Source organism: Sinocyclocheilus grahami, unplaced genomic scaffold (assembly GCF_001515645.1).
Source record: "Sinocyclocheilus grahami isolate Dianchi unplaced genomic scaffold, SAMN03320097.WGS_v1.1 scaffold539.1, whole genome shotgun sequence".
Lineage (NCBI taxonomy): Eukaryota > Metazoa > Chordata > Actinopteri > Cypriniformes > Cyprinidae > Sinocyclocheilus > Sinocyclocheilus grahami.
Genome location: NW_015505718.1, coordinates 656,066 through 710,024, shown reverse-complemented (window position 1 = coordinate 710,024; position 53,959 = coordinate 656,066). Strand labels below are relative to the sequence as shown.

The 53,959-nt window shown below is 36.9% G+C and overlaps 6 protein-coding genes across 8 annotated transcripts in view; 5 read left to right on the top strand and 1 right to left on the bottom strand.

Moving 5' to 3' along the window:
- Positions 1-2,759, top strand: part of LOC107555603 (5-aminolevulinate synthase, erythroid-specific, mitochondrial) — a 9,705-nt gene extending 6,946 nt beyond the window's left edge. Inside the window, exons 9-11 of the mRNA XM_016238462.1 lie at positions 1,179-1,447; positions 1,867-2,029; positions 2,261-2,759. Coding sequence (XP_016093948.1) covers positions 1,179-1,447; positions 1,867-2,029; positions 2,261-2,427 — 599 coding nt within the window. The 3' untranslated portion in view covers positions 2,428-2,759. The remainder of the gene's footprint in view (positions 1-1,178; positions 1,448-1,866; positions 2,030-2,260) is intronic.
- A 459-nt stretch (positions 2,760-3,218) lies between these two features.
- LOC107555586 (chymotrypsin-C-like) lies at positions 3,219-9,271 on the bottom strand. The gene is made up of 5 exons (XM_016238432.1): positions 9,264-9,271; positions 7,157-7,261; positions 6,924-7,060; positions 6,648-6,793; positions 3,219-3,558 (listed from the first exon to the last, which is right to left on the bottom strand). Exons 1-5 carry the CDS (start codon positions 9,269-9,271, stop codon positions 3,379-3,381), a joined length of 576 nt encoding a protein of 191 aa, XP_016093918.1. The 3' UTR covers positions 3,219-3,378.
- Positions 9,272-11,809: 2,538 nt separating this feature from the next.
- Positions 11,810-13,794, top strand: LOC107555594 (chymotrypsin-like elastase family member 2A). Its single transcript, XM_016238442.1, has 8 exons — positions 11,810-11,894; positions 12,095-12,183; positions 12,486-12,583; positions 12,683-12,805; positions 12,888-13,024; positions 13,113-13,258; positions 13,367-13,519; positions 13,626-13,794. Exons 1-8 carry the CDS (start codon positions 11,858-11,860, stop codon positions 13,641-13,643), a joined length of 801 nt encoding a protein of 266 aa, XP_016093928.1. The 5' UTR covers positions 11,810-11,857; the 3' UTR covers positions 13,644-13,794.
- Positions 13,795-14,389: 595 nt separating this feature from the next.
- Positions 14,390-22,334, top strand: fhad1 (forkhead-associated (FHA) phosphopeptide binding domain 1). Of its 3 annotated transcripts, none has more exons than XM_016238439.1 (17): positions 14,390-14,516; positions 14,692-14,793; positions 14,993-15,199; positions 15,443-15,602; positions 16,184-16,278; positions 16,403-16,633; positions 17,111-17,234; positions 18,042-18,172; positions 18,290-18,358; positions 18,559-18,666; positions 18,754-18,819; positions 19,511-19,663; positions 19,774-19,969; positions 20,138-20,208; positions 20,292-20,390; positions 20,680-20,769; positions 22,095-22,334. In XM_016238439.1, exons 2-17 carry the CDS (start codon positions 14,698-14,700, stop codon positions 22,332-22,334), a joined length of 2,136 nt encoding a protein of 711 aa, XP_016093925.1. In that variant the 5' UTR covers positions 14,390-14,516; positions 14,692-14,697. The 3 variants fall into 3 exon arrangements, with proteins under 3 accessions (XP_016093925.1, XP_016093924.1, XP_016093926.1); XM_016238438.1 differs by having other exon boundaries at positions 14,689-14,793; XM_016238440.1 differs by lacking the exon at positions 20,292-20,390 and having other exon boundaries at positions 14,689-14,793.
- Positions 22,335-22,338: 4 nt separating this feature from the next.
- LOC107555593 (forkhead-associated domain-containing protein 1) lies at positions 22,339-28,010 on the top strand. The gene is made up of 12 exons (XM_016238441.1): positions 22,339-22,449; positions 22,774-22,867; positions 23,503-23,609; positions 23,686-23,845; positions 23,923-24,016; positions 24,658-24,808; positions 24,927-25,024; positions 25,797-25,892; positions 26,007-26,233; positions 26,708-26,876; positions 27,270-27,350; positions 27,818-28,010. The coding sequence occupies exons 1-12, from the start codon at positions 22,359-22,361 to the stop codon at positions 27,995-27,997; spliced, it is 1,548 nt and encodes a 515-aa protein (XP_016093927.1). The 5' UTR covers positions 22,339-22,358; the 3' UTR covers positions 27,998-28,010.
- Positions 28,011-39,602: 11,592 nt separating this feature from the next.
- Positions 39,603-45,780, top strand: LOC107555585 (transmembrane protein 26-like). Its single transcript, XM_016238431.1, has 3 exons — positions 39,603-39,796; positions 43,409-43,553; positions 45,145-45,780. The coding sequence occupies exons 1-3, from the start codon at positions 39,603-39,605 to the stop codon at positions 45,778-45,780; spliced, it is 975 nt and encodes a 324-aa protein (XP_016093917.1).
- The last annotated feature ends 8,179 nt before the right edge of the window (positions 45,781-53,959 follow it).

Genomic DNA, 53,959 nt, shown 5'->3' with positions numbered 1-53,959 from the left:
CTTTTATCAGACACTTTGGCTTGTGGAATAAATTAATCATTGTCAACTGATAATAGTGCATTTCTACACTTGAAAAATAACTCAATTTGTTTCAGGTGCAATTTGCCCTCTAGAAGATCTATGTGACGTAGCACATAAATATGGAGCTCTGACTTTTGTGGATGAGGTCCATGCTGTCGGACTGTATGGGGCTCACGGAGCAGGTGTAGGAGAGAGAGACAACGTCATGCACAAGATCGATATTGTCTCTGGAACTCTGGGTAAGACAGATACGGTCTATGATGCTATGATCACAGCATGATTCTATCCTGTAATTTCATCCGTGTTCTTGCCTATCAACTTATTTACTCAATATTGTTTGAAATACCTGTAGGTAAGGCATTTGGCTGTGTGGGTGGTTACATAGCCAGCACTGGTGCCCTGGTCGACATTGTGCGCTCCTATGCCGCCGGTTTCATCTTCACTACCTCCTTGCCTCCCATGGTGCTGGCGGGGGCTCTGGAATCGGTGCGTGTGCTGAAGAGCCCAGATGGACGGACCACTTTCAATTATAACACCACAATGCCACCTGCCGGACTGTATATGGAAGTGTCACTTATTGAGCTATGAGATCTTATCATTTTGAATACCACTAACAACAACTTTGTACTAAAGTTACTAAATCAAATAGGTCATAAGTGCATTTAAACCAGGTGTTTATTATATACATTTATTATAGTAATGTATAGCGCAAATACATATATGTGCCGTTTAATATTTTTATTGTTTAAGGCATCATGATACAAAACCCATTTTCTGTTTGCTCTTTAGCAGTTGGCCATGTTCTGTAAGAGATTATGGGGAAAATCAGTATTAAAGAAGTTTCCATAGCAAACACTGTCATAAAGCTTAATTTGCATGCTATTACAACATGTTTGCTAATATAAAACACTTGCTGATCCAGTCAATGTAGGTGCTCACACGAGTAAAAACAGTGGGCTTCTTGTTATAATTGCAGCTCAGTCCTCCCAAACGCCGTTGCTACCAGCACAGTTCAGGGGGCCACCAGAGTCACTCTGTGTTGTGTGGTCTATGATTCTATCATTGCATGCATGATCACAGCATGATTCTATCCTGTAATTTCACCCGTGTTCTTGCCTATCAACTTATTTACTCAATATTGTTTGAAATACCTGTAGGTAAGGCATTTGGCTGTGTGGGTGGTTACATAGCCAGCACTGGTGCCCTGGTCGACATTGTGCGCTCCTACGCCGCCGGTTTCATCTTCACTACCTCCTTGCCTCCCATGGTGCTGGCGGGGGCTCTGGAATCGGTGCGTGTGCTGAAGAGCCCAGAAGGCCAAGCTTTGCGCAGAGCCCATCAGAGAAACGTCAAACACATGAGACAGCTGCTGCTGGACGCTGGACTGCCTGTGGTCAACTGCCCTAGCCACATCATTCCCATTCGGGTCAGTGTTTGCAAAAACAATTATGTCCTTAATGGGATAGTTCACCCAAAAATGAAAATTCTGTCATCATTTACTCACCCTCATGTCCTCATTCCAAACTGCTCGATCCATATGTAATTGTTTTATAATGCCTTTATGACTATGCCTTTTTGAATCTACTAAATTTTGGTTACCTGGACTTTCAGTGTAGGGACAGAAACCTCACAGTTTCATTAAAAATATCTTAATCTTAATGTTTCTAAGATTAACCAAAGTCTTATGGGTTTCTAGCGACATGGGTAAATAAATGATGATTTTCATTTTTGGGTGAACTGTTCAGTCTAGTTATTAAATATTATATATACTGTATATATATATTTCGAATGAAATCCTTTGTCTGCACAGGCATAAATGTTTACACCTTAAATCTGCTATTTCAGGTTGGGAATGCAGCAAAAAACTCTCAGGTGTGTGACATTCTGTTGGAGAAACACAACATCTATGTGCAGGCCATAAATTACCCAACAGTGCCTCGTGGAGAAGAGCTGTTGCGGCTGGCTCCTTCTCCTTTCCACAATCCCATTATGATGAACTATTTTGCTGGTGAGTGGTCATGCAATATGGTCAACTCTATTTCTTTTCACTTTAAAGGTGAAGAGTTTCATTTCTGAACCACTAGTGCCACTAAACAGAACAGCAGTTTCATTTTCTGCAACACTCGGACATCTGCCATTGTCATAGGGATGTATCCAGATTTGAGAAAATGAAACTGGTTACATTTTAAACTGGTAATGATTTGAGTCTGAATTTTTAATAATATTTTGTGTTGGACAGAGAAACTGTTGGAAGTCTGGCAGGAGGTTGGACTGCCGCTGAATGGACCAGCTATGGCCTCCTGCACCTTCTGTGATCGGCCTCTTTATTTTGACCTCATGAGCGAGTGGGAGAAGTCCTACTTTGGGAACATGGAGCCGAGATACATCACTGTGGCTGCACAGTGAGTCAGTATCAGTAGACCAAGATGAAGATCTGTTTTATCAGCACTGAATATTTAAAGCACTGTTTGTGGCAATATGTGATACAATAGTGTTTCTGTATTGTTTGCTGTGACTGTTAATGATAAAAAAGATAATTTGTTTTCACATATTCGTATAAATGTACCACTAAATTTAGTTATTGAGACTTTGGCTAAATTATACATTAATTGTGTGTCCCCTCTGCTTGACGACAAACCTGCACATGGGCACTTTTTGGTAGTTTTCTATTATTGGTATTATTGTATGTATATGTATGCATGCAAGAGTATATTTAATAACAGCTTACACTGAAACTATGCCACATGCTGTCTTCCTGTTTTGGACCATTTGCACTCAAATTGATGAATGTAAAAATGCAATAAATTTTGTCAGTTACAACAAAATGCCTCTGATAACTCATTATAACCACTTGGTTACAAATACCAACAAAAGCAGAGGTTATATTTGTACTCTGAATCTGATATATTTTAATTTAGGGGAAAATTGTAATGCAAAACACCAACAAAACTATAGTCAAATGTGTCGTTGCACATAAAATTGTCTGGACGGACCACTTTCAATTATAACACCACAATGCCACCTGCCGGACTGTATATGGAAGTGTCACTTATTGAGCTATGAGATCTTATCATTTTGAATACCACTAACAACAACTTTGTACTAAAGTTACTAAATCAAATAGGTCATAAGTGCATTTAAACCAGGTGTTTATTATATAAATTTATTATAGTAATGTATAGCGCAAATACATATATGTGCCGTTTAATATTTTTATTGTTTAAGGCATCATGATACAAAACCCATTTTCTGTTTGCTCTTTAGCAGTTGGCCATGTTCTGTAAGAGATTATGGGGAAAATCAGTATTAAAGAAGTTTCCATAACAAACACTGTCATAAAGCTTAATTTGCATGCTATTACAACATGTTTGCTAATATAAAACACTTGCTGATCCAGTCAATGTAGGTGCTCACACGAGTAAAAACAGTGGGCTTCTTGTTATAATTGCAGCTCAGTCCTGAACCAAAGCTCATAATACCGTGGACCTCCCAAACGCCGTCGCTACCAGCACAGTTCAGGGGGCCACCAGAGTCACTCTGTGTTGTGTGACGGGGCAATGTTAATTTTGCTTGTTGTTTCAGTTATAGTTTTTGACTTAAATATCATTTAAATTAAGTAAATAAGTCGTTTTGTCATATTTAGGTAGACTAGATGTCATTTAAAAATAAATCACGTTATTTATTTTTAAATGACATCTAGTCTACCTAAAGGCTGGAACACACTGCACAAATTTTGCCAAGATTTTGTTTGTAAGCGAAAACTTATATATTGTGCCTTAAGGTCTCCTAATAATCTTAAAGTCGGCATGAAATGGAAGTAGCAATTGTCGGTAGTGAAACGGCATCTGAAATGAGAGGGCGGGACTTGATTTCGTACTTCGGGAATTGATTGGATCCTTGGAAGTTGGGGCGTTGCTAACAAAATGGAGGCAGATCTGAATGCCAGTTTGCAGTTAGTTGTGGGGGGAATTCTCTCCACTGGATTCACCGCCGACACCCTAGCATGAAGACATTTTTTATTTATTGAGGAAGACGACGACGAGGACGATCAACGGCACAAAACATACCTAACAGCGCTCGTGCGAGAGAGAGACTGCCTGAATGACTGAGCGCATATCCTCCATCAGGTTAAGTCATATTCATTAAAAAAATAGTTTGCGATGTCCTACGAGTAATGTTGTGGTAATATGCTATTTTAAATTTTAAGGGTAGTGTACTCCCCCATGGCTTGCGTCAGCACTGGTCAATGCATTGATTTCTATAAAGTGACGCATCAGCTTCAGTTTTTCCCCCCCGTTGTTTATCCCAGCGTTTACACCTCACGTCACTAGCTCCGCCCTTGCGTCATAGCTCGTGACCGGAAGAGAAGATGAGTCGTTTTGAGGGGGAGGGGAGGTTAACGTTTTTGATTAAAGATTACGAGGGCGTTCAGTTGATTTCCGGGTTCTCCCTGTAACCATGTACAAAGTCGGCAAGTATATGATTTTTCGTGTTTTCAAATTGCGTGCATTCCTGCTTATTGATCTGAAGTTGATCTGCGTTATGTAGCTATGTTTACTGACTCAAGGGCCATTCACACCAAAACCACTAGTGTTATATATTTTGCTGACTTGTGTACTTACATTATCCCAAATGTTTCGAAGAATGTTTAAATCCAGAGAAATAAGCAATTTTAACTAGTGTCTATTCTATAGTGTCATTATGTAGCCTGCCAATGACGTCATACACCCTCGATTTCCGGTTTTGTTTTGTAGAAAACATGGAAACACCAAAGACGCTTTAATATGTTATGCGTTTTATTAGACAGGTGACGACCGCACAGAGTAGCATAATAACAGAACTTTCAAATGTATCTAGTATGATAAAACAGCGCTGCTTTACCCCACATACCGGAAAGAGCGGAAGCGGTCGACTGTGGCATAATAAAAGCTCCGCTGCTTTCGAGCCGTGTGTCACGCTCGTTCAGCGGCCTCGTTTCGCTTCGACGGCTTTCAGCCTCACCCTGCTTCTTACTACGACGTTAATAAATCATTAGCTCATCCATGAACATGATTTCTGCCCCAGTCCCATCGGATTGCATCGGCTGTGGGGATGAAGACAACAACTCCCATGATTCCACACTCAGTCACCGCGTCATCAAACTACGCCTTTGTTTCTTTGTTTGTTTTGAATACGTGCCCTCTAGCAGCGAAAACTTATATATTGTGCCTTAAGGTCTCCTAATAATCTTAAAGTCGGCATGAAATGGAAGTAGCAATTGTCGGTAGTGAAACGGCATCTGAAATGAGAGGGCGGGACTTGATTTCGTACTTCGGGAATTGATTGGATCCTTGGAAGTTGGGGCGTTGCTAACAAAATGGAGGCAGATCTGAATGCCAGTTTGCAGTTAGTTGTGGGGGGAATTCTCTCCACTGGATTCACCGCCGACACCCTAGCATGAAGACATTTTTTATTTATTGAGGAAGACGACGACGAGGACGATCAACGGCACAAAACATACCTAACAGCGCTCGTGCGAGAGAGAGACTGCCTGAATGACTGAGCGCATATCCTCCATCAGGTTAAGTCATATTCATTAAAAAAATAGTTTGCGATGTCCTACGAGTAATGTTGTGGTAATATGCTATTTTAAATTTTAAGGGTAGTGTACTCCCCCATGGCTTGCGTCAGCACTGGTCAATGCATTGATTTCTATAAAGTAAAGCATCAGCTTCAGTTTTTCCCCGTTGTTTATCCCAGCGTTTACCCCTCATGTTACTAGCTCCGCCCTTGCGCCATAGCTCGTGACCGGAAGAGAAGATGAGTCGTTTTGAGGGGGAGGGGAGGTTAACGTTTTTGATTAAAGATTACGAGGGAACATGAATTAAAAAAAAATAATTATGGAGTGCACGGATAAATTATTGATAATAAACACTACAGTATTCCATTAAAAAAAATAAGAATTTTCAATTTTGATTTCATGGTGACTTTAAGGCAGGGGTGCCCAACCCTGTTCCTGGAGATCTACCTTCCTGCAGAGTTCAGTTCCAACCCTGATCAAACACACCTGTCTGTAATTATTAAGTGCTCCTTCAAACCCTAATTAGTTGGTTCAGTTGTGTTTGATCAGGGTTGGAGCTGAACTCTGCAGGAAGGTACACTCTTAAAAATAAAGGTGCTTCACGATGCCATAGAAGAACCTTTTTGTCTAAATAGTTCCATAAAGAACCTTTAACATCTGAAGAACCTTTCTGTTTCACAAAAGGTTCTTTGTGGCGAAAGAAGGTTCTTCAGATTATAAAAAGGTAAGAAAGAGATGGTTCTTTAAAGAACTTTTGACTGAATGGTTCTTTGTGGAACCAAAAATGGTTCTTCTATGGCATCGCTTGAAGAACCTTTTGAAGCACCTTTATTTTTAAGAGTGTAGATCTCCAGGAACAGGGTTGGGCAGCCCTGCTTCGAGGTCTCGAGACTCGTTCTTTTCCATAGAAAAACAATGGAAAACGTAGCATAGTAGAATAGAAAACAATGTTCCGTGTGAATGGCCCTGTATTGCTACATTTAATTGGCTACACCAATTAAAGTTAATTGTAATCAGAGATTACAAATAATGACTGATGAAAAATAGTCTATCAATAACTCCTTACATTACATCCAGCAACAACACCATCTCCACCAGCGCAGACCATGCTTTGTGTGACCTGAGAGCCCCACCAGTCAGACCTAGAGCAGGTGGTGTAATCCACCACAGGCAGGAGAGACTGCTGCAGGATATCAGCAAGGGGTCCATTGGCTAGTTATTGACAGTGGAAAAAAAAGGTAGGTGAGAAGAAAAGCCAAAAAAAAAGTCTGGATATCTCCTAATCATGCAGTCGGTTGAGTTTAACAGCACAACTTCATCCATAACCATCAACATTACTTACTGTAGAGACATCCCCAACCAGTGACATAGCAGGGAGCATTGTGGGGCAGAACATGCCCATCAGCAGGCAGACATGTAGGAGTAATAGTGTCACTTGGAGTGACAGCACTCTCCAGTTTGATCAGGGCGATGTCATTACTGCGGCCCAGACACAACATGAAAATTTAATTCATTGCACAAGTTATTCAAGATATGCATCTCTTTTGTTTGTGAGGAGACTTTTGGCCCCTGTACCAGAGAGTGAAGGAATTCCAGCCCTCGTGGACAAAGATCTTTCCAGCGGCGATGGCCACAGATCCATTCTCCTCCTCCTTCAGGTTATGTTTTCCCAGATACACCCTATAAAAAAAAACAAAAAAAAAAATTGAGGAATGTTTATTTGTACATCTCTCAATCACGTTTGTATATTTTTGCCAAGAAATATTCTTTTTAGCAGCATCATATGACCACTTTAAAATAATACATGTGTATCTACCTGCCAGGGCCAGCTATGTGCGTCCTTACCACCCATGACCCTTGACAGAACAGGAGGGTAGTTGGGCTGCCCACATCCATAAGCTGAGGTAAGAAAAGAATAATAATTAAAAAAAAATTATATATATATATATATATATATATATATATATATATATATATATTTTAAAAATGAAATTCACACATACTACGATGAGCATTTTTTATTTTTGTATTAAAATTAATTTGAATATTTTTTGGTTTAACCCCTTAACTGTCACCCCCCCATTTTTTAAAATAGGCATGCAGGTGCACTATCCAAACCTAAATTGTTGTAATTTCTGAACAGTTTTGAATACAGACATAAGGTTGGTCTCTTTTTAAAGAAGAAAATCAGCAGATTATCGCAAAATTGGAATTTATTTAAAGAATTAAAGTATCAAAAAGTTATGCTAGTTTAAATTTACTGTAAAGAAATTACACTATATTAATTTGATTTTATATATAATAAATATTTTACATAACAGGTTTTACTCTAAAATTGGTATAAAATTAAAGCCTTATGTCTAAATAAGTTATTTTCCAAATTTGAAGTTGGTATGAAAAAAATAGAATATATACTTTAAAAATGAAATTCACACATACTACGATGAGCATTTTTTATTTTTGTATTAAAATTAATTTGAATATTTTTTGGTTTAACCCCTTAACTGTCACCCCCCCATTTTTTAAAATAGGCATGCAGGTGCACTATCCAAACCTAAATTGTTGTAATTTCTGAACAGTTTTGAATACAGACATAAGGTTGGTCTCTTTTTAAAGAAGAAAATCAGCAGATTATCGCAAAATTGGAATTTATTTAAAGAATTAAAGTATCAAAAAGTTATGCTAGTTTAAATTTACTGTAAAGAAATTACACTATATTAATTTGATTTTATATATAATAAATATTTTACATAACAGGTTTTACTCTAAAATTGGTATAAAATTAAAGCCTTATGTCTAAATAAGTTATTTTCCAAATTTGAAGTTGATATGAAAAAAATGTAGGTTCCTGTGAGATTTTATTTAGGGCGTTATACCACAAACAGCCACCGGGTGCCATCCAAACTCCATTCAATTTTTTATGCATCACAAATGTCTAGATTTCTCTGTCAACATTACTTCTATCTCAAAATAATCACCAAATATGGAATCCTGAGACTCAGACCTTTCCAATGATATGTTTTTTTGTCAAGATTATAAAACGTTTTGATTGTAAAAGAACGTAATGCATTTTGTAATATGACACTTGACACCGCCCACTAAGGGGGAGGAGACCGCCAAAAGATTTTAAAGTACCATTTCCATGGTAACGCAATGTCCGATTTCAAAATGGTTTTCACAGGATGAATTTTGGGCTTCTAAGCTTTCAAATTATATATGATTTATGATGATTACTAAAAGATTTGATAGAGAAAAAGGGCAACAACAAAAAAGAGTGCCAAGCGTCCCACAGGTGGGACGGTGACAGTTAAGGGTTAAAAATCAAAGTCAAAGTCAAAAATATTAGGTTGATACAACTGTCTTGATAATAAAATGAATAAATGATAAACGATTATAAATGAATGAAGAATAAATGAATGTAAAAGAAAGTAAAACACAACACACATATATGGTTGCTCTCTTGAAGCAAAGCACACAGTTTGCATTTGAGGATCCTCGTGATCCTTCAATAGTGAAGAAAAAACGCTTATTAAAAGAAAGAAAATTGAATTAATAGTTCATTATATTTATGAAAAATGCTTGTTACCTTGAAAAATATATTTAATACTTTTTGAAAATTATGATTAAAGTGTGTACATTCACATGTACTAAAGGTGTAAGAAAATGTTTTACTACTACTTACCTCAGCATGGTTTTAAGAAAAAAATATAAATAGTAAATTTCTAAGAACTTGACTCACACATTCTACACTAGATTTAGTTACATTTTAAATTCCCTTTAAAGAGATTTTTCCTTTTCTTTATGAACACTCTTATACTGTATGTCATTGACCCATATGCATTTTTATGATAATCAATAGTTATGTGACTGTTCTTGTGGTTACAATTAATGAAAAAAATATTAATCAGACTATATTATCAGTCTTGAGGACTTCTTACCTCCAACAACGAGAATACCCAAGAGCACAGACTTCATCATGTTTATATACAAGCCAATTCACTTTCAATTCGCCTTTAGGAACGAATGATTGCTTTAGAGAAAAACTAGTAAGAAAAAATAGCTCTCTGGTGCACCTTGACCTTAATATTTCACATGGTAGAGTCTAATCAAAATAATTTTGCTGTTGATTAACAGGTTGAAGGTTTGTTCTCATATTTAGTTTGACTGCAGAATCCTCTTTTTATAGTTATTTTCTTCTTTTAATTTTCATGTACTTCAGGTAAATATCTTAAATGCAACCCAAAATACATGGCACTATATATTTTTAGTTCCCCCCCCCCCCCTCTTTTTAAAGAAGAAAATCAGCAGATTATCGCAAAATTGGAATTTATTTAAAGAATTAAAGTATCAAAAAGTTATGCTAGTTTAAATTTACTGTAAAGAAATTACACTATATTAATTTGATTTTATATATAATAAATATTTTACATAACAGGTTTTACTCTAAAATTGGTATAAAATTAAAGCCTTATGTCTAAATAAGTTATTTTCCAAATTTGAAGTTGATATGAAAAAAATGTAGGTTCCTGTGAGATTTTATTTAGGGCGTTATACCACAAACAGCCACCGGGTGCCATCCAAACTCCATTCAATTTTTTATGCATCACAAATGTCTAGATTTCTCTGTCAACATTACTTCTATCTCAAAATAATCACCAAATATGGAATCCTGAGACTCAGACCTTTCCAATGATATGTTTTTTTGTCAAGATTATAAAACGTTTTGATTGTAAAAGAACGTAATGCATTTTGTAATATGACACTTGACACCGCCCACTAAGGGGGAGGAGACCGCCAAAAGATTTTAAAGTACCATTTCCATGGTAACGCAATGTCCGATTTCAAAATGGTTTTCACAGGATGAATTTTGGGCTTCTAAGCTTTCAAATTATATATGATTTATGATGATTACTAAAAGATTTGATAGAGAAAAAGGGCAACAACAAAAAAGAGTGCCAAGCATCCCACAGGTGGGACGGTGACAGTTAAGGGTTAAAAATCAAAGTCAAAGTCAAAAATATTAGGTTGATACAACTGTCTTGATAATAAAATGAATAAATGATAAACGATTATAAATGAATGAAGAATAAATGAATGTAAAAGAAAGTAAAACACAACACACATATATGGTTGCTCTCTTGAAGCAAAGCACACAGTTTGCATTTGAGGATCCTCGTGATCCTTCAATAGTGAAGAAAAAACGCTTATTAAAAGAAAGAAAATTGAATTAATAGTTCATTATATTTATGAAAAATGCTTGTTACCTTGAAAAATATATTTAATACTTTTTGAAAATTATGATTAAAGTGTGTACATTCACATGTACTAAAGGTGTAAGAAAATGTTTTACTACTACTTACCTCAGCATGGTTTTAAGAAAAAAATATAAATAGTAAATTTCTAAGAACTTGACTCACACATTCTACACTAGATTTAGTTACATTTTAAATTCCCTTTAAAGAGATTTTTCCTTTTCTTTATGAACACTCTTATACTGTATGTCATTGACCCATATGCATTTTTATGATAATCAATAGTTATGTGACTGTTCTTGTGGTTACAATTAATGAAAAAAATATTAATCAGACTATATTATCAGTCTTGAGGACTTCTTACCTCCAACAACGAGAATACCCAAGAGCACAGACTTCATCATGTTTATATACAAGCCAATTCACTTTCAATTCGCCTTTAGGAACGAATGATTGCTTTAGAGAAAAACTAGTAAGAAAAAATAGCTCTCTGGTGCACCTTGACCTTAATATTTCACATGGTAGAGTCTAATCAAAATAATTTTGCTGTTGATTAACAGGTTGAAGGTTTGTTCTCATATTTAGTTTGACTGCAGAATCCTCTTTTTATAGTTATTTTCTTCTTTTAATTTTCATGTACTTCAGGTAAATATCTTAAATGCAACCCAAAATACATGGCACTATATATTTTTAGTTCCCCCCCCCCCACAAATTTATTTTAATCCTGAAACTTCACAACACTAAAAAAATATCAACATCAAACCTGCAGAAGCACAAAAAGCCATCTGGCTTTGGCAAGAGATTACTCTTCATATCAGCATGTCATCTGTGCATTTCACAGGCTGCATATATAAAACCTGTAAGATAACTGATATTTTGGGATGTTTATCTACAAGGCTAAATGATACTGGGAATGCTATCGGTGCTTTGCTACAGGAAATGTAACTGGTCTGTGTTGCTGTCCGGGTCCAGGTTAGTTATATAAATGATGGGTGTTTTCCTGTAACCACTGCAATCAGGAATCATGAAATTTGTGATCTTGGCTCTGTTCATTGCTGGTGGTAAGATGAACATTTGTCTACTTAAAACTCTAAAAAAAAAAAGTTCAACCAATCTTTTATACTTTGGTTCTTAAGCTGTGGAAGTGGAATGAGCAGGAATATCTTTCTCATTTCTCACAAAGATATGCATTGCACCTAATGAACCCGAGAAGACATTTAATTTATCATTGTGTGTGCATGTGTGTTGTGTCTTGAAACAGCCTACGGTTGTGGGCAGCCCACCTATAAACCTGTCGCCTCAAGGGTGGTGGGTGGAACTGATGTTAGCCCAAACAGCTGGCCATGGCAGGTATTGTGAATATTGCACTGGAAAAAATAATAACAATTATTTTTTTAAAGTTTATTGTAGTATATTTTACAAGAAATGATTTTGGTCATTCTACTTACAAATCGTTTACTTAAATGTGTTACTTTCTATTTTTCATAACTAATTGTGAAAATTACTAGCAGTTTCTGAGTGAAAACTCTTTCTACACCATTTTTCTTGCAAACACAGAAATATGTAATGATAATTCTGAAATAATTTAGACTGTATTACTAAATGCACTGAAATGAGCTTCACTTCAACACTCTCTACCTTATCAATTTCAGGTGTCTCTCCAGTACCAGAGCGGCTCCAGCTTTTACCACACTTGTGGTGGCACCCTGATCGATAAGCAGTGGGTTTTGACTGCGGCTCACTGCATTAGGTACGGTCAAAATAATCAAAAGAATGCAATGAATGTTTCCATAAGTTGATCTACATTATGAGATGGACTCAAACTATGTCTTAAACTTATGTCAAGCAGCAGCCGCACTTACAGAGTCTACCTGGGCAAGCACAATCTGGCACTCAGCAGCGAGTCCGGCTCTCTCGCCATCTCTCCTTCCAAGATTATAGTGCATGAGAACTGGGATTCCTACAATATCCGGTTGGTCCTTATCTCATTTTAATGTAGGGGACAAAAAGACTAATCTGAGAGTGTGTTTTTGATATATTTGTGTGTTTTCCAGCAATGACATTGCGCTGATCAAGTTGTCAAGTCCAGTGACTTTCACTGACAAGATTTCACCTGCTTGCCTGCCTAATTCCGAAAGCATTCTGCCTCACAACTTCTCCTGTTACGTCACTGGCTGGGGACGCCTCTGGAGTAGGTGCCTTTCCACTGCTATTTACTTATTTTCAAGCAACAAATGTTTTTTCTTAAAGTGGTCCCTTTTGTCTTTTTCTCTCCTCAGCCAATGGCCCCATTGCTGATATCCTGCAGCAGGCTCTGCTCCCTGTTGTGGACTACAATACCTGCACTAGGTCAGACTGGTGGGGCAACCTTGTGACCAACCTCATGGTGTGCGCTGGTGGAGACGGAGTGGTGTCCAGCTGCAATGTGGGTTTGATGCACACTTTTTATTTATGTGTGTGTATTTTGATATTCCATTATTAATAACCAGTATGAGTGAAAATGTACACTAATGATGTTACCTCACTTGTACAGGGTGATTCTGGTGGCCCTCTGAACTGCCAGAGAAGTGACGGCACCTGGGATGTTCACGGTATTGTGAGTTTTGGCTCCAGCTTGGGCTGCAACTACCCCAAGAAGCCCTCCGTCTTCACCCGTGTGTCTGGCTACATTTCCTGGATCAACAATGTGAGTATACTTAATAAACCTGTTGGTATTTTTATGAACACATACCATCTTTTCACATATCCTGTTTCAGATATTCAGGTATTTAAACAAGCCTCTTCTTTTTCAGGTGATGACCTCTTATTAAAGAGTGAAAAGTGTGGTTACCTCAAAATCATCATAATCATCAACAACAACAAAATAAATGTGGAATCAATAAACACATTTATTCAACAACTATTGTCTGCGCTTGGCCTAAATGAATAAAAAAATAAAAACATTAAAAAGCATTATTTTTCCACTTTTTGTCGCTGTGTTTGTATTACCATTTGCTTGCATACTCTAGATATTTTCCCAATTATATCTATTTTAGATAGTTCTTTTATGCTAGGAGCTAAATGTGCTGGGGTTGTAGCCTAGTGTAGTCCAGATAGTAAAGTTTGTAGACAAACTTTAATGTTGGCTTGGGAGAGCCTAGTCTGAACGTTAAAAACTGTTTTATTAATGTAAGTTTGAAGTAGCCTATTTACACGTCAAACATATTGTTTAAAACTGCCCTTACAAAAATAAAACTATGGTTAGTGTAGCATAGTGTAATGTTGTGGTTACCACAGTTTAAGCATGTTTTATTGGTTTTATTTGTGTTAACATGGTTAATTTTCGTAAGGGTGTTACCTCGCACCACCAAAATACACTGACTTTCGGGCGACATAAAAACTAATTCCTCTCGAAAAATATTTTTTAATAGAAGGAGATCAAATAATATGTGCTGAAACGTCATATTTTAAACTGAGAACTTGAATTCTTTCATTTATTTTGACAACGCGCCGACGTTTCCAAGGCGGAAGATTAACGTCTATTCATTCACCCCGGACAGAACCGACTGCACGCTGGGTTGAAGGCGGTGCTCCAAGTTCCTTGACGTTACCATGACACTTGTACACAACCTAATTAGACAGCAAGTATCATGCCTATGAGCAACCGGGTTGTACACAGTTCAGACAGATGAAAACGTATACTGGTGAGTTGTATAGAAAATCATCGCAATCTATAAAACTGCTTGTACCTATTATATTTCTTGCAATCAACCGAGGTTTCAAAGCATGACCATTTTACAGAAAGCGTCAGTGAGTGAAACGTTACGTACATTCAGCGCTATATTATTTACAAGATAACAATTTGTATTTCGTCAGCAGGTTGAAATGAGGGGTTACCTCAAAACTTTAAACTGGATATTTAAACTCCAGCCTAAAAGCACCACTATAGGAAGACACAAAGACTCTGACCTCTGTCTACAGGTATTAAGCCTTATTTCTTCCCAGTGTGTCCAGTCATTATGTCAGTTATTAATTCAAGCTTGAGTTATTCATCATGATGAGATGATGATCTTATACTGAGTAGCCTATGACATACGGACTCCTACTAGACATGTCACTAGAGAGGACATTCACACAAGTGTTTCACACATTCATTGTGTTTCTCATCTCATCTGCTCAGAATAGTGGGGTGGATGAACGTCATGCCACTATTGACTGGTGTGAAGCAGACGGCTGCTATGTTATCCATGACTTAAACTCTGCCCACGGGACCTACGTCAATGACTGCCGGATACACAATGCCACTGTGCTTCTCTCTTCAGGAGACCTGCTTCACTTTGGCTATGGAGGATCAACCTATGAGCTCTGCATTGACAGCAAGAAATCAGTAAAATTTATGTTTGACCAGATAAATTATATTGTGTCTATTCGTTTGTTTTTTTCAGTAGCATTTTTTATTGACTTAAGTTCAAGTTCAAAGAAAATCTGGTAATTAATTATCATAAATGAGACCTGCAACATACAGATTCAAGTTTATATGAAATTATACAATTTCATCTTCTATAATACATATAATATAAATTTAATCTTTATATAAAATATACAGAAATTTTGTCTCACTCCCAAACAGTTTCCTCTTCTGGCTGCCCAGTCTCCCATTCCCCAGGCCTGGGTACGATCTCGGACCCCTTCTGTTTCACCCCACCCTCCCACCAGACCTCGCCCCATGAGTGCCGGGTCTAAACGGGGGCCAAATGCACCTGATCGCAAAACCCAATCTAGCAGACCTGGTAAAGACTTTTCAGCACACAATTTTTTTTGTCAGTCAAAATTGAATATGACCTCATTATTATCTTTTTTATTATCCCAAGTAGAAAGAAAATGGTCAAAATAAACCATGAAAAAAAAATGCAGGATTTGAAAAGTTTATTGGATTTATTAGACTTCCAAAACCAGAGTTATTATCTTTAACAAAAACTTTTAAAATAATTTTGTTAATGGAAATAAAACTGGAATAAAACAAAATATAAATATGAGATAAAAACATACAAAAACCATATAAACAAAAATGAGAAATGTTGTCTTGTAACTGAAAAAATGTTAGGATGAAACACTATGATTAACTGGCAATAAATACAAACTAAAACTGAAATAAACCTAAAACTGAAACAAAAACAATATAAACTTAAATTTTTATATTAAATTAAATGAAAATTAAATAAAAAATTGAAATAAAAATAAAAGCTCATTCAAAATATCAATAAAAGCTATAATAGTACAATATATTGCTATTTCTAAAACAACACTGTACCAAACTGATGGGAAAGTGAATAATATATAATAATATTTATAGAATTTGTATTTTTTGCAGGAAGCTGGAGTGGTAACACAGGGAGAGCATGTTATCTTAGAAACAAGTCTCAACCTAACAATTCTCAAAGCATTCACGTCTTGCCAATGGAGGAGGTGAGTTCAACATCCTGTTAAAAACACCCTAGTCTCCCTTTGCTGGACCGTTCATGCTATTGTTATGCCATCTTGCAAAGCTAAAAGGCTTAAACAATACACTGGTACCTGTGTTCTTTCTCAGGAGGAGAGGTTGCATCAGCTAGGAGATGGACACGTTCGTGTGTCTCTGTGCTTTGAGGACGAGTCCCAAAGGAAGGATGATGCGATCATGGCCCTGAAGGAGGAAGTGTCAGCTCTCAGGCTCCAGCTGTCACAGAAGAAGCAGGGTGATCTGGATGTCACACACAGACTTCGCTGCCTGGAGAGTGACATCAAAGAGAAGAAAGATCAGATACAACAGCTAAAGGAGCAGGTGTGGTATTACAGTCTCCTTTGTTACTTCACATTTGACATTATTTACAGTTTTGTGACTGTGATGGAGCTGAAGACTGTAGCTTCAAGTCTTATACCCGGGTCATCCCTATCTTGAAGGGGTGTATGAAGGGGCCTAGAGAAGTGCTAGATTCATTGTCATACACAAATACAAAAGCTGCAGGTCTGATTTTGTGATACAACCCAAATAAAGTGCACTTTTTCTTGCTGTTTGAGTTTTTATATATATTTTTTTACAACATAGATCATATTGCAGCACAGTATAAAGAATGTGGAATGGGGAAAAATGCAAGGTATAGATACATATTTTTAAAAAAGTTGATGGAAAAGTAGCACAGGGATTAGTTTCATTATTTATTTTGATGGAGATGTTTCTTCTCTCTTGAAAATCCATCGCAAATCTTTCACATGCTAATTAATTATTACCATAACTGCTTTGTCTCTTTAATGGATGTAGATGCTGGGACTTCAGAGATGTTCTGGAGAGATGCTCGGACAGGCTGTGACAGAGAGAGATCAGAAGATCAGCAATCTTTTAGAACAGATGGATAAATTGAGGAATGAAAATAATTCATCTGCAGGTATGAGGATGATAATATAGGGGGGATATATATATATATATATATATATAGAGAGAGAGAGAGAGAGAGAGAGAGGTTATTCACATTACAGTAATGTAGAAAAATTATGACATTTTTAAAATTATGACATATATTGACATTTGCTATGAGATGTAATATGATATTATTATATATACATTTGTATGTATAAAATTACGTTTAAGCATATATAGTATTATTATTTTTATACTTCCTTTAATATACAGTTCGAACATTTTGAGTGTGTAAGATAAAAAAAAAAAAAAAGAATTTATAAGACATTTATAATATAATATAATATTTAGCTTTATATTCATCAAATAATCCTGAAAAAACATGGCACATTTTTGTGGGGAAAAAAAAAATCAACATTAATAATAAGAAATGTTCTTATTTCTTACACCAAATTACACCAAATCAGCATATTAGAATGATTTCTGAAGGATCATGTGACACTGAAGACTGGCGTAATGGCTGCTGAAAATTTAGTTTCACCATCCAGGAATAAATTACATTTTACAATACAGTATATTACAATTGAAAATTTTACAATTTAACTATTTTTTTTCTGTATTTCTGATCAAAAAATGCAGCCTTGTTGAGTTCTTTCAAAAATAGTAAAAAAAACTTGCCACCTCCAAACTTTTGATCATTTGTGTAATACTGAGATGAATTGTTATATTTTTGTAGTGAAATTATCAAGAACATATTTGTTGCACACAGGCACCAACCTTTTAGATCTGAGCAGTTAGTTACTTTGTGTTTTATTGAATTTTTTTCTTTATTTAGCGTTGGTTGGCAGTTTAAAGAAAGATGTGTCTGCTCGAGAGAAACAAGCTCTTAAACTAGCAGCTGAGGTGGACAAGCTCAGGCAAGACGTCAGACACAAAGATGCCAAGCTCACAAGCATGATGGACAAGGTTCCAGCATCCCTCTTTCTACAGCCGTTGAGCTCTGTAGATGTTTTAATGATGCTGTTTTAAAATGTTTTATCAATAGAAGATAACTATTCATTTTGTTTGGTGTTGTTTTAAAAGCTGAAAGACACCCAGAAGCATCAGAATGAGCTACTTGCCAGACAGAATGAAGTAGAATCGCTCAAGAAAGTGAGTATGTTTTGTTTTGCTCACACCCAGTCCTGATCTCCATGTGATTTAATAAACATACAGCCCCTTGGACACCACGACCCAGGTGGGACTTGAACCCACAATCCCCAGCTCTAGAGGCTGATGCCTTATCCATTAGGCCACTGGGCCAGGCAATTGCAGGTTATGAAATCTGGTGTCATGTGTGATGTGTGCTGCAGGAACAGGCTTCTCTGCTGACAGACATAGACAGACTGAAGCAGCTTCATCAGCAGACGCAGCAGAGAGAACAGAGAGTTCAAGAAGAACTCAAACACACCCAGTCAAGGGTGAGTGAGCTCAAGACAGCAACAACAGTCTGGTAAGATGACTACTCTGGTATCTATTACGCTAATGTATCTGCATTTTCTTCAAAGTTTGACCATTTTCGTGACCAGATTGTCAAGACTGTGCATGTTTCTGACAAAGAATCAGACCAAAAGGTAAGAGAACATTTCAAGCCAATCAGAAGCCAAGTTTTTGAGGATTGTTTTGCAAAAAAAGTGTCAACGTGTTAACAGTATAGGTGATGGAAATGATAATTATCAATACATTTTTACAAATGTCAACAAAATCTTTTTCATTTAACTTTAGACATAAATTATGTGTTGTGGAAAACTAAATGTTAACATAATTGAGCTAGATAATGACACTAGCTTTGCAAAATCAACACTGTTATTGAACTGAATTAAATCAGCATTGAACTGACTTGAGCTGAATAATGACACTATCTTCTGTAGAGCTGCTTTACAGCTTAATTTAAATTCATTTCTTGATTGAAGAATTTTACAACATTAGCTGCTATTTTCCTGTTTGATTAATGTTGCTTCTTTGAAATAATTAGTTTTATTAATGTGAAGCTGCTTTGAACACCTGTGTTGTATAAAGTGTTACATACATATGAATGTGACTTAACTGTTTGAGAATCAGATATAGTTAGGTGGACCACATGTATGATATCTTTGTGGTGCTTTTTTATAGCTTGCCAGCTTCAGTCCATAGTCTGTCATTATATTGAAAAGAGTTGGCAGGATATTCAAAAATGTGCTGGTTTGGACAGACATGCTGGTGAGAAATCTGTGCCAAAATTTCTTTGTTGGATAAACTTTTTTTAGATTTGTTTTTATTTTGCAGGTGTTGGACTGTTTAACTGAGTTAATGGAACAGATGGCGATGTACAAAACAAAAGTGCATGACTTTGAAATGAAACTCAAAGAGGAAGCTCACACACAGAGGGAAATGTTGGATGAGACCCAGAAATTTAGAGCCAGACTGCAAGAATGTCAGGTATTAGTAGGTGGAAACATTGATTATGCCATGTAATGCTGTATGTTTGTGTTTCAGCATTGCACAGCATGTTGAACAGCTATATAATATCTCTTTCCATTTGTATATAGAGACGAGTACAAGATGCATGTGTTGCGGACAATGTTCTGAGGGAAATATCTGGGCTGCAGAACATGAATTTGGGTCCTACGTTCAGCTGGATTCAGGAGCATTCACTTTCTATACTGAACGTCCTGTACAGAGTACTGCAGAATGCTGCTCAGAGATTACAGATAGCAGGGGTTGATGTGTCATTGAAGACTGGAGGTAAGAAATAGAAAGTTTAGAGAGATTTAGGAGAACTGGGTTTGACAAGAATAGAAGTGATATTGCTTTCAGTATTACAGGATTACAAATTAAGTCGAAATGTTATTAAATTTCAGCGCATTTTACGGAAAAGTAGTCTGAATTATTGTTATTATTTGTTTTGTCTAGGAATATCAGGCGCCTTACAGATTTTGTGCCAGGACCACATGGACGTCCAATCCGAGCTAAGGAAACTAAAGGTATTACAGCAAAGTATTTCAAAATCAGTTAAAGAATCAGAAAGTGATTCTAAAGAAACATGTCTTTCTTTCCTGCACTGAAGTCAGAGAGGGACAAGGTTCAGGAGACAGAGATTCAGAGGAGAGATCTTCACAGCAGGCTGGAGTTCATGCAAAAGCAGTTTGAGATGGAGAAACTTCAGGTACTGTTGTCTCTCCAAAAACACCAAGTCAAATTAAACTCATTTCATTTAGTCTCTGAGGCATAGACCTCTTGAGGGATGGTCTCAATTAGATTGTCATTTAGCTTTTTCGGTTTTTATAATTATAGATAAAACTCATCCCGGTTCCAATGGAAATTTGTATATTAATGAAAGTATTTCAGAGAACTGACTCCAAGCTGATGGACTAGATTCATTTCATGAATTGAGCTCTCTATAAAATTCTGTTTCACTGAAGTTTCTCCTGACCTTTGACCTGTTATTGATTCAGGCAGCAGAGGGACAGAGAGAGATGAAAAATGCACTAATGCGACAGCTGGAAGTGGTCATGGCTGATCTACAGTCAGTGAGACAGACTGAGGTGAGTTAAAACTGAAAACTGAACTAAAATTGAATTTATCCTCTTAAATGAAATACAGTTGACCTCAACTCACAACACCTGCTCCACATCTATATTTGATTTGGTTTCTAAGACCCTGTTTACACTAGTGTGTTTTAGTTTTAAAACGAAAACGATTCTCGTCTCCACAGAAACGATCTCCGTCTACACTACACAACCACACATGACCATTCATGCAGGTACAACCATAGATATGTATAGGTAGATTCCTTTTATTTAGATGGCGGACGCGTCTATGAGCTTGGAGCTTGGATACATATCTATGGGTACAACAATGAGCATGATGTTATTGTTTTCACGGTCGTCAAGGATACGCAGACAGAATGTGGGCAGCCACGCCATCATTTTCAAAAGTCTCCGTTTTGGTCTGTTTACACTGAAATGCAACCCCGGAGTTTTCAAACTAAAACGGGGTCTGCAATGTTTTCAAAAGTCTCCATATTCGAGGGTCGAAAACGCCGGAGTAGTATAAACAACAGGCGTAACCGCAGCAAAAGTTATGCTTTTTAAAACGAAAACGCACTAGTGTAAACAGGGCCTAAGGGCCTAGTTGCCAAGTATTTACCCATATGTGGGTACATAACCATATTGTTTATTTGCTTCTACCCTTTTGACACATTAGAAAGTCAATTTCCGCCACATATGAAAAAATGGTTTAGTGAATCATAATGATGACAAAATAAGTTGACTAAGACATTCATAAATATGACATAAAAGTCACATTTTATATAATAACTGACTTTTAAAGACACAACTTTCTCATATTTTTGACTTTTATCTCATAATTATGACATTTATGTATATTTAGAATTTTATCTCATAATCATGACTATATCATAATTTTAATGTTCTTAATCTTAATATCTCATAATTTTTTTACTTTTTCCCAGTTTCCAGCACATGGCCATATTGGTTATCTCTGATATTATGAGATAAAAGTCAAATTATGGCATAAAAATTCTTAATCATAAGATACGTCATAAGTATGAGATAAAAGTAATTTTTTTTAAAAAATGTTAAATTATGAGATAAAGTCATAACAAAATTAGCCTTTTTGTGTTATAATTATGATTTTTTTCATAAATCAGGCTTTTCATCTCAGAATTATGACTTAGTATCTAATGATTTCCACTTTTTATATCACAATTATGACGCTTTTCCCTCATAATTATGACTTACCAAAGCATGCTGTTTTTTTTCTTATGTGGAAATGGGTATCCATAGTATACAGAACCACACAATGTAAGTTGTTCAACTCCATGACTATCACTTTATTGCCTTCCAAGAGTGCCCTGCGCAGGGAGATCGAGACACGCAAGGCCGAGTGGCAAACCAAGATGGAAGAAGCCAAGATACGAGAGGCAGAGCTGAAAGAAACACTGCGTGAATTACATCTCAAAGAGGAGGAGAGGAGCGAGAAGATGAAGCAGTTTGAGGAAAGAGAGGCCAAGGCCCTGCAGAGAGGAGCTGAAGAGGAGAGAAAGAAACACAGGGTTGAGGTAGAGGAGTACAGAGAGCAGGTGTGACAACATGCATACACCATTGTTGCCATGGAGACACGAATAAACAAAGCTCAGCAGAGTGAGGAAAGATGGAAAGAGATTGAGGAGGAGAGAGACTCACTGAAGGAGCAACTCAAAGGTGAGCACAGCCTCTCATAAACATGTCAGAAAATAATTGAACTGAATGTACATTTAAATAAATAAATTTAAAACAACGAAACATTATGATTTAAAATGAAAAAGAAGTATTAGCTTATACAAGAAATATAAGAAATTAACAAATATAGAAACCAGTTAAAAAATTTTTTTTAAATCCTGCAGTTTCATATGTTATCTGTTGAGGGCAGCTTCTCAACAGCCTTAGGTTCCTAATTAAAACTAATTTGTGGAACAGATTTTATGTGTCCTACACATGTGTTCTGTGTTCATTATCATGTTTTCCCTGGTTGTACTTGTCCCACAGAGGAGCTCGGTAGGCTGGGGGGCTTTGAAAGCAACAGCACATCTTACACATCAGAAAAACAACAGGAACCGGATCAAACCATAACATCCCTCCGGTATAATAAAGCTCTCATGAATACCATCACTGCATTCCCCATCTTTCAAAATCGATGTTGTATATTTTTATGGTAAATATTTCTCCAATTTAGCCAGTAGGCCTGCTTTGGAAACCAGTTGCAACAGCTCTGGGCGTATATAAGATTGTAGCTTAGCGATTTATTTATTGCATAAGTTACTGTGTAAACCGATTCCCTTACTCTGTCACCGTGAGAAGGATAATATCCATACACTGTGCTCTTGTTAATGAATAATGCATGAGGTTAATTATTTATTCCTGCATTATTTATGAAACTCTTGCTTAATAACTAATTACACAGTCCATGTCTCGCTCTTTAAATCATCTCATAGATCAGGCACTGTTAAATTGTAGCTGCAAATATGTATCTTTTTCTACTTCCTTTCATTTTTACTATACAATTACTGTCAAAATGCTAAAATCTCCTAAATTATAATGATAACCACAGACAATGTATACATGCTTTTTTTAAATGATTCATTTAGTGATATTTTTTTCATTAAAAATGATCAGGAGTGTTCATGAATGACTTATTATTTTCATTAAACAACCTATACCATACTCAAACGGAATCTACTGTATTCAGAATAAGAAGGTTTTTAATTGGTCTTGCAGGGCATCTCTAGTCTCATCCCAACAGGAAGTGGTCAGTCAGAGTGAGATCATAAATGCCCTAAGTCGTGACCTGGCCCAGGCTCATGCTCGGCTCTCTGATATGACAGGTGCTTCACAATTAACACAATACGAGATCAATATGTTGTAGTTTTTGTGTTTCTGAGCGTGTGTCTCTCTGTGTAGGAGAACTTAGTGAACAGCAGAAGTTAGAGTTGGAAAGTCATAAAGCTTTGGTGGTAGACCAGAAGATTCAACTGAGCATGCTCACACAGAAGCTAACCATGATGTCACAACTAGTGCAACAGAAAGATGAAGAGACAAAGAAACTGAGAGAAAAACTGAGGTATGACCAAAAATGACACAGTACATTGGCCTCGCAAAATTCAGACATAAACTGATGCATTAAATCATTTTTGTTAGACAAACTGAAGAGGATTCGAAAAGTAAAGCAGCAGCATACAGAGAGATGGAGAACACAAGCCTTGTTCCACTTCAAACCTCAAGAAACACTAAAGTGAGTTTGCCACCAAACTGGACAATCATTTATCTAAATGATTTATTACTTTTGACATGTAGAGGATGTATACACTTTCTTTGTTTTTCTTTTTTTCTGAATGATAACAGGATATTAAAACATATTCGCTGAATGAGTCCCACTGAGGCACAAAATGTGCCTGATACTAGCTTTTTTGAAATTTCTGTTCATCAAAGAATTCTGAAAATAATATTTACCAGCACAACTGTTTTCAACATGAATCATAAGAAACATGTCTTGAGCACCAAAATCAGCATATTTGAATGATTTCTGAAGGATCCCGTGACTGAAGACTGGAGTAATGATGCTGAAAACTGAGCTTTGCCATCACAGGAATAAATTACAGATGAAAATATACAGTATTAAAACAGAAAACAGTTATTTTAAATTGTAATAATATTTCACAATATTACTGTTTTTACATAAAAACACCAACAACGTAGCCTTGGTAAGAGGCTTCTTTCAAAAACAAACAAAAAAAGTCTTAAAAATTCTGACCGACCACAAATTTTTTGAACAGTATTATACATTCATAAGAAAAAATGGGCAACAAAGAGAGAAAGAAGTCACACAAACACTTTGACACTTTGCTAACTGTTATATGGATGTTGTTTTCTCAGGATGTGGCAGTCATGACAGCTCCTAATGATGTCATCAATCAGGGGTCAAAACACAAAGGTCATCGCCGCGAGGAAGCGATTCTTCAACAGCAGGAAGGTTTGCGTGACATGAGAGAGCGAATCAGAGCTATTGAACAGAAGTGGCCTAGCAGTGAGTCTTATAATCCCTTATAACTAATGATCAAACCTTTGAATCTGGCTATCCTTATCTGATCTAATTCAGGCCAACATTATCCTACATTATCACTTTTCCTCTGTACTGTTTACAGAGCGTCCGTCCCAGCAGGGGGAGCCAGAGAGACAGGGTCAGAAGAAGACTCAGAGACTTCAGAGATCTGCAGCTCGGAGAGGATCCATCAGTTCTGTGGTATTCGCTTTACACACTCAGACTTACATATTGAACTAGAATGTTTTATTGCAAAATTAGAATAAACATATCCGTCAACACTTTATGACAGCAGAGGAAAAAATATTCTTTATATCTTTCATGAAACCATAAAGAAAAGCACTGAAATAAGTATATGAAATAAGAAAAAATACATTTAAAAGTTTGTTATACAGTTTAACAATTTGTATTTATTTCTTTGTTAAGTTTCTTAAATGTCACAATTAAATAATTAAAGAAGATGATCAAATTTGGGCATACTTGTTAATTTATGTAATATTTTGCTAATAAAATTATTACATTTCTTAATTATTCTAAATTATGATCACAGTTTCATTAGTAACACTGAGCTTTCAAAGTGAAGAATCTGGTCAGTTCAGACCAAAATTGTATGATACAGGGACATTTAAAAAAAAGGATCATCAACTGACTCAAATTTCTCATTACAAAAATTAGAATTCAAGTTATCATTATCAAACTGGAAGAATACTGAATAAGAATATATTCGAGATTGTGCACCATTTTAGGTTACTTATCAAATAAGCAAATTTGAGACCGACCATGTGAACCATTTTAAACTAAAAGTCAAATGTTCTTGTTTCCACTGAAACTCAAGATGCTCTTTGGATCACTCTCAAATGTTGAAACATTATCATCTGTTTCATAAACTTATAAATATTTAAATGGTCTCAGACTTTTGTATGTGTATGTTACTGTGAAGTGTGTTATACATGTGCTTTTATGATTCACACAGAGTGGTTTTGCGTTCCCTGAAGCTCTGACCGAGGCAGCACGAGAGCGTACAGCCAGACTGGACATGTCTGATGCTCTGGAGCTCAGTGAGACAACAGTGAGTGTAGTACGCATTCAAACTAAATTGTGTGAAACATGCATCTGTGGCCCTGAGATTGTGCTCTATTTTGAGTTTGCTTTAGTGAATCATTATTTTTGGTCTTTGGTTTAGTACCTGGAGCTAGCGCGCGTGCTGCATGAGGCTCTGGAGCTCAACGACGGTGAGCTGTCAGGCTGTGCTAGTTTAAAGCACCTACCTCCCGACGAGAGACAGCACATAGTCTCTATGAGACAAACAGACCTGGAGTTTTTGAGAACCCGCCTTGATCTACAGAACAGACAAAGCCAACAACAAGAACTACTGCTGCAGGAGAACCAGAGAGATATACACACACTCAGGTGCAAACAAAAGAAAAAGCACACACTCATGACAAATAATTCCATCCCTCTTTCTCACTGTTTCATTATTTTATATTAAGATATTAAGAAAAGACACTATAAACTCCCTCTCTTCCTATTTAGAGTGTTTCATGTCAAAAAAATAATATAACATAACACAATGCATATTATATTTAATATTCATTTGTATATACAATTATAGTTGTATAATGTATTATGTTAAATTAACAATAATATAACATAAAATGATGCATATCATTATTTTATATTATAATGTTAATAAGATACAAAGAAAATATTACCTCTCTTCCTCAGTATTCAGTGGATTTTCAATAAATTTTTTGTGTTTGCTGTCAAAAACAATGCATGTTATATTATATTATATCATATCATATCATATATCATATCATATCATATTATTTTATTATATCATATTATATTGATGATGACAACTATCTAACAACTATCTTTCAGAGAGAGCCAGGTGCTGGGTTTCCAGACGCAGGCCAAGCTTGAGAGTGTGAAGGCAGAACTGGAGACTCAGAGACAAGAGACAGAACAGCTTCGGCAGGCTCTACAGGACAGCATCAACCAGCTACAGAGAAACCAGCAGGAACACAGTGTTACCAACAGAAATAATAGGGTATCACACATACAAGCTAACGTAGAAAGTGAGAAAGTCTGACTGACACTAACTTTGTGATAGAGAGAAAAAAATAAAACATTAAAAAGTTGCGCTTTCCCTGAACAAACTTGCATGAGGCTTGCAATTCTGACTTGCAGACATAAACAATTCTGACTCGTCCCTTAGTTGGTAAAAAACAAACAATCGGGAAAATACATTGCCAGTTACGAAGTCTATAAAACTATGATGCTTTTACTCACAAATTAACTGATTTATTTGCCTATTTAAAGACATGATAAGTCAGCATTTTTACCATTTCAGACATACTGTCTCCTGTCTCTCTATAGAGAGCTACCTTCATGGGGTTCGTAGTTCACCCAGCGCCGTCTATAATAAACACTTTCTCTACAGAGCCTTAGTACGGAGAGAACGGACAGAAAGAGTGGAAGAGTGGGCCATCACAACTGTATACCAAATGAAAGCTATGAAAAGGTACGTGGTAGTGGCAACAGTGGATTGGTTTTGAATCAGTGCTCCGATGCAAGAGTATGTGTGTTTGATCTCCAGAACATATGCAAAGGTCTAAATCCATGCTGTCTGCCACAGGCTGCCTGGGGTTTTACAGAGAAACTCCACACTGTGCAATTAATAGATTTTTCAGCAGCACCACCAATTTTGTTCTTTCCTGAGCTCATAATCTCACTGCTATAAATGGAGCATGAATCTGTTCCTGTTCGTTTGATGTTAGACCTATTAAAAACAGCACAGACAAAATACAAGAATGCATCGTTTTAATACTTTTGTCTGCCACAATAATGTTATGAATTTGAATTATCTCCATTTGGGGGCTTTTCTTAGCAAATATTCATTAAAAAAAATGTATATGTCATGCATAATTAATTTTATTGAAATGAGCCCTATTGACAGCCCTATTTTTTACTCTGTGTGTGTGTTCATAGACCCCAGCAGTGAAGAAACGGACCTCACAGATGAGACTGAAAAGGAGAGAGAGTGATCTGGATAATCTAAAGAAAGAAATGGGGCAGAAACAGCAGATCTGTTCAATGGTCTCTGATTTGGCCAATCCTCTGCAAACTCCCGAGAGCTCCCAACACCCTCGGCTCACTGAGGCCCACTGACATGAATACAACTGAAGAGCATGTTGAATTTTGTTATAATAATAATAATAAATGTTATAATAATTCTTAATTCTTGTCATTTCATTATATATATATATATATATATATATATATATATACTGTATATATATATCATATAAATCTATCTATGAAGAGTTCAGATGCGAAAGCCTCTAAGCACCGTTTGAAATTTTCTTCTAAAATGAGCATTTGATCAGGTTCCAATGTTTATGTTCAGTTATTTCACTTTAATGGCAATGAATAGGTCCTTTTCATTAAGTGAAATTACTTCTTTCGCATCTGAACTCTTCATGTATATATAATCTTTCTGCAGGTTATATTTCGTCAGAAGGTGGCGACATGTAACTGTTTTTATGAGTGAGTCTTTTGAATAATTCCTTCACAAACACGAATTCATTCATAAACGAAACAAGTAACTGCTGCATTTATGAGTGTGTAACCTAAAGGTTGCGGATTCGAGTCTCGTACCGGCAGGGATTGTAGGTGGGGGGGAGTGAATGTACAGCGCTCTCTCCCACCTTCAAAACCACGACTGAGGTGCCCTTGAGCAAGGCACCGAACCCCCAACTGCTCCCCGGGCCCGCAGCAAAAAAATGGCTGCCCAGTGCCCACTGCTCCGGGTGTGTGTGTATTTTGGATGGGATAAATGCAGAGCACTAATTCCGAGTATGGGTCACCATACTTGGCCACATGTCACTTCACTTTGAATCGTTTCCTCAACCGATTCGTTCAAAAACGCGGATTAATCCCCGACTAAAACATGTCTGTGTTTGTGAGTGAGTCATTAAATCATTCACTTGGCAGACTGGTTCAAAAATGTTCATTCATTCAGGAAGTAAACACATTTACTGTGTGGTGCAAGAGACAAGTAAGGATTGCTGTTGCTTTGTTTGGAACTGTTTTCTTTGACGGAGGAGAAACAGGCAAGTGTCTCAATATTAACTTATTGTTTATTGAACTGTGGTATAAATACAAATACATAGCTTATGGACAGCCATAAAAACCAAACAGTATGTCCTCAGCTAGTCTGCACCCAGTTCCAGATTCCAGTGTAACAAACCTAAGTTTAATTAAAGATACATTTATTAATATTTATATTAATTAATATCTATATTTATATCACTCAGCAATGGCAAATATGGTGGTTTGGAATTATATCAATATGTCACCACCAGTAAATCTCTACATATCTAATTTTAAAGACATATAATATCTGAGGTATTAAAAGACATCCCTGTTCCCAGTTATATGAAAGAGTGCAAACAATCTGGTGTTTAACAACAAACATGCCTTTGGATTTAACATTAATCCATTGTGTGGGATCATTTCCCAACTGTTCTCCACACATAGTCTCTTTTCTAAGGAAGAATTACCTTAGTACTTTTTGTTCCTCACATCTGTTCCTCATTTACAGAGCCATCTGACAACAGGGTAGAGATTCAGAAAAAACTGTGATGTATTACGCTAATTAAATACACTCAGTGCTGTGTAGACAGGCATCAAGTCTCTCCTCATCGTTTTGTCTGAATTACTGTCACACAACTTGCTTGTTGTGGGTAGAGGAGAATAGAAAAACATAATGGACAGTTTTCAATAAAAGAAGGCTCCTGGAAGTGATCATTAAATTTCATTATACAAGCAGATAGGATCACATGAATCCATCTGAAGTACCCAATTTACATTATATTTGTTGACTTTTTTTCTTTGAATGTAGAATCAGATTATCAGCAAAATACCAGTGGCCCCACGTAATATTTGAAATGATCCTCATCTTCCTCATCAGTGCTGATCACTATATGAAGTGGGTGGATGAATTCCAGCTGGCATCTGCTCCATTCAGACTTCTGGCATCAATCCAGGCCATTAGAAGATCAAGAGAGGAAAATCAGTTCAATTATTGAAAGAGGGTCCAATTCTTTGTTCATGGTAATTCAAATAGTACAAGCTATGCTATGCTCCCCAAACTGTCTCCTTCGATTAGAGACTGCTTCCCTGTGGCAAAATGTTGGTATTGCATTATCAGCTGGTATTATAGAGTTTGATGCCTGTAACTGTAAATACAGTGGTCTAAAAAGCCCAGTATAGTGTCAAATATAGTGAGACTTTACTATATAGTTTATCTTGGGACTAAATGGTTAAGAGTTTGATTTTTTTTCCAGTTGCAGAGCATTTTATGTATTTTAAGTCTCACTTAAATGTAGTTTTTGAGGTCACTGTATGTGTTTGAACATTTAAAAGTTTTAAATCTGTAGGATTTAATTTTTTTTTAAAAATAAGTCTATTCTGCTCACCAAGGCTACATTTATTTGATTCAAAATATATTAAAAAAAACTGTAATACTGTATATTTTAACACTTTAAAACAACTGTTTTCTATCTAAATATATTTTAAAATGGAATTTATTCCTGTGATGGCAAAGCTGAATTTTCAGCATCATTACTAATAAATTTTTTGTGTTTGCTGTCAAAAACAATGCATGTTATATTATATTATATCATATCATATCATATATCATATCATATCATATTATTTTATTATATCATATTATATTGATGATGACAACTATCTAACAACTATCTTTCAGAGAGAGCCAGGTGCTGGGTTTCCAGACGCAGGCCAAGCTTGAGAGTGTGAAGGCAGAACTGGAGACTCAGAGACAAGAGACAGAACAGCTTCGGCAGGCTCTACAGGACAGCATCAACCAGCTACAGAGAAACCAGCAGGAACACAGTGTTACCAACAGAAATAATAGGGTATCACACATACAAGCTAACGTAGAAAGTGAGAAAGTCTGACTGACACTAACTTTGTGATAGAGAGAAAAAAATAAAACATTAAAAAGTTGCGCTTTCCCTGAACAAACTTGCATGAGGCTTGCAATTCTGACTTGCAGACATAAACAATTCTGACTCGTCCCTTAGTTGGTAAAAAACAAACAATCGGGAAAATACATTGCCAGTTACGAAGTCTATAAAACTATGATGCTTTTACTCACAAATTAACTGATTTATTTGCCTATTTAAAGACATGATAAGTCAGCATTTTTACCATTTCAGACATACTGTCTCCTGTCTCTCTATAGAGAGCTACCTTCATGGGGTTCGTAGTTCACCCAGCGCCGTCTATAATAAACACTTTCTCTACAGAGCCTTAGTACGGAGAGAACGGACAGAAAGAGTGGAAGAGTGGGCCATCACAACTGTATACCAAATGAAAGCTATGAAAAGGTACGTGGTAGTGGCAACAGTGGATTGGTTTTGAATCAGTGCTCCGATGCAAGAGTATGTGTGTTTGATCTCCAGAACATATGCAAAGGTCTAAATCCATGCTGTCTGCCACAGGCTGCCTGGGGTTTTACAGAGAAACTCCACACTGTGCAATTAATAGATTTTTCAGCAGCACCACCAATTTTGTTCTTTCCTGAGCTCATAATCTCACTGCTATAAATGGAGCATGAATCTGTTCCTGTTCGTTTGATGTTAGACCTATTAAAAACAGCACAGACAAAATACAAGAATGCATCGTTTTAATACTTTTGTCTGCCACAATAATGTTATGAATTTGAATTATCTCCATTTGGGGGCTTTTCTTAGCAAATATTCATTAAAAAAAATGTATATGTCATGCATAATTAATTTTATTGAAATGAGCCCTATTGACAGCCCTATTTTTTACTCTGTGTGTGTGTTCATAGACCCCAGCAGTGAAGAAACGGACCTCACAGATGAGACTGAAAAGGAGAGAGAGTGATCTGGATAATCTAAAGAAAGAAATGGGGCAGAAACAGCAGATCTGTTCAATGGTCTCTGATTTGGCCAATCCTCTGCAAACTCCCGAGAGCTCCCAACACCCTCGGCTCACTGAGGCCCACTGACATGAATACAACTGAAGAGCATGTTGAATTTTGTTATAATAATAATAATAAATGTTATAATAATTCTTAATTCTTGTCATTTCATTATATATATATATATATATATATATATATATATACTGTATATATATATCATATAAATCTATCTATGAAGAGTTCAGATGCGAAAGCCTCTAAGCACCGTTTGAAATTTGAGCATTTGATCAGGTTCCAATGTTTATGTTCAGTTATTTCACTTTAATGGCAATGAATAGGTCCTTTTCATTAAGTGAAATTACTTCTTTCGCATCTGAACTCTTCATGTATATATAATCTTTCTGCAGGTTATATTTCGTCAGAAGGTGGCGACATGTAACTGTTTTTATGAGTGAGTCTTTTGAATAATTCCTTCACAAACACGAATTCATTCATAAACGAAACAAGTAACTGCTGCATTTATGAGTGTGTAGGGGGGGGGGTGAATGTACAGCACTCTCTCCCACCTTCAAAACCACGACTGAGGTGCCCTTGAGCAAGGCACCGAACCCCCAACTGCTCCCCGGGCCCGCAGCAAAAAAATGGCTGCCCAGTGCCCACTGCTCCGGGTGTGTGTGTATTTTGGATGGGATAAATGCAGAGCACTAATTCCGAGTATGGGTCACCATACTTGGCCACATGTCACTTCACTTTGAATCGTTTCCTCAACCGATTCGTTCAAAAACGCGGATTAATCCCCGACTAAAACATGTCTGTGTTTGTGAGTGAGTCATTAAATCATTCACTTGGCAGACTGGTTCAAAAATGTTCATTCATTCAGGAAGTAAACACATTTACTGTGTGGTGCAAGAGACAAGTAAGGATTGCTGTTGCTTTGTTTGGAACTGTTTTCTTTGACGGAGGAGAAACAGGCAAGTGTCTCAATATTAACTTATTGTTTATTGAACTGTGGTATAAATACAAATACATAGCTTATGGACAGCCATAAAAACCAAACAGTATGTCCACCATACTTGGCCACATGTCACTTCACTTTGAATCGTTTCCTCAACCGATTCGTTCAAAAACGCGGATTAATCCCCGACTAAAACATGTCTGTGTTTGTGAGTGAGTCATTAAATCATTCACTTGGCAGACTGGTTCAAAAATGTTCATTCATTCAGGAAGTAAACACATTTACTGTGTGGTGCAAGAGACAAGTAAGGATTGCTGTTGCTTTGTTTGGAACTGTTTTCTTTGACGGAGGAGAAACAGGCAAGTGTCTCAATATTAACTTATTGTTTATTGAACTGTGGTATAAATACAAATACATAGCTTATGGACAGCCATAAAAACCAAACAGTATGTCCTCAGCTAGTCTGCACCCAGTTCCAGATTCCAGTGTAACAAACCTAAGTTTAATTAAAGATACATTTATTAATATTTATATTAATTAATATCTATATTTATATCACTCAGCAATGGCAAATATGGTGGTTTGGAATTATATCAATATGTCACCACCAGTAAATCTCTACATATCTAATTTTAAAGACATATAATATCTGAGGTATTAAAAGACATCCCTGTTCCCAGTTATATGAAAGAGTGCAAACAATCTGGTGTTTAACAACAAACATGCCTTTGGATTTAACATTAATCCATTGTGTGGGATCATTTCCCAACTGTTCTCCACACATAGTCTCTTTTCTAAGGAAGAATTACCTTAGTACTTTTTGTTCCTCACATCTGTTCCTCATTTACAGAGCCATCTGACAACAGGGTAGAGATTCAGAAAAAACTGTGATGTATTACGCTAATTAAATACACTCAGTGCTGTGTAGACAGGCATCAAGTCTCTCCTCATCGTTTTGTCTGAATTACTGTCACACAACTTGCTTGTTGTGGGTAGAGGAGAATAGAAAAACATAATGGACAGTTTTCAATAAAAGAAGGCTCCTGGAAGTGATCATTAAATTTCATTATACAAGCAGATAGGATCACATGAATCCATCTGAAGTACCCAATTTACATTATATTTGTTGACTTTTTTTCTTTGAATGTAGAATCAGATTATCAGCAAAATACCAGTGGCCCCACGTAATATTTGAAATGATCCTCATCTTCCTCATCAGTGCTGATCACTATATGAAGTGGGTGGATGAATTCCAGCTGGCATCTGCTCCATTCAGACTTCTGGCATCAATCCAGGCCATTAGAAGATCAAGAGAGGAAAATCAGTTCAATTATTGAAAGAGGGTCCAATTCTTTGTTCATGGTAATTCAAATAGTACAAGCTATGCTATGCTCCCCAAACTGTCTCCTTCGATTAGAGACTGCTTCCCTGTGGCAAAATGTTGGTATTGCATTATCAGCTGGTATTATAGAGTTTGATGCCTGTAACTGTAAATACAGTGGTCTAAAAAGCCCAGTATAGTGTCAAATATAGTGAGACTTTACTATATAGTTTATCTTGGGACTAAATGGTTAAGAGTTTGATTTTTTTTCCAGTTGCAGAGCATTTTATGTATTTTAAGTCTCACTTAAATGTAGTTTTTGAGGTCACTGTATGTGTTTGAACATTTAAAAGTTTTAAATCTGTAGGATTTAATTTTTTTTTAAAAATAAGTCTATTCTGCTCACCAAGGCTACATTTATTTGATTCAAAATATATTAAAAAAAACTGTAATACTGTATATTTTAACACTTTAAAACAACTGTTTTCTATCTAAATATATTTTAAAATGGAATTTATTCCTGTGATGGCAAAGCTGAATTTTCAGCATCATTACTCCAATCTTCAGTGTCACATGATTCTTCAGAAGTCATTCTAATATACTGATTTGCAGCTCAAGAAGCATTTATTATTATTATCAATGTCAAAAACATTTTTTTCAGTATTCTTTGATTAATAGAAAGTTCAAAATAATTGAGCATTTAGCTGAAATAGAAAGATTTTGCAACATTATAAATGTAATTCCTGTTACTTTTTGGTCAAGTCAGGGTGGGTTAAGCACAGGAAAATTTATATTATAAGGCATAATCTGTTTTTGCCCTTGTTATCCATTGTTGGCCGTGTTTCTTTGACTGGGAGTTCTGTGTATACATACATTCATGTACATCCAAAAGTCTAACGTCTGATGTTTTTATCGCATAGCCTATATAAAGACACTGACAGCATCCTACATCACAGATAGCCTCTGCTGAGGAGACTATAAAGGCAACTGAGTGCTGATGGACCATTTCATCAAAAGCTATTCTATCATTCACAGATATCCGGCGCTCCCTTGAGAGAGATCTGAACGTGTAGGCATTTTCCCATCCTCTCCCCTCATGAAAATGCTGATGATTTCATGAAGGAGAATGACAGAAGCACTCTGAGAGGGTCCATAAATAGCAGTGGGTAGTGAGGTTGATGGGCCTAGCTAGGAGTAGGGATGGATTACTTAATGAGCAAAATAAATGGCCACTCAATCCATCCACAAACACAGTTTGTCTTCACCTGAATTCCCCTCTGACAGCCTGTCCTCCTTAAACAAATGTTCACTTCTGATGTAGTGTGCCACGCACTAGATTTATTGTGTGGTGTGAAGGAGTTAGTCTATCCTGTCATAGACGTATCATTCCTGCAGGTGGCACCACATACAGTAACACATAGATGCCACTGACACTCTTATAATGTGAAAATCTCTGAAAAGGTAATGTAATGTATTCTACTTCATATTAATTCAGCTGAAAACATTTGATTTTGACGTTTTATATATTTCATTGATTCAGTGCCAATTCTGCTTTGTGTCCCGAGCCTCAAGCTCATCATGCTTTGTTCATGGTAATTCAAATAGTACAAGCTATGCTATGCTCCCCAAACTGTCTCCTTCGATTAGAGACTGCTTCCCTGTGGCAAAATGTTGGTATTGCATTATCAGCTGGTATTATAGAGTTTGATGCCTGTAACTGTAAATACAGTGGTCTAAAAAGCCCAGTATAGTGTCAAATATAGTGAGACTTTACTATATAGTTTATCTTGGGACTAAATGGTTAAGAGTTTGATTTTTTTTCCAGTTGCAGAGCATTTTATGTATTTTAAGTCTCACTTAAATGTAGTTTTTGAGGTCACTGTATGTGTTTGAACATTTAAAAGTTTTAAATCTGTAGGATTTAATTTTTTTTTAAAAATAAGTCTATTCTGCTCACCAAGGCTACATTTATTTGATTCAAAATATATTTAAAAAAACTGTAATACTGTATATTTTAACACTTTAAAACAACTGTTTTCTATCTAAATATATTTTAAAATGGAATTTATTCATGTGATGGCAAAGCTGAATTTTCAGCATCATTACTCCAATCTTCAGTGTCACATGATTCTTCAGAAGTCATTCTAATATACTGATTTGCAGCTCAAGAAGCATTTATTATTATTATCAATGTCAAAAACATTTTTTTCAGTATTCTTTGATTAATAGAAAGTTCAAAATAATTGAGCATTTAGCTGAAATAGAAAGATTTTGCAACATTATAAATGTAATTCCTGTTACTTTTTGGTCAAGTCAGGGTGGGTTAAGCACAGGAAAATTTATATTATAAGGCATAATCTGTTTTTGCCCTTGTTATCCATTGTTGGCCGTGTTTCTTTGACTGGGAGTTCTGTGTATACATACATTCATGTACATCCAAAAGTCTAACGTCTGATGTTTTTATCGCATAGCCTATATAAAGACACTGACAGCATCCTACATCACAGATAGCCTCTGCTGAGGAGACTATAAAGGCAACTGAGTGCTGATGGACCATTTCATCAAAAGCTATTCTATCATTCACAGATATCCGGCGCTCCCTTGAGAGAGATCTGAACGTGTAGGCATTTTCCCATCCTCTCCCCTCATGAAAATGCTGATGATTTCATGAAGGAGAATGACAGAAGCACTCTGAGAGGGTCCATAAATAGCAGTGGGTAGTGAGGTTGATGGGCCTAGCTAGGAGTAGGGATGGATTACTTAATGAGCAAAATAAATGGCCACTCAATCCATCCACAAACACAGTTTGTCTTCACCTGAATTCCCCTCTGACAGCCTGTCCTCCTTAAACAAATGTTCACTTCTGATGTAGTGTGCCACGCACTAGATTTATTGTGTGGTGTGAAGGAGTTAGTCTATCCTGTCATAGACGTATCATTCCTGCAGGTGGCACCACATACAGTAACACATAGATGCCACTGACACTCTTATAATGTGAAAATCTCTGAAAAGGTAATGTAATGTATTCTACTTCATATTAATTCAGCTGAAAACATTTGATTTTGACGTGTTATATATTTCATTCATTCAGTGCCAATTCTGCTTTGTGTCACGAGCCTCAAGCTCATCATGCTACACATACGGCACAGTTTTTGGTTAATTTTGAGTTGGATGTAATGTAAAAGTAATAACTGTGAGTCAAATGAATTCATAAACAGCTCTGATTTACTAAAAAAAGTCCCAGTTCATAAGAATCATTCACCTGGGAATCGGGCTACACTGCATTTTTTGATTCACTAAAATTCACTAAAGAGAATCGGCTCATAGGAGTCATTCATTAGGGAATTGGACTACTGGTTGTGCTCACTGAACTATATAAATGTTCTCTATTATAGATCAGTGGTTGTGCTGCATGTTTGTGATTCATTAAAAAGAACCATCTAAATCAGTGGTTCTCAAAGTGTGGTACGAGTACCCCTAGTGGTATGCAGAGGAATCACAAAATTAAATATAAATTAATGTTAAAACACAATACATTTTAATTGAATCTTTATTTGAGTAAAGTTTTTTTTTTTACATTTAAGTACAGTTTTTATTGAACTTTTAGGTACAACACATTTTAATTTAATCATTATTTAGGTTTTTATTTACCTGTATGTAAGCACAGTGCAGTGTTAATGTTCAAACTGTGTATTTACAATGTTGAAGTGGCTGACAACTATAAATATTCTTATTAGCAATAAAACTGCCTCGTTTTTGAACTGTGCAGAGCTGTAGCCGAATAGTTAGGTCTACTGTGCTACTGTATTTAAATGTTGGTCATTATGGTGGTACTTGAAGGGCCAAATATTTTCTGAGATGGTACTTGGTATAAAAAGTTTGAGAACCACTGATCTAAATCATTTCCCAGATAGCACACGTCTGCAAGATGTCTGTTAAAGATCACTTGATCTGGACAGCATCTGCTGTGTATAAACATCTTAAAGACATCTAATAGACGTCAATTTGACATCTGATACGAGACGTCCTATAGACGTATTGCAGATGAGCACTAAAAATATGTCAAATAGACGTCTCCATGATGTATGTGTGCTAACAGGTTTGTGAATTGTGGTAACATTTATTCACACTTGGGTACACTTGCATTAATTCACATTTGAGATCAGGAATTTTTCTGCGTATCATTTTGCCAGTAGGTGAATTTTATGAGTGAGTCATTTGAACCATTCATTCAACCGATTTGTTTACAAACTCTGATTCATTCATTAATGAACACTCAACAGAATCATTCAAAACGTGGGTAAATCTGTTGCTACGTTCTAAATCGTATACATGATATAGGCTAGGCTAGTAGCCTACGTACGTTGGCTTTAAAACTGACTTTGCTATTATTAAAAAAGTATGTTTTATACCTATAGTATAAATGTGCGTAGTGTGAGTTAAACAGAACAAAACATTACAAGACTGCCAATTTCGACAGTGTTGATTAATTTTTTTAATGATTTTTTTTCTTGTCATGTCCGAGAACCTATAACGAAAATCAAAAGAACCGATTCTGAATCTTATTTTTAATAACATATGATCCCAAGTCAGCTGTAGAGGTTGCATTGCCTATGTTTTTCTGTGGAGGTGTCTTATCAAGGCCCACGTTTCTGGGTGGAATCAGGGTGTGTATGTCTAAAATGTGTCTGAAAATGCCCTCTGAAAGACTGGCTCCTCTTTGCAGATAACTTTGTTCTTTGGGCCCTTAAGTATGACATCATAATGGATGATCATACAGCAGCAGGAAGTGTTATCTGTGACATGTTCAGTCGCAATAACCTCAAGTGCACACAAACACACATTTTCAGGCACACACACACTCCATCCTACTCTTTCCCAAAAGACTGCTTTTTATCTACACAAGACACACACACCCATTCATATCCAGAAGCAGTCCCTGAAACCTCAGGGGGGATAAGTTGTGTTTGCAGTTAAAAAGGACTGTCTCCAACTCAGGGGTAGACAGAGGGTTGTGGATATGGTAGAAGCTTTTGTTTTGTAAATCTATGAAAACAAGTGGAATATATTTTATAACAGTCACTTGAGTATTTGAATCTGGATCCTTTGGCTGAACCCACTGAAAGTAAGTCTAGTATAATTGTATACTGTATTGAGATTTAAGAAAATTCTAAGTAAGTTGTTGTAGCGGTAGAGTCTCACTTGTATAATACTAAACATTTGTTTATCAAGTTTTAATCTTTCATAGGAGACTATCAGATGTGTATTTTATTTATTGATTTATTAAATAAGACAGCATATTTTTGCATTATTTTATGAACTATTTATCTGATGATTAACTGATCAATAAATACATAATCCACATTTCTACTTTAAGCTATGTTTTAGGTGCACATGCATGTGTAGTATTTTAAATACTCAACTTATATACAAAAACAAATGCATTGTATTAAAAAAACCCACATTTTGCTTTGCCCTTCAGTTGTGTCTGCCTGGTTTGGACTGCGTTAATTGGACAATGTGCCGGGTTCTGAACATCCTGTTGGCTCTTCTGAGTCGCTTCCTGTTTGCGGTGCATGGCATCCTGACGGTGTGGCGTGTGGTGGAGGTGACAGGACAGCCCTCCTATTGGCTGCTGCTGACGGGTGTGGCACTGCTGGGGGTGGAGATGACCATCACTATCAAATACACACGCAACGCTGAATGGAAATGGTGAGGTTATGCTATCATAGACATAAATATAATGACCCTGACATCACTGAAATTCTTGCAGAATTTTACATAAATAGTAGTGCATAGTGCTGTAAATGAATCCTATCTGTTGCAAAATTAAAAATAATAAAACAGAACTCTTATAAAATAGATATTTGTTTCATGAAGTCCAGATATACAGCACACTACAGCTTAAAAGTTTGGGGTTGTTAAGATTTTTTGGTAACACTTTAGAATAGGGAACACATATCCATTATAGGAGTTTTCCCTCAATAAACTCTTAATTTGCTGCTTATTAATAATTAATAGTTAATTAAAAATTAATAGTTATAAGGTAGTTGTTAAATTTAGGTATGAAGTTGGATTAAGGGATCTAAAATACAGTCATGCAGAAAAAAGCATTACTGTTTATGTACTTTATAAGTATTAATAAATGGCCAATATGCTAGCATGCTAATAAGCAACTAGTTAATGGTAAGAATTGGTCCTTAAAATAAAGTGTAAACGATTTTTTAAAAATATTTTGAAAGAAGTCTCTTATGCTTACCAATCCTGAATTTATTTGTTCAAAAATAAAGTAAAAACCGTAATATTGTGAAATATTATTACAATTAAACAAAATTTCTGTTTTGTATTTTAATATATTTTAAAATGACATTTATTCCCGTGATGGCAAAGCTGAATTTTCGGCACACAATCCTTCAGAAATCATTCTAATATGCTTATTTGATGCTGAAGAAATATTATTATTATTAATGTTGACAACAGTTTTGCTGCTTAATATTTTTAAGGAAACCATGCTACATTTTTTTCAGGATTCTTTAATGAATAGAAAGTTTAAATGAACAGCATTTTTTAAATAGACATTTTTTGTAAAATTCAAAATTTCTTTACTATCACTTTTGACGATTCACTGAATCTTTGCTGAGTAAAAGTATGAGTAAAAGTATGAATTTCTTTCAAATAACAAGCAAAACGTTTGAAGACTAAAGGGGTGGTCCACTGTTTTTTTCTAGGCTTGATTGTGTTTATGGGGTGCAGTCTAACATGTGTTAATGCTTCGTTTTTAAAAAAAACGCATTATTTTTCACATAATTTACCTTTATTCCACACCGCTTTGTCCCTTCTCTGAGAAACACACTGATCATTTCCTGCTTTTATGAAGCCCCGCCTTCAGAAATAGGCGATGGGCTCTGATTGGTTAGCTAGCCCAGTGTGTTGTGATTGGCTAAACCGCCTCTAGTGCGTGTCTGAATGTCCCGCCCCTCACCTCAGCGGCATGTGCTCCGGTTGTATTGTAAACAACGGCGTCGTTAAAGGGATTATTCACCCAAAAATGTCCCCCCCCCCAGGGCATCCAAGATGTAGGTGACTTTGTTTCTTCAGTAGAACACAAAGAACGTGTTCGTGTCTTCTTCTTCAGCCGGCGCATGACGCGTATTCTTCTTCTTCTTGCTTTATGGCAGAATGCACTTATAAGTCTGCGATCCATCATAAAGCAAGAAGAAGAAGACGACTCGTCACGCACCGGCTGAAGAAGAAGACACAAACATGCTCAGGACACGCTCAGGACAGTTCGGACATTGCAGTAAATCAGAGGTAAAAAATTATATAAATACTGTTCAGTTTCTTGCACAGAACGATCGTTTCGTGTCTTTACACATCAATGTATCGTCACGAGCCACAGGGTTTAATTTGATTTTGTTTGTGTATGTTTTTTTGACTCTCAAAGCCGTGATTCCCATTCACCTCCATTATATGACTGACAGACTGCAACGGTTTGAGTTAAAAATCTTTGTTTGTGTTTTACTGAAGAAACAAATTCACCTACATTTTGGATGTCCTGGGGGTAAGCAGATAAACATCAAATTATCATTTTTGGGTGAACTATCCCTTTTATATCGCTTATCAGTTTGAGCCCAATTGAGAAGAAAATAATATTATTGTGGAGGATCGTGCAGAACCTGTGCAGGCAAGCCTTTTAATGGTAGGCCTATGTTTTTTGTTTGTTGTTGTCTCATACTTTTAGATATGCTGTTATTTGTAAATGCTACTGCTTATTAGCTTTTAATATACAGTTTTATCCTGATTAAGGCTTTATTACAGTACGGCAACTGCACGCGCGTTCATGTTTAACGCTTCTCATAGCTATGTGAAAATAAGTGTATAATTGGAACAGTTCATTGTTAGAGCTGAGCTGAATGAGAGAGAGTGAGAGAGAGAGAGAGAGAGAGAGAGAGGGCGTGTGCAGAGCAGGGGGACACAAGGAACAGTATTAAGAACTGCTGCTTTAGAACATTAATTTTGAAACTTGTGAATCCATTAGAATCGTTAGAAGACAGAATCGCAAACCCGGGAAGTAACTTGTTGTAGTCCCTACAAGCCGTTTTTGTTGGCATTAAACTGCCAGAATTTAAAAAGACGATATCTCCGTTTGCATTGAACTTTCAGCTTCGTAACTTTGCAGATATTGTTTATGCTCAAACAGCAGCATTACACACTAACTAATGTTAAAAAAGTGAAATTGCAATCAACCACCCCTTTAAGATAACGATGTTATCTGTTAAACGATGAAGATTAACAGCAAGGCAATCGATTTCTAATGACATGAACAGATTTTTGAGGCATTGCACATGTTTCAGGTCTTTGACCTAATCAGCCACATTATATTTGCTTTGTAGATTTAAAAATACTGTATATAATTTATCCAACAATTAATTTATCATAGAAATAACATCTTTTGTGAAAGAAAAAAAAAGAGTTTGGAATGACAAGTGGGTGAGTAAACAAAGGCAGAATTTTCCTTTTTTGGTGAACTAATAAGGACTCTTTTCACTGACTGTGAAGGACGTGTTGTGTTTGGCAAAAATAGCTTTACCAATTGTCTCAACAGTCTCAGAAAAAAGAAAATCCGTTTTACCTTTTTAAACTAACTTTACTGAGTTACTCCAAATGTTCTGGTACAAAAAGACGCAGGGCTCAGAATCAGGGTGCCATAATAATGATTAACGCTAACAAAAATGTGGGAAATTACACTCTTTTCTTCAAGCTCAACACTTCAGTCTGTCTTGCGGGGATGGGTGATAATAATAACCCCTTCTCTCAACACAGAAAAAAAAACCTTTGCATTCACACAGAGCAGCACATCATCACATTCAGTCAGACTTTAAAAAAGGCATGTACATTGAGATCGCTGTGCTAGGAAATTTATTAATGAGACTCTGCCCTCCCACTGACATGGACGGAGGACCTGTTGAGAACTTCCTCCTTCCCTCTGCTCTACCATGATCTCCATCTGAACCTTTCTATCTCTCCTTCTCTGCCATACTACTTTTCTATGCATACTATCTCTCTCCTGCACACTACACTTTGAAGTCTCTGTGCTCTTTAGAGAGGCTTGCCTGTGTCAGTGGGGATTTGCATAGCTAATGGGAGTAATTTGCAGTTTGCGTTGGGCTGATGTGCCTGCAGCACCGTACTCTGTGGTGTGACCCAGCTTTACCACCCAATCAGAAGAATCTGACACACATACAACTGTTTAGTGACTTTACTGAGTATAGGCATGTTCATCCAACCATCCATCTGTTAATGTGATGTTCCACTCTTCTGCAGGTTCTCACCTATGGTGTTTCTATATCTGAGCACTGTGATTCCCTCAGTCTGGTTCCTGGAACTGAACCTCCTACAGTCCAATCTGCCCATCAACTCGAGCACAAACTCTGACCCGCAATTCTTCTCCCAGATCCCGCTAACAATGGTGGGTGGAAAACAATCGTTAACAATAAATCTCTGACTTGACCAGAAAAAAGAAGTTCAGCTTTGAACAAAATCACTCAGGATCTCTGTCTGTCTTTGCTGTGTTGGGTGTTTTAGTCCTCATATTTCTGTGAAAGCAATAAACATAACATGCTCAGATGGAAATATGCATAGAAAGCAGACTATTTTCTGTAAAATGTCTGCAATTCTGGGGAAAAAACGAATGTGGAAGATTAATAGATTAAGAGTGGTAGAAAGCTCAGGTTCACCTTTGACCTGCAGACCTTGTACAAAAAGCACAAACCCACACACTAATAATCACAGCACCACGGATCTGAACATTCCTGTAACACTGCCTGTCTACAGCAGTTACCAGGGCCTGTAGATTCAGGCATAGAAGTCTTTATTGCAAAATTTTATATTGAAGCATGTCCAATAACTTTCTCTAATAATCAGACCAGCAAAATTAAGATATTTCTTAGCATTAAAAATTTAATTAACAATTAAGTTTCTCAAATATTTTCTTAAGTTTATCATCATTTTTGTCTTAAGAATAAAATGACAGGCTTTAATGCTATCTAACTAAAAGTTGTCTAATACAACAAATTCTACTTAATCACTGATAAATCTTAACAATAAATTGGTTTAAATTTAATATAATTTTAAAGGGCATTTTTGCCTCCACACAGATTTTTATTAAATTAATTAAAGTTTGCTAAGTGCTAAGAACGTTCTTAAGAAGTAACTTCTTAAGTTTAGGGGTAGTTCACCCAAAAAATGTGTCATCATTTACTCACCCTCATGTCATTCCAAACCTGTATGAGTTTCTTTCGTATGTTGAACATGAAAGAAGATATTTTGAAGAATGCTGGTATTGAGATAGTTGATGGTCCCCATCTTCCATAGCATTTTCCCCAACTATGGGAAAGTCAATGGGGACCAACAACTGTTTGGTTCTTCAAAAATCTCTAAAAAATGTCTTCTTTTGTGTTCAACATAAGAAAGAAACTTATGCAGGTTTGGAACAACATGAGGGTGAGTAAATGATGACAAAATGTTCCTTTTTGGCTGAACTATTCCTTTAAGTTTATATCCAAGCTCCAGTGTTTTATAGTTACATAAAATGGTTACACATTGTAACTTGATCCTGTCTGAGGTTTTTAAAGGTTTAGACTTTACCTTCTCCTTCTGACAGCTTTGTATCTGAATAATCAGAATATTTTTAAATATCGATGACTGTGATAATTGTTTTTTTGTCGCGACTTTGTGTGGGAGGAAAGCTGAGTATTTTATAAGAATATGCTGCAAAAGCTAATCAGTGACTTTACTGAAAAGCTTTTTTGAAACCATATCATCTCAGTTGTCCTCTTTCATTAAGTTAATCCTCCAATGGATCTTTTGTTCAGGCACTCCAATGAGTCAAAGCAATCATTTTTCCTTATAAACTGTTTGAACCTTTTTAATCTGGTGCTACAATAACATCTTAAAAACAATTTTGATTCATCCATTCAAATGATCACAGTCTCGCTATGTGCTCTCACTGTCTGGTCTGTTACCATGGTGATTAGCCTATTTGTGTGTGTGTGAGACAGGGGTTGGCAGAACTTGATCCTGAGAACTGGGTGGAGGCTCTGGAGCAGACCATGTTGATCGTTTTGGTTCTGGGCCGCTGGCTGATGCCGAAGGGCGATATGTCACGTGACCAGCTATCCCAGCTCCTCATGGTTTACGTGGGGCTTGGAGCTGATATCCTGGACATCTTTGACACGTTTAAGGAGCCACAAGTGAAGACCAAGCAGGCCGTGATCATTGTTGGGCTAAGTTTATTCTCCTGGGCCTTGATGCAGTTTCCTCTTGTTCTTACCCAGACCAGCCGTCCCAAGGTCCAGGTGGAAGTTCAGTCAGAGACTGCCCAGCCTGGGCAAGTTGGTTGGACCGTTTCCTGTTGCTCTAGTGAAGTCTGGAGCCTTCTGCTAACGGTGGGTCTGCAGGATGGACCATTCCTGATTTACCGTCTGTACCTCATGATACGTGAGAATGTTCTGAACCAGCTGATGATCTTCTTCACATGCAAGAACATCCTCATTGTTTTGCTGGAGGTCTACAGGATCTGTGTTGTCCACTTTGAGCAGAGCAATCCAGGGAGCAGAACCGAGTCATGCGACCCGTCTCATGAACACTCAGAATGGACTCATGGAGAGGCTATAGAATCCAGCTGTCAAGAATAGATTAGATTCACACTTACTGAAAATCTATCTATCTATCTATCTATCTATCTATCTATCTATCTATCTATCTATCTATCTATCTATCTATCTATCTATCTATCTAATTAAAAAAAGTGCCTTGTATGGTTAAAGTTTTTGGAAGGTTAAACTTACTCAAAATGTATTTTTATCAATTAGATTCAAAGCTTTAGATTCTGAGATTGTATTATTTAAAAATCTGACCACCAGCATGGACAGCACAATACAGCACAATTGGTAGCGGCTGCTATACCACGCGAGGCCAGCAGATGGTAGTGTGAACAAACTCAATGTAAGGGCAGAGCTCTGATGAAATACGGAAATTGTTCTGGAGATCACGACGCCTCTTCAACTGTACATTGACGCACACCGGACTCATGGTAGAATCCAGCTGTCAAGAATAGATTAGATTCACACTTACTGAAAATCTATCTATCTATCTATCTATCTATCTATCTATCTATCTACTGTATCTGTCTATCTATCTACATTGTCTGTCTGTCTGTCTACTGTATCCATCTGTCTGTCTTTCTGTCTATCTATCTGTCTGTATCTATCAATCTGTCTGTCTGTCTGTGTCTATCTATCTGTAAATCTGTCTGTATAGACAGAATTAAAAAAAGTGCCTTGTATGGTTAAAGTTTTTGGAAGGTTAAACTTACTCAAAATGTATTTTTATCAATTAGATTCAAAGCTTTAGATTCTGAGATTGTATTATTTAAAAATCTGACCACCAGCATGGACAGCACAATACAGCACAATTGGTAGCGGCTGCTATACCACGCGAGGCCAGCAGATGGTAGTGTGAACAAACTCAATGTAAGGGCAGAGCTCTGATGAAATACGGAAATTGTTCTGGAGATCACGACGCCTCTTCAACTGTACATTGACGCACACCCTCCGCACACAGCAACCCGTGACATTTCAGCATCTAACATCAGATCAATAGGTAACAAATCAGTTCCTGAGTGCTTCCTGATGTTTGGGAAGGATCTTTCCACGGCTGTCTCTTTACTCAAATTTCAAGCCTTCCTTCTTGCTCAGAACTCTTGTATCTTTTTGACGGTGACATGTTTGATTGAAGTACTGTCATGAAAACCAAAATAGCATGCTAAAAAATCTGTGAGATTGGAATACACGGCTCCTGTCAATCATGCGATTAAAAGCAGGAAACACAAATGTGGTTCATTAGAATGGCAGATAATTAGGATATCAGTAAGAGTAAAAACCATAATGTACCGTCATGATATCTATCTATCTATCTACATGTTATTGTTTGTTTTGACAAGCTCTCAGATAGCTGGCCAAGCTAAAAGAGAGAAAGAAACCTGACAGACGTGAATAGAGGAAGACAGAGAGGGAAACACCTCAAAGAGAGCTCTGTCATTAGTGCTGTTCTGTCACAAAATCTTTCATTCCTGTGATGGCTGACAGTGCCTGTGACAAAAGAACCAGACAAAAACTCTCTCTCTGTCTCTGTCTCTCTCTCTGTGTACTCGGCTCTCCATTAAAATAAATCAGAAACAATTAAAGTCCCCTGAGAACAACGTAACACAATGAAACTGTCCTGCATCTTTTCCTGCCACCCCTTGGCTCCCCAGAGAGCACATTCTCATTTTCAAAGTCCTCTGCCCAAAATTGCGTGCTCTGTGGATACTGTAATGTGCTGGATACAGCGAGGATGGAGAACGAGAGAGAGCGAGTGAGAGTAGGAGAAAGAAAAAGGTAAAGAAAGGAGAGTGAAGAGCAGATTGTTGGAGGAGAGAGATGAACTGCATGCTTTTAATGAGATTTGAACTCGTGGGAGGAGACACGTCAGCTGATCAAATGGTTAAACAACGACCTGCCCTAGATAGACAGAAGAGAAGCGAAGAGAAAAGGAAAGTGTGCAGCTATGAATGGTTTGGAAAGGTTCAGATCCAAAATGGAAGAAAGTTCCTTTTTGTTCAAAAGGTATGGAAAGATTCAGAAAGGAAAGTGCAGGGATTTCCAGTTTGGAAAGGTTCGAAAAGGTTCAAGATTTCAAGGTTCAAGACTTTTCTCATAACTTTCTTTTTCAGGACACAAAAGAAGATATTTTGATGGATGTTTTAACACATTTGTGCACCTTATGAAATGGAGTTCAAAACGACATTCAAAACCCTCTTAACTTCCAATGTATGGACAAAATATAATTTTTGAATACTGCAGGGGAAAGTCATACAAGTTTGGAATCACATGAGAATGAGTAAATGATGACAATATTTTCATTTTCGGGTGAACTAATAGAGAAAACACACAAACCTGTAAATACTTATATAATAATATTCTTTCATTTAAAACACATAATATTCTCAAGTAATGACTAGCTTTAAATGAGCAGGTGCATACCTGTAGAACAACACTTGACAAGAATCACATGCCTAACTTTTCCTCTGATTCACAACGCATACATAAGCAGCACATATGTGAAAAAAGCGGCTTGGAACTGCAACAGCGGGCTCACATTGTGCTGTCAATGTGAAACAGGCCTTAAAAATCCACTCGCTGCCTCAAAACTCCATCTGTACTAAGAAATTTGATCAGTTCTTGTTACTGTCAGTACTTTTTTACCAAGATATAGAGTAATAGCACTTAACTTGAACTATTTTATGGCATATTTATAAATGATTGAAGCTGTATGTTAGCGACTGGGAGCACAAAGCACCAAAGTGGTGCAATGTGACAGCTATACATTACAATCTTAAGTAATCTGACAGTAAATGCCACTGTTTTGTAATACATTTATAAAATACATTTATTTCTCTCGTATAAAATCAAATTCAACTTTCTGCCTATTTCCCCCCCTCGGGCTGATCTAAATCGTCTTCAGTCATCACACGTGTATTTTGCATAATTTAAGGCTCATACATCATGAGCTGTCCATCACTTTCCCTGGGGCTTTTTATCATGATTCAACATATGATGGCATTAACTCTCTTTTTCCACCCACTCTGCTGCTCACCCACTGCATTGCACTCACCCGCTGCCACTGCCATGGCTACCAATTAACAGATTTTAAATATTTAAATTAAAAATAATTTTTTTTTTTAAACATAACTTTGACTATGGCTATGTTCACACAGTATGTGTGTGGGATTGACAACCATATTTAACAGGCTATAAACAGGCCATTCATATGAGCGTGTGTTTCCACTGTGCTACTTTTCCATGTGGCTAAACGTGCTAGACAGGCACGTTGATCTGGCTTATTGCTACTTTTGCAGCGGCATGGAGTTCTAAAAGAATAGTTCTCAAGTTAAAAGAAACTTTCAACTTTTAAAAAACACGTAATAGGCCCATCAAATGCCTTGTCCAAATACACACACTTGTGGTCTTTGCACTTGACCACTGGACTACTTATATGACGTATTTCCTGTATTTGGTCCAACTGTTCAAGTGAGCATAAAGACCACAAGTGTGTGTACAACTTTTCATTACCTGATGGGACACACTTCTAGTGTTGTAAAAACGCAAGTGTTTACAGTGTTTTATTTTTATTTTCAATACGTTTCATTTTAAAATCAACTTCTAAATGTCTGTTCAGTAGTCCCTATAACAGATGACACAATTTAAAACTGGTGCTTCTAATTAAGTGATAAAAAGCAGTTGCAAATGTTGTATAAAAATAAATATACTAATCTTTGCAGCAATAAAATGTGTAGCACTTCGTTTTACTACCAAATTATATGTAATATCTTATTATTATTAATATTTAACTTATATTGGAAAGGTTTCCGTGACCTCATGCGATCTTGGCAAAAAGTCTCACGATTTATTTCCAGAACATGATGCATGATGGGATACTCTAAGCCTCGAATACCGCTCCAGAGTGTGGAGATAGTGAGAGTGTGCGTTATGTGCGTAAGTTCACACTACACGACTTTAAATGTCGGCAGACTACATGACTTGATTGTCTGTCTTTAAGTCGTTGTGGTGTTCACACTACACTCTTAAAAATAAAGGTGCTTCACGATGCCATAGAAGAACCTTTTTGTCTAAATGGTTCTATAAAAAACCTTTAACATCTGAAGAACCTTTCTGTTTCACAAAAGGTTCTTTGTGGCGAAAGAAGGTTCTTCAGATTTCAAAAAGCTAAGAAAGAGATGGTTCTTTAAAGAACATTTGACTGAATGGTTCTTTGTGGAACCAAAATGGTTCTTCTATGGCATCACTGTGAAGAACCTTTAAAGCACCTTTATTTTTAAGAGTGTATGTGACTCTATGTAAATGATCCGCAACCAGGGGTTACACACTACACAAGCTGACAACTCTGTCACCCAAAAACTCTACAAACCACGTTTTGTCATGAAAACACACGCGAGAATTGGAACGGGAATGACGCGAAACAGGACCGAGTTTGGACAGCCCTGGTGTAACAGAATATGTTGACGTGCTTTAATGTTCAAAAAACACATTATGTTTCAAATACTGTACATTATTGTAGTTCCTCTATGCCCCGCCTCTCTCAAACGCATTGTTTTCTACAAAGCCCCTCCTTCCGACAAGCACAGTCTGCTCTGATTGGCCAGCTGACCCAGTGCATTGTGATTGGCCGAACAGCACAAGCATGTGTCGGAAATGTAACGCCCCTTTCCATAATCGCGAGCTTCAGCTTTCAACATAAATGTCAGTTGAAAGGACAGTAAATAATGTCCTTAGTTTTACCATCAGTTCGAGCCCAAAAGGGGAACAGAGTCACGTGACAGACACAGTGATGATGCTCGTATGTATTTGCAGTACACAAGACGCGAGTAAGAAAGCTGGCTCCACTGTGATGTGACCTCTCTCTGTGTCTCTCTCTCTCACGCACGCACACGCACACCCACACACACACACACACACACGACGTGATACTCAACACGGCGCAAAACTCCATATTTGACCAGTCAATAGCAAATACTTAAACTATTAAGAAAACATACTTACAGTAGCTGATTCAGAATAAGCGCCAGATTGTCATAGCAAAGTCGGAACTGACCCATTTTTTTGGAAATAGCCTTTGCACAGCCAGCCTTGTAGGCTACTCGGGTTCACAAACCTGTCGTCCATAAAATGCGTTGCACAAATTTGAACATCTGTTGTGCTGTTCTGTTGTAAATAAATCTTAACCAATGATTCCTCATTGCATCTACTTTCGGAAGGCCAAATAAAGTGAATTTGCTTTCGCACAGAAACGCACAGCGTCTCCCTGACATGGCTGCATCAACAACACTACTGCGGTTCCTGAAACCACGCCTTCTTTCTTTGCATGAAGATTTGGGCGGTATTACGCAAATATTTTCACATCATGACATAGACATGTGGGGGGCGTTTTTGAATGAGGCGTTTTAGCCCAGTCTGGATCAGCCTTCTCTTTTAGATAGAATAAATCCTTTTGTGGGAGACTTTGAGCTTTGTAACTCTGCTGGTGCAATGTGACAGCTATACATTACAATCTTAAGTAATCTGACAGTAAATGCCACTGTTTTGTAATACATTTATAAAATACATTTATTTCTCTCGTATAAAATCAAATTCAACTTTCTGCCTATTTCCCCCCCTCGGGCTGATCTAAATCGTCTTCAGTCATCACACGTGTATTTTGCATAATTTAAGGCTCATACATCATGAGCTGTCCATCACTTTCCCTGGGGCTTTTTATCATGATTCAACATATGATGGCATTAACTCTCTTTTTCCACCCACTCTGCTGCTCACCCACTGCATTGCACTCACCCGCTGCCACTGCCATGGCTACCAATTAACAGATTTTAAATATTTAAATTAAAAATAAATTTTTTTTTTAAACATAACTTTGACTATGGCTATGTTCACACAGTATGTGTGTGGGATTGACAACCATATTTAACAGGCTATAAACAGGCCATTCATATGAGCGTGTGTTTCCACTGTGCTACTTTTCCATGTGGCTAAACGTGCTAGACAGGCACGTTGATCTGGCTTATTGCTACTTTTGCAGCGGCATGGAGTTCTAAAAGAATAGTTCTCAAGTTAAAAGAAACTTTCAACTTTTAAAAAACACGTAATAGGCCCATCAAATGCCTTGTCCAAATACACACACTTGTGGTCTTTGCACTTGACCACTGGACTACTTATATGACGTATTTCCTGTATTTGGTCCAACTGTTCAAGTGAGCATAAAGACCACAAGTGTGTGTACAACTTTTCATTACCTGATGGGACACACTTCTAGTGTTGTAAAAACGCAAGTGTTTACAGTGTTTTATTTTTATTTTCAATACGTTTCATTTTAAAATCAACTTCTAAATGTCTGTTCAGTAGTCCCTATAACAGATGACACAATTTAAAACTGGTGCTTCTAATTAAGTGATAAAAAGCAGTTGCAAATGTTGTATAAAAATAAATATACTAATCTTTGCAGCAATAAAATGTGTAGCACTTCGTTTTACTACCAAATTATATGTAATATCTTATTATTATTAATATTTAACTTATATTGGAAAGGTTTCCGTGACCTCATGCGATCTTGGCAAAAAGTCTCACGATTTATTTCCAGAACATGATGCATGATGGGATACACTAAGCCTCGAATACCGCTCCAGAGTGTGGAGATAGTGAGAGTGTGCGTTATGTGCGTAAGTTCACACTACACGACTTTAAATGTCGGCAGACTACATGACTTGATTGTCTGTCTTTAAGTCGTTGTGGTGTTCACACTACACTCTTAAAAATAAAGGTGCTTCACGATGCCATAGAAGAACCTTTTTGTCTAAATGGTTCTATAAAAAACCTTTAACATCTGAAGAACCTTTCTGTTTCACAAAAGGTTCTTTGTGGCGAAAGAAGGTTCTTCAGATTTCAAAAAGCTAAGAAAGAGATGGTTCTTTAAAGAACATTTGACTGAATGGTTCTTTGTGGAACCAAAATGGTTCTTCTATGGCATCACTGTGAAGAACCTTTAAAGCACCTTTATTTTTAAGAGTGTATGTGACTCTATGTAAATGATCCGCAACCAGGGGTTACACACTACACAAGCTGACAACTCTGTCACCCAAAAACTCTACAAACCACGTTTTGTCATGAAAACACACGCGAGAATTGGAACGGGAATGACGCGAAACAGGACCGAGTTTGGACAGCCCTGGTGTAACAGAATATGTTGACGTGCTTTAATGTTCAAAAAACACATTATGTTTCAAATACTGTACATTATTGTAGTTCCTCTATGCCCCGCCTCTCTCAAACGCATTGTTTTCTACAAAGCCCCTCCTTCCGACAAGCACAGTCTGCTCTGATTGGCCAGCTGACCCAGTGCATTGTGATTGGCCGAACAGCACAAGCATGTGTCGGAAATGTAACGCCCCTTTCCATAATCGCGAGCTTCAGCTTTCAACATAAATGTCAGTTGAAAGGACAGTAAATAATGTCCTTAGTTTTACCATCAGTTCGAGCCCAAAAGGGGAACAGAGTCACGTGACAGACACAGTGATGATGCTCGTATGTATTTGCAGTACACAAGACGCGAGTAAGAAAGCTGGCTCCACTGTGATGTGACCTCTCTCTGTGTCTCTCTCTCTCACGCACGCACACGCACACCCACACACACACACACACACACGACGTGATACTCAACACGGCGCAAAACTCCATATTTGACCAGTCAATAGCAAATACTTAAACTATTAAGAAAACATACTTACAGTAGCTGATTCAGAATAAGCGCCAGATTGTCATAGCAAAGTCGGAACTGACCCATTTTTTTGGAAATAGCCTTTGCACAGCCAGCCTTGTAGGCTACTCGGGTTCACAAACCTGTCGTCCATAAAATGCGTTGCACAAATTTGAACATCTGTTGTGCTGTTCTGTTGTAAATAAATCTTAACCAATGATTCCTCATTGCATCTACTTTCGGAAGGCCAAATAAAGTGAATTTGCTTTCGCACAGAAACGCACAGCGTCTCCCTGACATGGCTGCATCAACAACACTACTGCGGTTCCTGAAACCACGCCTTCTTTCTTTGCATGAAGATTTGGGCGGTATTACGCAAATATTTTCACATCATGACATAGACATGTGGGGGGCGTTTTTGAATGAGGCGTTTTAGCCCAGTCTGGATCAGCCTTCTCTTTTAGATAGAATAAATCCTTTTGTGGGAGACTTTGAGCTTTGTAACTCTGC

Excerpts from the sequence above, each read along its gene's own strand:
- LOC107555586 (XM_016238432.1), bottom strand. Across the intron at positions 7,061-7,156 it reads TGGAATTCCTTCACTCTCTG|TAATGACATCGCCCTGATCA; the intron begins GTACAGGGGCCA and ends TCTGGGCCGCAG. Across the intron at positions 6,794-6,923 it reads TGGTTGGGGATGTCTCTACA|CCAATGGACCCCTTGCTGAT; the intron begins GTAAGTAATGTT and ends GTCAATAACTAG.
- LOC107555594 (XM_016238442.1), top strand. The coding sequence starts at position 11,858 with ATGAAATTTGTGATCTTGGCTCTGTTCATTGCTGGTG. Across the intron at positions 11,895-12,094 it reads GGCTCTGTTCATTGCTGGTG|CCTACGGTTGTGGGCAGCCC; the intron begins GTAAGATGAACA and ends GTCTTGAAACAG. Across the intron at positions 12,806-12,887 it reads TGGGATTCCTACAATATCCG|CAATGACATTGCGCTGATCA; the intron begins GTTGGTCCTTAT and ends TGTGTTTTCCAG.
- fhad1 (XM_016238439.1), top strand. The coding sequence starts at position 14,698 with ATGAGGGGTTACCTCAAAACTTTAAACTGGATATTTAAACTCCAGCCT. Across the intron at positions 18,359-18,558 it reads AAGTAGAATCGCTCAAGAAA|GAACAGGCTTCTCTGCTGAC; the intron begins GTGAGTATGTTT and ends TGTGTGCTGCAG. Across the intron at positions 20,770-22,094 it reads AGTCAGTGAGACAGACTGAG|AGTGCCCTGCGCAGGGAGAT; the intron begins GTGAGTTAAAAC and ends TTGCCTTCCAAG.
- LOC107555593 (XM_016238441.1), top strand. The coding sequence starts at position 22,359 with ATGGAGACACGAATAAACAAAGCTCAGCAGAGTGAGGAAAGATGGAAA. Across the intron at positions 24,017-24,657 it reads AAACCTCAAGAAACACTAAA|GATGTGGCAGTCATGACAGC; the intron begins GTGAGTTTGCCA and ends TTGTTTTCTCAG. Across the intron at positions 24,809-24,926 it reads TGAACAGAAGTGGCCTAGCA|AGCGTCCGTCCCAGCAGGGG; the intron begins GTGAGTCTTATA and ends TACTGTTTACAG.
- LOC107555585 (XM_016238431.1), top strand. The coding sequence starts at position 39,603 with ATGTGCCGGGTTCTGAACATCCTGTTGGCTCTTCTGAGTCGCTTCCTG. Across the intron at positions 39,797-43,408 it reads CGCAACGCTGAATGGAAATG|GTTCTCACCTATGGTGTTTC; the intron begins GTGAGGTTATGC and ends ACTCTTCTGCAG. Across the intron at positions 43,554-45,144 it reads CCCAGATCCCGCTAACAATG|GGGTTGGCAGAACTTGATCC; the intron begins GTGGGTGGAAAA and ends TGTGTGAGACAG.